At 43.8% G+C, this 72,089-nt stretch overlaps 2 protein-coding genes and 1 pseudogene across 3 annotated transcripts; 2 read left to right on the top strand and 1 right to left on the bottom strand.

Moving 5' to 3' along the window:
- Nucleotides 1-19,663: 19,663 nt before the first annotated feature.
- LOC123409127 lies at nt 19,664-20,931 on the top strand (annotated as a pseudogene).
- A 763-nt stretch (nt 20,932-21,694) lies between these two features.
- Nucleotides 21,695-41,722, top strand: LOC123409233 (protein virilizer homolog). 2 transcript variants are annotated; one of them, XM_045102190.1, is made up of 28 exons: nt 21,695-22,007; nt 23,509-23,597; nt 25,006-25,129; nt 25,665-26,327; nt 26,418-26,789; nt 26,877-26,978; nt 27,104-27,286; nt 28,432-28,573; nt 28,661-28,842; nt 29,319-29,404; nt 29,819-29,867; nt 29,942-30,008; nt 30,097-30,578; nt 30,670-30,769; nt 30,913-31,046; nt 31,165-31,232; nt 31,324-31,543; nt 31,673-31,888; nt 31,987-32,139; nt 35,940-35,993; nt 36,070-36,281; nt 36,365-36,431; nt 37,352-37,668; nt 38,598-38,778; nt 38,848-40,266; nt 40,369-41,175; nt 41,265-41,336; nt 41,435-41,722. In XM_045102190.1, exons 1-28 carry the CDS (start codon nt 21,933-21,935, stop codon nt 41,456-41,458), a joined length of 6,660 nt encoding a protein of 2,219 aa, XP_044958125.1. In that variant the 5' UTR covers nt 21,695-21,932; the 3' UTR covers nt 41,459-41,722. The 2 variants fall into 2 exon arrangements, with proteins under 2 accessions (XP_044958125.1, XP_044958124.1); XM_045102189.1 differs by having other exon boundaries at nt 38,845-40,266.
- Nucleotides 41,723-42,977: 1,255 nt separating this feature from the next.
- Nucleotides 42,978-45,313, bottom strand: LOC123407284. The gene is made up of 3 exons (XM_045100389.1): nt 45,067-45,313; nt 43,513-43,715; nt 42,978-43,406 (listed from the first exon to the last, which is right to left on the bottom strand). The coding sequence occupies exons 1-3, from the start codon at nt 45,172-45,174 to the stop codon at nt 43,142-43,144; spliced, it is 576 nt and encodes a 191-aa protein (XP_044956324.1). The 5' UTR covers nt 45,175-45,313; the 3' UTR covers nt 42,978-43,141.
- Nucleotides 45,314-72,089: the final 26,776 nt, after the last annotated feature.

The following is a 72,089-nucleotide window of genomic DNA, read 5'->3' as shown; positions in this document are numbered from 1 at the left end:
ATTTCACATAACCATCATAGCCCCAAACTTGTAAGAAACAACCGCTTAGGTTCCTCTAAACCATAGTTCATACGGTGTCATCTCAGCGGAATTAAATGGTGCCCTCTTTAAAGTGAACGCGATTGTCTCTAATGCCTAACCCATAAACGATAGTGGTAATTTGTTAAGAGACATCATAGTATGCATGATAACCCACAAGTATAGGGGATCGCGATAGTTTTCGAGGGTAGAGTATTCAACCCAAATTTATTGATTCGACTCAAGGGTAAGCGAAAGAATATTCTCAAGTATTAGCAGTTGAGTTGTCAATTCAACCACACCTGAAAGATTTAGTATCTGCAGCAAAGTATCAGTAGCAAGGTAGTATGATAGCAGCAGTAGCAACAGTAACCAGTAGCAGCAAAGTAACAGAGTAGGAGTAGAGTAACAGTAGCAGCAAAGTAACGTAGCAAGGACCAGCAGGAAACGACTCGTAGGCATTGGATCGGTGATGGATGATTATGTCGGATGCTATTCATCATGCAACAGTTATAACACGGAGAGATAAGTAACTAGCTCCAGTTCGTCAATCTAATGTAGGCATGTATTCCGTATGTAGTCATACGTGCTTAGGGAAAAGAACTTGCATGACATCTATTGTCTATCCCTCTCGTGGTAGCAGGCTCCTAATGGAAACTACGGGATATTAAGGTTCTCCTTTTAATAAAGAACCAGACCATCGCATTAACACTTGGTGAATACATGAACTCCTCATAATATGGTCATCTCCGGGAGTGGTTCTGGCTATTGTCACTCCGAGGCTGCCGGGTCATAACACATAGTAGGTGACTACAACTTGCAAGATAGGATCTAAAACACACACATATTGGCGACAACATAATAGGTCCAGATCTGAAATCATGGCACTCGGGCCCTAGTGACAAGCATTAAGCATGGCAAAGTAGTAGCAACATCAATCTCAGAACATGGTGGATACTAGGGATCAATCCTCGTCAAAACTAACTCGATTACATGATAGATCTCATCCAACCCATCACCGTCCATCAAGCCTACGATGAGATTACTCACGAACGGTGAAGAGCATCATGGAATTGGCGATGAAGGAAGGTTGATGATGACGATGGCGACGATCTCCCCTCTCCGGAGCCCAGAACAGACTCTAGATCTGCCCTCCAGATGAAGAACAGGAGGTGGCGGCGCCTCCGTATCGTAAAACGCGATGAACTCTTCTCCTTGGTTTTTTTCGGACGGAACGGGCTAAATAAAGCTGGATTGAGAGGCGGTGGAGCTTTGTGGGCCCCACAAGCCTGCCAGGCACGGCCTGGGGGGCCCGCGCCTCGTGGGCTTTTGGGCTCACGGCTCCACTTCCTCCGCTGATTCTTGCGGCGGTATTTTTCATAAATTCCAGAAAAAATATCCGTAAATTTTCACGACATTCTGAGAACTTTTATTTCTGCACAAAAACAACACCGTGGCAATTCTGCTGAAAACAGCGTCAGTCCGGGTTAGTTCCATTCAAATCATGCAAATTAGAGTCCAAAACAAGGGCAAAAGAGTTCAGAAAAGTAGATACGACGGAGACGTATCAACTCCCCCAAGCTTAAAGCCTTGCTTGTCCTCAACCAATTCAGTTGACAAACTGAAAGAGACAAAAGAAAAACTTTGACAAACTCTGTTTGATCTTGTTGTTGCAACTATGTCTAACTCATAACCAGAATTTTAGCAAGGTCACAAGCAAACCACATAAGCAAAATAACATCTAGGTCTCACGGTAAACTCATATCAATGGCATAATCAACTAGAAGCAAATAATAATAAGTCTCAAACGTCAACACTTCAATCAAAACAATCATGAAGCAGTACGAACAGATGGTATCTCACTAGCTCTTTCTAAGACCGCAAAACATAGATGCAAAGCACCTTCAAAGACCAAGGGCTGACTAAACATTATAATACATGGCAAAGAAGATCCAGTCACAGTCATACTCAACACAGTTAAAAGTAAAGCATAAAAATGACAGAGGTGCTCTCTAATTGGTGCTTTTACAAGAGGAGGATGACTCAACAGGAACATAAATAGACAGACCCTTCACAGAGGGAAGCATTGATTTGCAGAGGTGCCAGAGCTCAAGCTTTGAAAACAAAGATAATAATTTTGGGTGGCATGCTTTCATTGTCAACGCAATGACTAAGAGTTCTCACCATCTTCCACGCTACACATGCTATAGACGGTTCCCAAACAGAAAAGTAAAGTTTTGACTCCCCCACCACCGATCAATCACACTCCACGACTAGCCGAATCCTCGGGTGCCGTCCATACCAACATCAATCCAGGGGGAGTTTTGTTTGCAATTGTCTTTTCGATTTGACCATGGAACTGGGCATTCCTGGCCCCTTTCTCGTGAATGATAGTGAATAAACACATATCGAGGATAACACGCCTAGCATGGAAGATACTGATAGCCCCCTGCCACCACATGAACAGTTCGGGCATGCAAAACAGATTATTTCTTGAAGGTTTAGAGAGTGGCACATGCAAATTTACTTGGAACGGTAGGTAGATACCGCAAATAGGTAGGTATGGTGGACTCATATGGAACAACTTTGGGTTTATGGAGGTGGATGCACAAGCAGTATTCCCGCTTACTACAAGTGAAGGCTAGCAAAAGACTAGAAAGCGACCAACTAGAGAGCGACAACAGACATCAAAATGCATTGAGATTAACTAACATTGAGTGCAAGCATGAGTAGGACATAAATCACCATGAACATGAATATCATAGAGGCTATGTTGATTTTGTTTCAACTACATGCGTAAACATGCGCCAAGTCAAGCCACTTGAATCATTCAAAGGAGGATACCATCCTATCATACTACATCATAGTCATCTCAACATTCATGTGGGCATCCAAGACAAACCATTATAAGCTCCTAGCTAAGTAAGCATGGCAAAAGCAACTATGATCTCTAAGTTGTCATTGCAAACATGTTTCTCTCACAACAAAGCTGAATCAGGAATGATGAGCTAGTCATATTTACAAAAACAAAACAGATCGAGTTCATACCAGCTTTTCTAGGCTCGGTCACTTCATCATATATCGTCATTATTGCCTTTCACTTACACGATCGAATGATGTGAACAATAATAAGCGTGCTCGTGCATTGGACTAAGCTGGAATCTGTAAGCAAACACAAAGGAGAAGACAAAGTAATATGGCTCTTTAACAGATAAATAGAATTGCATGCGAGAGCCACTAAACATTGTAACCATGGTCTTCTACCTTGACCCAAAGAAAAAGAAAACTATTTACACAGGAAAGCTCCCAACAAGCAAAAGAAGAACAAGAAAATCTTTTTGGGTTTTCTCAAACTAGACAGACACATGAAAAGAAAACGAGAAAAAGAAACAAACTAGCATGGATGATATAGTGGCAAAGTGTGAACACCTACTAACAAAGTGAAAGCATAAGCAAAAATATAAAGTCGGTGAGAAACACGTACTCCCCCAAGCTTAGTCTTTTGGCCTAAGTTGGCCTACTCCCAAGGAGGGAAATAACCAGCTCCGGGGTACTCCGGAGTGGACTGAGGATGCCACTGCTGTGTGAGCTCCTGTGGCTCCCACTGTTAAACTGGCGTCTGGTACTCGACTGGTGGCTCGGGCACAGGCACCTCTGGTTGGGCTCAGCCCCAATATGTGTAGATGTCCGAAGGCATAATAATGTACCTGCCTGCATGAAGATTGAACAAAGAAGGAGCAGGCAAAGTAATAGTCTCACGAGTACCCTGACTAAATACCAGGTTATAGATCATCCTTCTATTTATATCTCTATCAAGAAAGTCATGGCGAACCATGCTATCGTAATCTAGATATCTCTCGGGAAGAAGAATCTCTTCTTCCTCGTCTAGTCAAATGGGTATCTCAAAATGTCTAGCAAGACGAGTAGCATAGATACCTCCGTAGTCAACACCTTTAGAACGGTTCGTGTTCAACCGTTGAACTACTATAGCGCCCAAGCTATAAGTTTTATCATTATAAAGGGCTTCGCGCAAGACCGCAAGATCTGGGGAGCTAAGGGACCCAGCTTTCCCACGACCAATCAAACATTTTCCCACAAATAATGAGAAGTACCGAAGCACGGGAAAATGTATGCTAGCAGCTCTAGCGCAAGACACTCCTCTCTCCTCTCCTACAACAATAGTATCTATGAAAGCCTCCAAGTCCCGTGGACGAGGTTCATGAATATCCCCAACATAAGGTAATTTGCAAACATTGCAAAAATCCTCGAGTGACATGCGCTGGGGGATATCATAAAGTTTGAACTCAACCATAGGAGGATTCTTCCTCGGATAGAAGTTAAAGCTTTGTACGAAGATATTAGTGAGGAGGAGGTATTGCAGACACTTATCTTCAACGAAGGCGGTAAGGCTTGCGTTCTCCACCAAGTAATAAAAGTCCTCATAAAGTCTGGCGGCGCGTAAGAACACATCACTTGGCCACTCGCACGCTCGAACTTCTGCAACTCGAGGGACCGGATACTTGGGTTTCTTCTCACTTCCATCATCCTTGGGGTCACGGCTTGAAGAGACTGTTAAGAACCTCCTCATCTTTTCCCTTTTCTATCTCTGAAAATTTCTGAAATTTTTAGTGATTCTAAGGAAAAGTGAATAAGGCTCAACTAAACTCGTAGCAACTACTCCAACAAGTGCCTAGAGGCCATATTACGCATCAAAACTACTTGGGACCAGCTAAAATTAGCATGCAAAGCTCAATAACATGGTCACCAAGGCAGAAAAAATACGCGAAGTATAAGGCACTGGAGCAAAAACTAATTGGACCAATGGAGGAGTCACTTACCAAGGAGTAATTTCCCCAAAACAGTTCGGAGAATGGTGCTTTGAGCAAGGAGATCGGAAATCCCAGCAAGAAGTGCAAGAACACGGGTTTGAGCCGCGAAACAATTTTTCTAGAGGTAGGAGAAGCAGATGGGAGCTAGAAGGAGTGGAGGGGGTGCACGTGGACCCCACAAGCCTGCTAGGCACGGCCAGGGGGTGTGCCCACACCTCCAGGGCTTCTGGCCCACTGGTGCAGCCCCAGACTAGCTCTCGTCTCAATATTTTTCAAAAAATCCGGAAAAAATCATACTTGATTTTCAAGACGTTCGGAGAACTTTTATTTTCGGGGTACTTTTCTACGGGATGCTAAAACAGAAAACAGGGAAAACTAAACTAAATCTATCATTTTTCTTCTAAGCAACCGAAGGTGAAAGCTTGGAACAGAGGTTTGTGACTCCTCGATTCATCCATCTCATGGTCATCGAAAGAAACCCGTCAATGAGGTTGATCAAGTCTCCTTGACAAACCTTTTCGAATCACAAAAGAGAACGGAGAATTTTTGAATAGTCACTAGGTCACCTCAATGGGGATGTGCATATCCCCGACAATCAAATCATACTTCATCTTGACAGGAGGTATAGGGCATTCAAAGCTCCCAATAAGAATCGATGAAGTTCTTTCAATGGCATTGAGCAATGTACTCGATATTGTTTCTTCGGAAAGTGCACCGTATGCTCATTACCGTTGACATGGAAAGTAACATTGCCTTTGTCGCAATCTATAACAACCCCTGCAGTGTTTAAAAAGGGTCTTCCAAGGATGACCGCCATGGCATCATCCTCGGGAATATCCAGGATAACAAAGTCCGTCAAGATAGTAACGTTAGCAACCACAATAGGCACATCCTCACAAATGCCGATAGGGAAAGCGGTTGATTTGTTGGCCATTTGCAGAGAGATTTTAGTGGGTGTCAATTTATCCAGTTCAAGTCTGCGATAAAGAGAGAGAGGCATAACACTAACACCGGCTCCAAGGTCGCATAAAGCAGTTCTAACGTAGTTAACTTTAATGGAGCAAGGTATAGTGGGCACTCCGGGATCACCTAGTTTCTTAGGAGTTCCACCCTTGAAGGTGTAATTAGCAAGCATGGTGAAAATCTCAACCTCAGGTATCCTCCTCTTATTAGTCACAATATCTTTCATGTACTTAGCATACGGAGACATTTTGAGCATATCTGTCAAACGCATTTGCAGAAAGACAGGTCTAATCATTTCAACAAAGCGCTCAAAATCCTCATCAACCTTTTTCTTGGATGGTTTGGGAGGAAAGGGCATGGGTTTCTGAACCCATGGTTCCCTTTCTTTACCATGCTTCCTAGCAGCAAAGTCGTTCTTATCGTATCTTCTATTCTTAGGCTGTGGGTTATCAAGATCAACAGGTTCAATCTCCACATCCTTATCATTGCTAGGTTGAGCATCATCATGAATATCACTATTGATATTATCATTAGGCTCATGTTCATCACCAGATTGTGTCTCGGCATCAGAAACAGAGACATCGTTTGGACTCTCAGGTGTATCAGCATCTGGGTTGCTAGCGTGTAGATTCCTATCATCTTTCTTCTTCTTTCTAGGATGACTAGGTGCATTAGTGCTAACTCCTTGAGAATCTTGTTCAATTCTCTTAGGATGACCCTCAGGATACAAAGGTTCCTGGGTCATTCTACCGCCTCTAGTGACGACTCTAATGGAATTGTCATTCAACTCATTGAGCAAGTCATTTTGAGCTTTAAGTACTTGTTCTACCTGAGTAGTAACCATAGAGGCATGTTTACTCAAGAGCTTAAGATCATTGACGTTTCTTTCCACACAAGCACTTAAATGACTAAGCATACGAGCATTCTATTCCAGTTGTCTGCTAACATAATCATTGAAACTTTGTTGTCTGGCAACAAAGTTATCAAAATCATCCAGGCATAAGCTAGCAGGTTTATCAAATGGAATATCACTCTCATCAAACCTACGCAGAAAATTTACTTCTACTACCTCTATCGGGTTATCAAGACAATGGATCTCTTCGATAGGTGGTAGATTTTTGACATCTTCAGATTTAATGCCTTTCTCTCGCATAGATTTCTTAGCTTCTTGCATATCTTCAGGACTGAGGAATATAATACCTCTTTTCTTCGGAGTTGGCTTAGGAGGTGGTTCGGGAATACTCCAAGCATTATCATTGCACGGGATGTTATTCAATAGGATCTCAGCTTGTTCTACGGTTCGTTCCCTAAAAACACAACCAGCACAACTATCTAGGTGGTCTCTGGAAGCATCGGTAAGTCCATTATAGAAGATATCGAGTATTTCATTCTTCTCAAGAGGGTGATCAGGAAAAGCATTCGGTAGCTGGATGAGCCTCCCCCAAGCTTGTGGGAGACTCTCTTCTTCACCTTGAGCAAAGTTGTATATTTCCTGCAAGGCAGCTTGCTTCTTATGGGCAGGGAAATATTTTTCAGAGAAGTAGTAGACCATATCCTGGGGGCTACGCACACAACCAGGAGCAAGAGAAGTGAACCAAGTCTTATCATCATCCTTTAGCAAGAAAGGAAACAACTTGAGGATATAGTAGTGGCGGATCTTTTCCTCACTAGTGAATAGGGTGGCTATATCGTGAAGTTTGGTAAGATGGGCTACAACCGTTTCAGACTCATAACCGTGAAAAGGATCAGATTCGACCAGAGTGATTAACTCACAGTCGATAGAGAACTCATAACCCTTATCGGTCACAAAGATAGGCGAAGTAGCAAACTTCGGGTCGTATTTCATCCTAACGTTCAAAGTTTTTTCTTTCCACTTGAGCAGTAATTTCTCAACATCGTAGCTATCCTTACACGCAAGAAAGTCCTCAACTATCTCTCCCTCCATAACATAACGCTCAGGCATATCAGGCAATTCATTTATAGGAGAGCTAGTTCTAGCAGGCCAAATAGCAGGTTCTACTTCAATAGTATCATCAGTTTCAGAAGTATCATCACATCTAGCAGCAACTCTAGCAATTTGTGCATCAAGGGAACCTAGTGGCAAAGAAGTATCAAGCATAGCATCATTAGGCAAAGCAGTATCAAGCATAGCATCATCAGGCAAAGCAGTATCAAGCATAGCATCATCATAAGCATCATGGGCAGCAGAAGTAGCATCATCAAGCACAGGCGACATATCAAGATTTCTAGGAGGATGTGGTGTCACAAACTTACTCATAACTGAAGGTGAATCAAGTGCAGAGCTAGATGGCAGTTCCTTACCTGTCCTCGTAGTTGAGGGCAAGACTTTAGTTCTTGGATCTATGTGATTCTTCATAGTGACCAGCAGACGTAAATCCCAAGTGACTCACAGAATATAGTTGTGCTTCCCCGGCAACGGCGCCAGAAAAAGGTCTTGATAACCCACAAGTGTAGGGGATCGCAACCGTTTTCGAGGGTAGAGTATTCAACCCAAATTTATTGATTCGACTCAAGGGGAAGCGAAAGAATATTCTCAAGTATTAGCAGTTGAGTTGTCAATTCAACCACACCTGGAAGATTTAGTATCTGCAACAAAGTATCAGTAGCAAGGTAGTATGATAGCAGTAGTAGCAACAGTAACCAGTAGCAGCAAAGTAACAGCAGTAGCAATAGAGTAACAGTAGCAGCAGAGACAGCACTAGCAACAAGGTAACATAGCAAGGACCAGTAGGAAAAGACTCGTAGGCATTGGATCGGTGATGGATGATTATGACGGATGCTATTCATCATGCAATAGTTATAACACGGAGAGATAAGTAACTAGCTCCAGTTCGTCAATCTAATGTAGGCATGTATTCCATATGTAGTCATACGTGCTTAGGGAAAAGAACTTGCATGACATCTATTGTCCATCCCTCCCGTGGCAGCGGGGTCCTAATGGAAACTACGGGATATTAAGGTTCTCCTTTTAATAAAGAACTGGACCAATGCATTAACACTTGGTGAATACATGAACTCCTCATACTATGGTCATCTCCGGGAGTGGTTCCGGCTATTGCCACTCCGGGGTTGCCGGGTCATAACACATAGTAGGTGACTACAACTTGCAAGATAGGATCTAAAACACACATATATTGGCGACAACATAATAGGTTCACATCTGAAATCATGGCAGTCGGGCCCTAGTGACAAGCATTAAGCATGGCAAAGTAGTAGCAACATCAATCTCAAAACATAGTGGATACTAGGGATCAATCCTCGTCAAAACTAACTCGATTACATGATAGATCTCATCCAACCCATCACCGTCCATCAAGCCTACGATGAGATTACTCACGAACGGTGAAGAGCATCATGGAATTGGCGATGAAGGAAGGTTGATGATGACGATGGCGACGATCTCCCCTCTCCGGAGCCCAGAACAGACTCTAGATCTGCCCTCCAGATGAAGAACAGGAGGTGGCGCCGCCTCCGTATCGTAAAACGCGATGAACTCTTCTCCTTGATTTTTTTCGGACGGAACGGACTAAATAGAGCTGGATTGAGAGGCGGTGGAGCTTTGTGGGCCCACAAGCCTGCCAGGCGCGGCCAGGGGGGCCCACGCCTGGTGGGCTTGTGGGCTCGCGGCTCCACTTCCTCCGCTGATTCTTGCGCCAGTATTTTTCATAAATTCCAGAAAAATTCTCCGTAAATTTTCAGGTCATTCCGAGAACTTTTATTTCTGCGCAAAAACAACACCATGGCAATTCTGCTAAAAACAGCGTTAGTCCGGGTTAGTTCCATTCAAATCATGCAAATTAGAGTCCAAAACAAGGGCAAAAGAGTTCGGAAAAGTAGATACGACGGAGACGTATCAATGCACCATATCTAATAGGGCACGGCTATGACATACAAACACACCATCAAACCATGGTGTTCCAGGTGGCATGAGTTGTGAAACAATTTTCACGTGAAACAGTTTTCACATTGTCTTAAATGTTTACCAAACTCGTAACTCAGATATATATGTTTACCTCCATGATCACCTCGTAGACATATTATCCTCTTGTCATGATGATCTTCAACTTCACTCTGAAATTACTTGAGCCTTTCAATAATTCAGACTTGTGTTTCGTCAAGTAAATACACTAGTATCTACTCAAATCATCTATGAAGTAAGAACATAATGATATCCATTGTGTGCCTTTAGCACTCATTGTACTGCACACATCAAAATGTATTACTTCCAACAAGTTACTTTCTTGTTCCATCTCACTGGAAAACTAGGCATCCGGTCATCTTGCCCGAGTGGTATGATTTGTATGTCTCAAGTGATTCAAAATCAAGTGAGTCCAAAACGATCCATGTGCATGGAGTTTCTTCATGCGTTTATACCAATAGGCATGGTTTGCATGTCTCAAAAGTTTCAAAAATGAGTGAGTACAAAGATCCATCAGCATGTAGATTCTTCTTGCGCTTTATACCAATATGACTCAAATGGCAGTGCCACAAGTAAGTGGTACTATCATTACTCCTTTTATATCTTTTGGCATCAATATTATGAACATGTGTATCACTACGATCGAGATTCAATAAACCATTCATTTTAGGTGCAAGGCCATTGAAGGTATTATTCAAGTAACCAAAATAACCATTATTCTCTTTAAATGAATAGTCGTATTGCAATAAACATAATCCAATCACATTTATGCTCAACGCAAGCACCAAATAACAATTATTTAGGTTTAACACCAATCCTGATGGTAGAGGGAGTGTGCGATGTTTGATCACAACAACCTTGGAAACACTTCCAACACACATCGTCACCTCACCTTTAGCTAGTCTCTGTTTATTCCGTAGCTTTTATTTCGAGTTACTAACACTTAGCAACTGAACCGGTATCTAATACACTGGTTCTACTGGGAGTACTAGTAAAGTACACATCAATATCATGTATATCCAATATACTTTTGTCGACTTTGCCAACCTTCTCATCTACCAAGTATCTAGGGTAGTTCCTCTTCAGTGATTGTTCCCCTTATTACATAAGCACTTAGTCTCGGGTTTGGGTTCAACCTTGGGTCTTTTCACTAGAGCAGCAACTGGTTTGTTGTTTCATGAAGTATCCCTTCTTGCCCTTGCCCTTCTTGAAACTAGTGGTTTTACTAACCATCAACAATTGATGCTCCCTTTTGATTTCTACTTTCACGGTGTCAAACATCATGAATAGCTCAAGGATCATCATATCTATCCCTGATATGTTATAGTTCATCAAAGAAGTTGTAATAGCTTGGTGGCAGTGACTTTGGAGAACTATCACTATCTCATCTGGAAGATCAACTCCCACTCGATTCAAGCGATTGTAGCACTCAGACAATCTAAGCACATGCTCAACTATTCAGCTTTTCTCCATTACTTCGTGGACAAAGAATCTTGTCGGAGGTCTCATACCTCTCAACAAGGGCACGAGCATGAAATCCCAATTTCATCTCTTGGAACATCTCGTATGTCCCGCGACGTTCGAAACGTCTTTAGCGCCTCAATTCTAAGTCTTTTAAGCATTATGCACTGAACTATCATGTAGTTATCAAAAAACGTGTATGTCAGATGTTCGCAACATCTACAAACGATGTTCGGGGTTCAACACACCGAGCGGTGCATTAAAGACATAAGCCTTCCGTGCAGCAATGAGGACAATCCTCAGTTAACGGACCCAGTCCGCATAATTGCTACTATCACCTTTCAACTAAGTTTTCTCTAGGAACATATCAAAAACCGCAGAGCTATAACACAAGTTACAGCATAATTTGTAAAGACCTTTTGGCTATGTTCATGATAATTAAGTTCATTTAATCAGATTATTTAATGAACTCCCGCTTAGATCGACATCACTCTAGTCATCCAAGTGTTACATGATCCACGTCGACTAGCTCGTGTCCAATCATCACGTGAGACGGACTAGTTATCAATGGTGAGCATCTCCATGTTGATCGTATCATCCATACGACTCATGTTCGACCTTTCGGTCTCCCGTATTCGAGGCCATGTCTGTACATGCTAGGCTCGTCGAGTCAACCTAAGTGTTTTGCATGTGTAAATTTGCCTTACACCCGTTGTATTCAAACGTTAGAATCTATCACACCCGATCATCACGTTGTGCTTCGAGACAACGATCCTTCGCAACGATGCACATTTAGGGGAATACTTATCTCGAAATTTTAATGAGGGATCATCTTATCTTTGCTACCGTCGTTCTAAGCAATAAGATGAAAAACATGATAAACATCACATGCAATCATATAGTGACATGACATGGCCATTATCATCTTTGCTCCTTTGATCTCCATCTTCGGGGCACGGCATGATCATCATTATCATCGGCATGACACCATGATCTCCATCATTGTGTGTCCGTGAAGTCGTCTCACCAACTATTACTTCTACTACTATAGATAATGGCTAGCGAGAAAGTAAAAAATCACATGGCTTTGCATCTCATACAATAAATTAAGACAACTCCTGTGGCTCCTGTCGGTTGTCATACTCATCGACATGCAAGTCGTGAATCCTGTTACAAGAACATGATCAATCTCATACATCACATCCTTTTGGCCATATCACATCACATAGCATACCGTGCAAAAACAAGTTAGACGTCCTCTAATTGTTGTTGCAAGTTTTACGTGGATGATTTGGGTTTCTAGCAAGAACGCTTCTTACCTACTTGACAACCACAATATTGATATGCCAATGCTATTTACCCTTCATAAGGACCCTCTTCATCGAATCCGATCCGACTAAAGTGGGAGAAACAGACACCCGCTAGTCACCTTATGCAACAAGTGCATGTCGGTCGGTGGAACCAGTCTCATGTAAGAGTACGTGTAAAGTCGGTCCGGGCCACTTCATCCCATGATGCCGCAGAATCAAGATAAGACTAGTAACGACAAGCAATTGACAAAATCATCACCCACAACTTTTATGTTCTACTCGTGCATAGAATCTACGCATAGACCTGGCTCTGATACCACTGTTGGGTAACGTAGTAATAATTCAAAAAAGTTCCTACGTCGCACAAAGATCATCTAGGAGAGACCAACAACGAGTGAGGTAGATCATCTTCATACCGTTGAAGATCGCAGGGCGGAAACGTTACTATGAACGCGGTTGATGGAGTCGTACTCGCGGCGACTCAAATCGCGGAAGATCCGATCCGAACACCGAACGTATGGTGTCTCCGCGTTCAACACACCTATATCCTGGGGACGTCTCCTCCTTCTTGATCCAGCAAGTAGGAAGGAGAAGTTGAGGGAGAACTCCGGCAGCACGACAGCGTGGTGGCGGTTGTGGTGGTGCTATCCCGGCAGGACTACGTCTAGCGCTACCGAAACCGCAAATGGAGGAGAAAACGATCTAGGGAGAGAGAGGGGCGCCAAGGGCTTCGTGTGTGTTCTTGGGGTGCCCCCTCCTCTATATATATAGGTGGAGGGGCATGGGGAACAACTCCTCCAAGCCCTAGGGCGCATCCAAGGGGAGAGGAGGTTGGATCCTAGTCCCCTTCCTTCCCTTCCATACAAAGGTGGACTTTCCACCTTTCCCAACTGCATGGGCCTTGAGGGACTTGTGTGCTTGGCCCAATAAGGCCACGACATCTCCCCTCAACCCATACACACCCTTGGGACGTGGTGGAACCCTTGGTGAACTTCTGGACTCCTCCGGAAGTTTCCGGAACCTTCTAGAAGCTTCCCGGTACAATACCGGAAAAACCCGAAACCTTTCGGGTACCCAAAATATGACTTCCCATATATAAATGTTTACCCCCGGATCATTCCGGAACTCCTCGTTACGCCTGGGATCTCATCTGGGACTCCGAACAACCTTCGGTAACCACATATACAATTCCCATAACAACTCTAGCGTCACCGAACCTTAAGTGTGTAGACCCTACGGGTTCGGGAAACATGCAGACATGACCGAGACATCTCTCCGGCCAATAACCAACAGTGGGGTCTGGATATCCATGTTGGCTCCCACAAGTTCCTCGATGATCTCATCAGATGAACCATGATGTCAAGGATTCACTTAATCCCGCATGCAATTCGCTTTGTCTACCGGTATGACACTTGCCCGAGATTCGATCGTCGGTATCCCTATACCTTGTTCAATCTCATTACCGGCAAGTCTCTTTACTCGTTCCGTAACACATCATCCCATGGCTAACTCCTTAGTCACATTGAGCTCATTATGATGATGCATTATCGAGTGGGCCCAGCGATACCTCTCCGTAACACGGAGTGACAAATCCCAGTCTCGATTCATACAACCCAACAGACACTTTCGAGATACCTGTAGTGCACCTTTATAATCACCCAATTACATTGTGACGTCTGATACACCCAAAGCACTCCTACGGTATCCGGGAGTTGCACAATCTCATGGTTAAGGAAATCATAGTTGACATTAGAAAAGCTCTATCAGACAAACTACACGATCTTGTGCTATGCTTAGGATTGGGTCTTGTCCATAACATCATTCTCCTAATGATGTGATCCCATTATCAATGACATCCAATGCCCATGATCAGGAAGCCATGACCATCTATTGATCAACGAGCTAGCTAACTAGAGGCTCACTAGGGACATGTTGTGGTCTATATATTCACACATGTATTATGGTTTACGGTTAAAACAATTATAGCATGAATAATAGACAATTATCATGGACAAGGAAATATAATAATAACCAATTTATTATTGCCTCTAGGGCATATTTCCAACCCCCGTGCCACTCCTCCCACTTCTCGCGGTAGGTTCCATCTATATAAATCTCCTTGGTCCCTATCCTGGGGATCCAAGTAATGGAACCAGAGAGGGCATCTCCTTTTTGGATTCGGGGGGTGAAGTAGTGGCAGAAGAGGGTTACGTTGGGGGTGATTCCGACAAAGTTCTTGCAGAGATGCGCGAAGACGGACATACAAGTGACCGCATTCGGCAAGAAATCTAAGAGCCAGAGGTTATAGGTGTACATAATCTCTACGAAGAAGTCGGATAAAGGAGGACAAAGGCCACAGTAAAAATAATTTGCGAAGAAAGGGTATATGTTTGGCTCATCACCAGCAGAACCTGGACGAATGCGGGTAGCATGATGCGCCTTCGTCTTCCTCGCCCACATGAGCAAGTACCGGTCCATGAGGATCGCCGCGTCCAGCCCCGGGGGGAAGACGTCAAGCTTCTTCCGCATCTTCGCCAGATCGCCCTCCGTGACGACGCTTTTACCCTTGCTTGGCTTCCGCGCCCTGACAACAAGGGGGGAGGCTGGAGGAGGTGTGGGATTGGAAGCGGCGGAAAGGTGGAGGATCTCTGCTTCACGCTCAAAGAAGGAAGGCGACGACAATTCCGAGACTGGACAAGAGCAAGCAATAATGGGCAGGTGCCTTTGCGGTTTCCCCTTTATGTGGAGGACGCATGGTCGTCCCTTCGCAAGCCAGAAACTGCCCCTCCACGCTGATGCATCCCAAACGTATCTATAATTTCTCCTTGTTCCATGATATTTTGGGTGAAAATTTATATGTTTTGCTACACTTTTATATCATTTTACACATATTTGGACTAACCTACTAACTCAGTGCACCCAATGGCAGTTTTTGTGTGCTGATGTCTTTTTTGCAGAGGCTTTTACCCAATTTTCTGAAGCCCGAAAAAATCCAGCAAAATATATAAAAAAATCAGAAAAACATAAGCTTCGGGATCACCGCCAGGAGGTCGCCTGGGTGGGGGCCACCTCCTCCGGTGCCCTCCTTTGGCCTATATTTAGTGTTCCGTGAGGAAACCCTCACAGACTTTGTGGAATCGCGAATTACTCCATCGTTCCGCCACCGCAGCGCTTCCAAGATCGGGAGCGTCGGGAGACCTCTTCTCGGCACCCCGCCGAAGGGTGGATTGACCTCCGAGAGCTTCTCCACCGCCATGGACGCTTCCTGGATGTGCCGTGAGTAGTATCCCTTGGATCATGATTCCATTACCAGTAGCTATGTGATGTCTTCTCTCCAATCTTGTGCTTTAATGGTTAGTCCTTGTGAGTTGTCCTACATGATCAAGGCATTTATGTAATTCCATCGATTTTGCTATGCTCGGTTTGTTGGGATCCAATGGATTATGAGATTATGTTCAGATTGTTATGAGTTATATATTTGATTATCCTTTTATATTGTGTTCCTTAGTGATTCTTGCATGTTCTCCGTTGCTTTTGATTGCTTTGGCCAAGTAGTAGATCGTAACTCCAAGAGGGAGCGTTATGCATGATTGTGGGTTCGGGCCCCTCGATGTCTAGCTTGAGTGACAGAAACATGAGACTATGGGATGTGCTTGTTGCCACCAGGGAGAAAACAACGGTGCTTGTGACCACGGTTGCAAGGATTGTTTACCTTACGCATAGTTCGTTAGTGCAGTTGTCCGTTGCTTTGAGTTTACACTTTGGGTGGAGCTCGCAACTTAATACCGGAGAGATATTCTGGATAGATATCTCAAGGTGGATGATTAGTAAGTAGATGCTGATGAATAAACGGTCTACTTGTCTTGGCGTACTGCCCATTACTATTGAACCTCATACTATCAAGGAGCATAATTAGCATTGCGGTGTGATCATATTTCTGTCAATTGCCCAATTGTGATTTCTTTACCCTAGCATAGTTGTTTATCGTCTTTTGGGAGAGAGACATCACTAGTGAACATTATATGACTCCGATCCATATCACCATCATTGTTTACACTTCCACTATTTACCGCTTTATTTACTTTTCCGTTGCAATCACTATTACCTTCCCGCTTGTGTTTTGATCCTTTGCAAACTACAAGGCCGGAGAGATTGACAACCTCTGTGTACTCGTTGGGAGAAAAGTTATTTGTTTTGTGTGCAGGTCCACGTCTTCTGCTGACCAGGACATGAGACACCTACTTGTTGAGCCTAGGAGTCCTCCTGGTTCGATAAACCTTATAGTCTCCGTGTAAGGGAAATTTGCTGCTGACTACATCTCCACCTTCCACTTGGGTTATCCAACGAGGGACGAGAAGTATATACATCACCTCGTCATCACACGCGTGTGAGCGTTTCGGCCACTCCTCCCACGTCCCCACGTCGCGCATTAAAAGCGTGTCGTGGGGAGGCAGGGGCGCAGCAACGGTAAAATCTCCACCCGCAGATCTCGGCCGCGAATGCCCGTGCACTGTTTGGGCCTAGCCCAACAACGCCTTGCACTCATGTATGGCCTAGGCCCGGGGGCTCCTGTCGGTGCACCAAAGTTTGGGCCTTTAATGCCCCTTACTTGTGCACGGGCACTTGTAGCCACACCCCGCGACAAGGCTTGCCGGGAAGCTGCGGAAGACAAACCCGAAGACATCCAAGTCAACAAGACTGAAGAACGAAGGCTGGAGCCCTCGCAAGATCCTTGCCGGGGTGGGAGCTAGCGAAGCGCTCACATGGCATGCCCCCGACAAGATTCCACTCCAGCGCAGCGACCAGTTGCCCTTGATACGTATCGACCCACCAGGGTATGTGTGGAGCGACATCTGGGGAATGTGCAGTACATGTAGCACACATCCCTGCCCCGTGGCGCACAGGGTCTGGGACACCCGACGAAGCATTTAATGCGTCTGTCTTAAAATGCGAGTAACACTGTGATCTCTGTACACCCTGTGCGTGCACTGTTCACTGTGCACCCCGTGGGTGTTCTGTGCTGCCACTGTTGGTGACCCCTTTGACCTATAAAAGGAGGCCCAGGGCATGCACTTAAACACTTAGTGATTCCGCAGCTCGCCACTCCCAACTAACACAGTTTCCCATACACAATATCTAGGGCTTAGAGCCTCGGTACGTAGCAGCTGTGCATGGCATAGCGCTCGTGTAGCTCGAAGCCTAGAACACCCAATACACATAAAGCAGGAGTAGGGTATTACACTTCTCGGCGGCCCGAACCTGGGTAAATCTCCCCTTTGTGCTTGGCTGTTCGTTCTGCTCTCGGTGCAACTCTCTCTCCCCCCCCTCGCCGAACCGTAAAGGGATCCTCTCAGTCCCATAGGTGTCTTGTGCATTCGTTGCCCCTACAGTTATTGTCGTCGTTGTCGTTGTCGTTTTCATCGTTGTCGTTGTTACCCCTGTAAGTGCATCTAGTGCCCCTTAGTGATTTTGGTGGTTTGAAGACTTATAGGTTAAGTATCTAATGTGTTTTTAAGTGTACACGGGATCTATAAGTCATTGAAGAGTTTGAGATATTTGAAGAATATAGACCCCTAAAAATATATGTCTTCAGTTGAAGAAATTGGTCTGAAGCTGAAGAAATGAATCGCGAAGAATTTGCGATGAAACTGATATTCCTCATGAAGATATTGATATTGAGAAGATCGGTGGTTCCTGAAGAAAATCATCCTGAAGAAATTGAAGCGTGAAGATTTACGTTTTCTGTTTTACTTTCTTCGCATTTGATGAATAGGAACACCGTACTGTTAAAGGGGGTCAAAGTAACGCTATGGAATGAATTTCCTCATGATGCTCAACCCAAGCCAAATCCTACCAAAAGCCTCAAGTGAGGAATATGAGTGACATGAGGACTCTCACAGTTGAGAGTCCCGACCGTTTCAATAAGCCACGCCAAGTCACTGATCTTATCCACTCCAACGGTCATATTATCTAAGGGCATTAATGTCAAATCATGTCGGGATGCTCCCAGGCTATAAATAGCCGCCCCCACAACCACTAGCTGGTTGGCTGCTCCGTTAGAAACTGACACCTGTCATAAGAGCAACCCAATTCCTCAGAGCTTTCGAGAGTAAATCATCAGTGAGGAAATACACCACCCACCGAAACCACAAACCAAACCTAGTGATTGAGCATCACTGAAGAAGTTGTTCCTGTGTGGGACTGAAGCCTTTTACCTTTGAGGACTGTGCATCCTCCAGACGGTTAGGCGTCATGGTCTAGAGCAATCCAGCAGTCAATTGTGGATCGCCGGGTGACCGAGTTTGTGAGGGTTTGGAAGTCTGCCCTGAAGACTTACCACGAGTGTTGGGCGAGGACTGTGTGTCCTTAGCTCAAGGAGAATACGGTAGGGACTGTGTGTCCCAGGACTGGGTGTCCTTTGGTTTAAATACCAAGCCGCTCCAAACCAGATGTACAACTGTCACAACAGTTGGAACTGGGTCATCAACAACAGTCTTCGCCAAGAATCGGGTTCTAATTCCTCAACTCTTTACATTCTCTGTATTATGTGTTGATGACTTTCACTGTGACTGTTTGAAGAATTTGCTGAAGACTTTCTCTGAATTTCCTCAACCCCAAATTCTTCACTTGAGTAAATCATCATCTGTATTCTGCGTGCCTGCTTGCTGTGCAATCTGTTTTCATAATCTTCACTCTGTAATACTGCTGTTGTGAACAATTGCACAACTGATCCTTAACTGTTTCCGCTGTAAGTTAGTCATCAGTGAGGAATTTCCTCAAAAGGAATTTCCTCAGTGATGAAATTCTAAAAATCTCCTATTCACCCCCTCTAGTCGATATAACGCACTTTCAACCCCCCTTTCCACTCCCTCACCCATAGACACTTTCTTCCCTACCGCCTCACCACTGACTGCGGCTGCGATTTCATATCTGCGCTGGAGGAGGCGGCGGCGGAAAAGGCGGCGGCGTTTGCGATGGATCTGGTACTCCCCTTGCCGTTGGCCATGGCTCCCCCTACGCCGTCCTCATCTTCGATGCCGGTAAGCAGCACCCCTTCCCCCTTTGTTAGGTCGGTGGTTAGGCCGTTAGGCAAGGTGTAGGATCGATTTCCCACTGAATGAACCATCGATGTTGACTAGGTTATGGACTCACGGATGAGTATGATATTTCAGGCAGCAACACTGATAAGTGTGATTCAGGCATGGATCATGTTCATGCACCAGAGAGTTGTTCGTCGTGTTGGGAGACCTTTGATCCGCTATGGTCCAATGTTTATCCGGGATCAGCAGAGGATCCAAAATCTGAACTACATCTACAACTATAATGATGTCGAGGCTTTGTGGATGCTTCCAATGAAAAGAGCACCATTTGCCAGGCTTGTCGAGACCTTCAGGATCAAGGGGCTGCTACAAGATAACATCAACACCTATCTGGAAGAGCAAGTGGCAATGTTCCTCCATGTTATTGGCCATAACCAGAGGTTCAGGGTCATTCGCAACACGTTCAGAAGATCAATGTAGACCATCTCTAGGTACTTCAAGCGGGTGCTTTTTGCTGTTGGAGAGCTTAGAGGAGAGATGATCAGGAGACCATATGGCCAGACTCCACCCAAGATTCGAGGAAGCTCAAGATGGTATCCATATTTCAAGGTGAGCATTGATAATATACACTTTTTCATGGCTTGATATGCTTGTATTGTTCGAGTTGAGCACTAACACGGGATTGTGATGCCATTTTCAGGATTGCATTGGGGCAATAGATGGTACTCATGTCACTGCCAGAGTTCCTAGGTCACAGTCTGCAGCATATAGGGGGGAAGCACTACACAAGCCAGAATGTGCTTGCTGCTGTTGACTTTGATCTGAAGTTCACATATGTGCTGGCTGGCTGGGAGGGCTCAGCGCATGATGCTAACATTCCCAGTGACATCATGACTCGACCTGATGGGATCAACATCCCCGATGGCAAGTTCTACCTTGGAGATGCTGGCTATGCATGTCGGTCGGGTGTTCTTCAACCCTTCAGGAAAACCAGGTACCATCTCAACAAGTTCAGTGGTAGGAATTATCCTAGGACTGCACAGAAGCTGTTTAATCTCAGACACTCCAGCCTTAGAGTAACTGTTGAGAGGGCATTTGGAGCTCTGAAGAATAGGTTTAAGATCCTGGATCATAAGCCATTCCATCCATACCCCACTCAGGTTAAGCTTGCTATTGCTTGTTGCATTCTGCATAACTAGATCCTCTAGTGAGGCTTTGATGAACACGTGCCTGAGGAGGAAGAGGTCGAGCTTGGCCATGTTGTTAGATCCGACCATGGTGTGGAGGCATTTGACAATGACGCTTGGAAGAACAAAAGGTTGGAGTGGGCAGAGGCAATATGGCTTAACAGAGGTCAGTGCATGATTTGAAGAAGAGGAGGAAGAAGAAGCAGCAGAAGCAGAAGCAGAAAGCAGAAGAAGAGGAAGATGAAGAGGAAGATCTCAAGCAGCAACACCGATGAACTATCCCCTATTTAGCCAATGGCTCTTAATAGTTTGTTCTGTCATTTGATAGTAGTTAGGGTGAACTGTCATTTGTTTAACCAGCTGACACTATATGTTTAGATTGTGTGCGGTAAGCTCACCACTAATTAGAAGTGGTGACAACAACTTATGCAGGTTGCAATCAAACACCATGTCATATATGCGGCTAATGCAATGCGGACAACCAAATGCCGGGTCAAAAATAGTTGTCTCATGCAACTAAGGTAACCATGTGCATCTTGTGTCTTTTTACCTGCATCCCTCGAACCGGCTCACTAGAATCAAGCTAGCCGGGATAGACTCGATTACCAATGTAACCAAACACGCCCGAAAAAACGGCAAGTAAAAACTCTTAGCGACGAAAGTTGCCCGAAGACAATAAACTCTAGCTTTTCATGTCACAACAAGTCCGAAGAAAAATTCACCTCCTCAAAACATCGATGTCACAATAAGTCGGAAGAAAAATTCACCTCCTCAGAACATCGATCAGAAAAATCAATCAGGCTTTACGAGCTCAGCACCATACGTTTTGTTCGTTTGATGCTTCGCTCGCCCGCTTCCCTTGTGAAAACCCTTCCGAGCCCACTGGAAAAAAAAAAAACGTCCGAGCGTGCAAGGGTGGTGAGAAATATACCTGGTTCGGCCCTCCTCCGTTTCGTCCCCCTCACCAACCCAACCCGCCGCCGCCGCCGCCGACCGGGAGGGCCAAACCGGCCGCCGCACCCCGTGCGGGGTCGTATCACCACGGAGGCCGCAGCGACCCGCTTACGCATCGCGAAGTCTCCCGTTCCATTGCCCTTGCACGCTTCGCCGGACGCTAGGGTTTTAGCGCCCCTGCTTTCGCTCGCTCAGGCGGTCCGGTGTCGAGAGATATACGGCCCTCTTCGATGGGACGCCCGGAGCCGGTCGTGCTGTTCGCGCAGACGATTCTCCACTCTCAGCTTGACGAGTACGTCGACGAGGTGCGCTTCCCTCAATCCCCTCCTTTTTTTGCCAGTCTCCCATGCAATCTGCAATCAAATCTTGCTACTGCCTGGTTAGCAGGCGTTTGAATTGTTAAGCTCGACGGCTTTTAGTATCCCATGGGTTCCATTGGTGCACCAAACTGGCACATAATTACTCCGGAGAGTGAGGATCAGGGCTAATCGGTACATATTTGTTTTATGTGCTCGACTTCCTTTTCCAGTATATGTGAAACAGTTCTATGAAATAAGTATATTGACCTATTCTGCCTTTAACTTTGGAACATATTCAGGCTTAATGAATCAAGCAACCAGCAGGTATAATTCTGTGAAGAAGTTCATGTGCACGGTCTCTAACATCCTCAGCAATGTGGCCACTTGTCCGTGTCCAATATAGTCAAGTTGTCACTAACACCAAACATACACACACACCCGTGTCCAATGGAGTAGTTAACATGCTGCACACAGCCGCCCACACATACACATTACGTGGCACAGACATATTCAATTAATACGTCGACTGGATAAGCTCTTTTTGTGTCCTTCTGAAATCGATTGAATGTATATTAACCATGGTTAGCTCTGTAAATGTTAGCAAAAGACAAGATCTTGTTTGTAACCGTCTCATTTGGATTTACAATCCATGCCCAAACAAAGGTACCAAACTGTTCTCATAACTACCAGCTATTTTCACTAATAACGCCTACGCCAGTCTTTTACTGTAAGGACTTACTCTTAGCAGTAATGTAGGACGTTAAAGAATCTCTGCCAATGAAACAATTTTTAAGTTTGACAATCATGATGGATCAAATTACCAAGGTCTGCAATACTAAATTGCTATTGTTAGATCCATCACGAAAATTCTTCAATATTCCCTCCGTCCCGGTGTACAAGTCATCTTACGAAAATCAAATAATCCCAAAACACTTAGGCGTGATGTATTAACTTTCACCTCGTTTCTTGTTTTTTGACATGAATAAAAGAATCAACCAATAAGAGACGTGGGACGTGTATGTTTTAATGACTTGAGACTAACTACTACCATGACATGTAGTGCTCAATACATTGCATGCAATGTTATTAATTAGCAAATTAGCATTTATTTCTCTCGTTTTCCTCACCGTCTTGGTCACGGTGCACAACCTAAGATGACTTATACACCGGGACGGATGGAGTAACATATTAACATGTACTTATTGTTATTTGAAGCAACATGATTTCGTAGAAACTGATAGCCAAAGTGTGACTTTGGAGACAGTATCAAACTGTCAATTCCTATAAATCCTATACTATGACAAAGGTAGTATTAAGAAAGCTTCTTAAAATGAATATATGCAGGATGCATTTATTATATGTGCTTCGGCTGTTCACCATTCATGTTAAAGATTACAGTTAATTACTGTCTAGAGAGAGAGAGAGAGTGAGAGGGAGACTCATTTATCTAATTAATTCAAATATATAACTTGTCCTTGAGTTCTCTTAATTATGTTGCATCATGCAGGTGCTATTTTCTGAACCTGTTGTGATTACTGCCTGTGAGTTTCTTGAGCAAAATGCGTCTCCTTCTACACCAAACATATCTCTTGTTGGGTAAGAAAATTTCCTCTTTATACTGTTCGCACTTGTAAAGGCAAGGTCTGATAGCAAAAGTGTGTCCTGCGAAAGAGCGCCTCTGTACTTATTTGTCCGTTGTAGTTTATAAATAATTCATTTTGGGCATGGCCATACCCCTTTGGCCACTCTAGTGCTTTTTTATTGGCTACATTGTCCAAATCGTAGGCAAGCAAAACCTTGGCTAGCTAAATATTTGGTGGCGTTGTATTTGGGCTCAAGGCAACACATCTGTAGACTACTTATTTTCTGGGCCCAGATTCTGACAAGAGAAAATCGAAGATCGTAGCAATGTGAATTAGTTGAATGTAGATGTTATAGGTGTTACATTGTATAACAATTGCAACTGTATCTAGTAAAGATTGATGGAAAATCAGACATCACTATAATTACATGACACATAAGTATTTTTCATTGGCACTAGAGTTACATAACAAATCAAATGTGTTTTAGTTTCTAGCAACGCAGTTGGCAGGAAAATATTTATATTGCAGAGCAGTAGAGCTCAGAATATTGTAACAATGGTTCTAAAGTAACAGAATATATTAAACTTGATAACCATTATGGAGTTAGGTGCACACTGAAGCATACAGAATCACCTGACAACATTGTTTGGCCCATAATTATATACCATCGAGTCAATCGACGATGCAAAAATAACTTAAAACATAGAAGAAGTGCTTGATCAATCTCTGAACTTACATGGAAATGAAAGTGTGCATTATTATTGGAAAACAGCGAAACCATGCACTAATGTAGTACGGATGAGACTCAATGCCACTTTGTGAAGTGTTTAATAAAATTAAATCTAAAATAATATGCTACTTGGGCTCACAGATATGAATCATGTGCTTTTAATTGCGTATAACTTGGGCTCCCAGTGGATGTTGAAATGATTTTCCCTTTGCACCATCATGTGAATTACTGGAGGGGAGCCTTGGCGCAGTGGTAAAGCTGCTGCCTTGTGACCTCACGGGTTCAAGTCCTGGAAACAGCCTCTTGCAGAAATGTAGGGAAATGCTGCGTACTAAAGACCCAAAGTGGTCGAACCCTTCCCCGGATCCTGCGCAAGCGGGAGCCACATGCACTGGGCTGCCCTTTTTACTATCATGTGAACTACTGAAAAGGTTCTGCTTTTGATTTTGACATAGAAACATACCGGACAAATGTAATTTATTGGTCTCCAGTGACACTTGTAAAAAATGTTCCTTATATCAATCTGAATATTTTAGTTCCCTTTAATTTAGGAGTCTTGCGTAAGCTAATTACATTATCCTGCAGTCGTGTGAAGACTTACGTGCAGACAGTTTGAATTATATTAATATTCTTCTTCTGCCCCTCAGTGTTGAGCTATTTTTCTTTGTTAATGTTGTTTGTGTTATATCAGTGCAACATCCCCACCATCATTTGCTTTGGAAGTCTTCGTTCACTGCGATGGGGAGTCTCGATTTAGGCGCCTTTGCCTGCCTTTCTTGTATTCACACTCCTCCTCCAATGTGCTTGAAGTTGAGGTATGTCATTTGCTTTCAAGTTTGATAAATATTACTCCCTCCGTCCCAAAATTCTTGTCTAAGAATTATCTATATATGAATGTATCTAGTCACATCTTAGTATTTAGATACATCCATTTCTAGACAAACCTAAGACAAGAATTTTGGGACGGAGGGAGTACTATCTTGTGCCTATATGTGTCTATCCTTTCTGTCCGCGTGTTGTATTCTGCCTTTTCCGTCTGCACTACGAAATGTGCGAATGCTATGCTTGCTATGAATTTATGTCAAATTGTCAACTTGTTAACTAGAAAGTTTACAGATTTTAGTTGAATGAATACAGCCCCAGTTGCTTATGTGGTACAGTTGCACATGCTTAATGACCGATGCTGCATGTCACTCCGTTCATTTTTTCTTGCCTTTTCTCCCCTGGTATTGTTTATTAAGGGGTGGTCTTCAGTTGCATATGTTTGCCACATCTTTGTCTTGTTCTTCCGTTCAGAGTTGGTCTGTTCTGTTGCTTGAGACATTTTTCTTTGTTTCTTTTACTTTACAGGCTATTGTAACAAATCATCTAGTGCTGCGGGGAACTTATCGCAGTCTCACTCTTGTAATTTATGGGAATACTGCCGAAGACCTTGGTCAATTCAACATAGAACTAGGCCTGGATCATTCTCTTGCCAATGTGGTTAGCTCTCCGTCAGAGGGAAAATTTGAGGACCTTCCACCGGCACTACGTTCATCCAAATTCAAATTTGAAGAGTCATTATCTTCAATCAAACCATTGAGTTTTCAGTCCACAGATTTGGAATTGTCACTTGAAGTGAAGAAAATACTATATTTAGCTCTCAAAATGCACCAAATACTCAATGTGGAGAATCTGATCCCCGACCTAGGAAGTGTAGTTATCTCAGCTGTTTCAAAATATGTAACTAGTTCTAACTGCATGCCACATAGTTGGAATCAAGACTTGGCAGATGGCTCCAGCAAGAGTAATCTTGATCCTCAGGAAAGTAATATTGTTCACACTGAAGCTAGCAATGAGCTGTTTGAAATTTGGAAAAACGTCCATTCTATCGCTGCTACTCTTTTAGGTGATGATGGCTTTGCCGTCGGATTGGAGGAGTTGCCTACGACCAAGACAATATTTGAGTTGTTTAACAATAGTTTCCCATATTATAGAAACTGTTCATTACTTGATCTACAATGCCCTTCTCAGGTAATTATCTGATAGTAGTTGATGAACTGTCATATGGTTGTCTAATGTGTTAGATGATTCATCTATCTTATGCCATTTTTTTTGTTTCAGAATAACTGGTTGGTGATGTCCTTGAGTTTGGTTCTCCTAATATGCTCCTCAAAAGAGAGTTGCTTTTATTTTGTTGATGCTGGTGGGATGGAGCAAATCATTAATCTGCTTTGTTGGAAGACACCCAAATCTACAGCTACTACATTGCTTCTCTTAGGTATTGTTGAGAATGCTACTCGGCATGGTGTTGGATGTGAAGCGTTCTTGGGATGGTGGCCACGGAGTGATCGGAACAGTATACCCACCGGCAGCAGTGATGGCTACTGTTCTTTGTTGAAGCTTCTACTGGAAAAAGAAAGACATGATATCGCCTCTCGTGCTACATATGTTCTTCAACGTTTACGTTTTTATGAGATACTATCTAGATACGAGGTTTGAATACTCTTAGCTACCCACTGTTCGATAAATCTATTGTTAGTGTACTCTCCAGATTATATGAAGCTTATGGTTGTGTTGCAGTCTGCCGTGATCAAGGTGGTTTCCAATCTGCCTTCTGATGAACTTTCCTCGGACAGAGTTTCTTTTCTTATTTTTGCAAGTAACGAGCTTGCTGAAATGTCGGTAAGTTTCTAGAACTGCTCTCTTTAGGAAAGACCCAGTTCCGTACAGCTGCACATACACTCTGTTTTCCTCCTTGGAATTGAAGCGGGTTAGCAGTTATTTTACTATGATATTTCTTGATGCAGAAATTAATAAAGATATGTGGCCCTATTGAAGATCCTTCGCCAGAGGCTATTGCTAGGAGAATATCCAAGTCTAGTCATTTGGAAGATTCACTTTCATTCAAAGCAACAATTGGTCTTATAACTTCTTCCAAGTACAGTTTCTTGCAATTTGACACCGATTCATGTTTGTTATCTCTTATCCAGGTAACATGGGATATGCACTTCTTGTTTTTCTTTGTGTATTCTTTACTTACGCACGCTTTAAATCTTGATGTAAGTACAACCATTGCTTGTTGTCAATCTGCCATGGTTGTTTCGGCTGAGTGTTTATTCTATTTTTCCATAGATCATCTTTGCTTTTAGTCTTGATTTACGATGTATATCTTTTTGCGCAAAAAATATGCCATATTTTTTTATGAAATTGTTTGCAACATGGCAACATTGAGAAGGGCCCATGGAGTATGAAAGAAGTGAAGTTCCACAAATGGTCCACCTTTCATTTCTTATGATGTCTGGAGCTTGGAATTCAGGTTGTGGATGATTTTTCTGTGTTTATACTGTTGTCATTTGGGCCGGGTTTACGGCTGCCGCGTCAAGGATAAGTAGAGGCAACCGGTGGCAACTTGATCTTCAAGTCAGCCGAGGATTCCCCATCTCACTCTGTTTAGTTAATTCCAAGTTTGTTAAGTATTTGCCCTATCTCTTAGATTGGTTTAGACTGTCATTTTCATCTTAACTCTTTAAAAGGAGAGCGCTACGAGTGCTAGTGATAGTGGTACCGTGTCGCATTAGAACACCATGAATCCTTGATGGTTGTTGCCTCACGCGTGGGAGGAGAATAAACACTGTGACGGGCTTAGCAGGAGCCGCAGCTTGAATCACACCTTGCTCGTCTCAGCCATGGTCATGCTGACACAGTGACCAATCGACTGCCTTGATACCAAGCGCCATGTACCTCTAGCGTTGATACCAAGCGCCATGTACCTCTAGTCATGATGGGGATAAACATCCATCAGTGGGATATAGGTGGCGACAGCTTGACCTAAAGGGATGCTAGCTGAAGGAGGGCATGTACTGGTAGAGGCTGTACCACCTAGGCCCAACCTAGAATGCTACCGCACACTACACGGATCTTGAAGTCTGGAAAAAGTTACAAATTTTGGCAGTCTCCTTTGTTTGTATGGCCATCCGCAACAGGCCAGTGAATATCACAAATATATAATATCCACAGAGTTTATAACACAAGATGTACCAAATACACATTTATATATGGCTACTCTTGCTTGTTTTACACTCTGCTGCACTTGTGTTAGAAATGTAACTCTAGCTTTATGTTTTTTGTAGAACAGGAAAGAGGTTTTTTCCCTCTGTCAGCAGCCTTGTTATCATCACCTGTAATGCATTTGGCAAGTGGGCCTGCTGCTGAAATATTGATGGAGATCACATCATCAATTGAATCCATTCTCCTCTCCCTTCTTTTTTGTCGCTCAGGTTTGATTGGCACATTTTTAAAATGGGATATTTTGATTCTTGTTTTTTCTCACATTATGACTTGAACTCATGTTTTTCTGTCTTCAGGGTTATCTTTTTTGCTCAGTCAACCTGAAGCAACTGAGCTTATAGTTCTTTCTCTTCAAGATGGTAAAGATATGAATAAAACAGAATGCATAACTCTTAGGCATGCCTTTGTTCTTCTGTCAAAAGGATTCTTCTGCCGCCCCCAGGAAGTTGGAATGATCACAGAGCTACATCTTAAAGTGGTTTGTGCAGGCTCATTGCATCAGAATTATCCATTTTGTATTTGTTTTGCGATCTTTTAAACTCATAGATATGAATATAATTACTAGGATCATAGGATGAAACTTGGAACTTTCAAGTTAGATTAGGTTGGAATGTGGGGGTTGTTTTTCACCTAAGGAAATCTTTCTTCTAGCCTAGTTCTGTTAAAACCATTAATTATAGAGAAGTTCTCCTACACAGTGCACACTGCCATCTTTTGCATCTTGTTTGCACTTATTCTTTCAGCTGATGTTACTCACATGTTGTTACTACATAAATCATTCATTCCATTGTTTCATCCACACAATACATGCTGTTACATCTACTTCTGTTAATATTGTTTAACTCACAATTGATTTTTCTAACTTCTGGTTTCTTCTTGGAGGAATTTGTTTTATCTTCTGTTGATGTGTTAACATAATTCATTTGATCAAACTTGAATTCTTTTCTTCTGTAGGGAAGTGCTGCCAATAGGCTACTTGCAGTTCCTCCAAATTCTGATGAGCTTTTATGGGTTCTTTGGGAACTTTGTGCCATTTCGAGGTCAGTAAAGTTAGCATTTAGTGGATAGTTTATGAAATTACTTGTGATCTGGAGTTTAGTTGTGTAAAATAATGACGTGAGTGGCCAAATATTGACATTGTCTTTCGGTACAAACTACCTTTCTATAATTCTTATTTTTCAACTTATGTTTCTCTCTGAATAAACAAAGAGTGAGTAATATTGTTGGAAAGTTTACTCATTAATTTCAACTCTATCCACTTTCAGTGATTTGCTCAATATCCATAATTTTCGTATCCTAAGTAACACTATATGATAAGGAATACTTAATTTAAAGTGTGTTTATGAATTTTGAGATGCCAAGACAATTACGTGTGCCCACAAATTGGTGCATAAGTTATTTTATTGGTTCTAGTTAGTGTCCATATAGCTTACAAAATCCATCATGTGGTGCAGGTCTGATTCTGGTCGCCAAGCATTATTAGCTCTTGGCTACTTCCCTGAGGTGTGTGTTGTTAATTTCATTTGTCATTCTTAATGCAACTTGCATTGTGGGTGATGTAATTATTTCTGGTGTAGGCAATATCTGTTCTGTTGAGTTCCATCTCTTCGTACAAGGATCTCGATTCAACCATGATTAAAAATGGTCAGTGGAACCATTCTGTACTTCTTGATATTTTCTGTCTGATTTTTTGATTGAAGGCTTACATCTCTTCGTGACTGTCTTATCTCAGGAGGTTCTCCATTGGGTCTTGCGATCTTCCATTCAGCAGCGGAAATTCTTGAAGTCTTGGTTGCAGATTCAACTGCTTCATCACTCAAGTCATGGATTGGCTTTGCTGTTGATCTGCACAAGGCGTTGCATTCATCTTCTCCAGGTTCAAACAGGAAAGATGCTCCAACAAGGCTGCTTGAATGGATTGATGCTGGTGTTATATATCAGAGAAATGGTGCTGTTGGGCTTCTTCGTTATTCTGCTATTCTAGCTTCTGGTGAAGATGCCCATTTTTCTTCTGGAAATGTGCTCGTGTCAGATTCAATGGATGTTGAGAATGTAGTCGCAGATTCAAATAATACTTCAGATGGTCAAGTCATTGATAATCTTCTTGGGAAGCTTGTTACAAACAAGTACTTTGATGGAGTTGCTTTGTGCAGCACTTCTGTGGTTCAATTGACAACTGCCTTCCGCATTTTAGCATTTATTTCAGAAGATAAGGTAAGCTCATCGTCCTTTTTATGTTCTATTTATTCATGACGTTTAATTTGCAATGAATTATTCATGCCATCATTTTTTGCTATCGATGAAGGCTGTTGCTTCTTCCCTGTTTGAAGAAGGTGCGATTACTGTTATATACATAGTCCTGATGAACTGCAAGTCTATGCTTGAACGCTTGTCGAATAGCTACGGTGAGCACCTTGTGCTTTATTTGGATTACTATTCAAAATGTGATTATAGTAGGTCATTATATTGTCTTGTTCATGAAGTTGACTGATGTTTATATGTTTTTTTTTTGTGCTAAAACCATTTTTTTCTCTTATTCTTCCTTTAGATTACCTTGTTGATGAAGGGGCTGAACTAAGTTCCACCACGGAATTGCTTTTAGACCGAACTCATGAACAAGCCCTTGTTGATCTCATGACTCCCTCTCTCGTGTTGCTGATAAACCTCCTTCAGATATTACATGTAATATGCTCTGTCCTATTCCTTGGCATGTTTCAAGTTTCAGTATGGCTTCAGTGTAAGCATGTAATTGCCTCAAGCTGCTCATATCAATGATCTTGGATGTATCCACCTTTTGCAGGGAACAAAGGAACAATACCGCAACAAAAAACTTCTTACTGCTCTTCTGCGGCTACACAAAGAAGTCAGGTATTCAGATAGCCCTCTATGCATAGCAACCCCCCTCCCGTCTCTCCTATTCCCCCATCTTACATAATATTTTGTTATTGTATAATTCCAGCCCAAGACTAGCAGCTTGTGCGGCCGATCTGTCTTTCATGTTTCCTAGTTTTGCTGTAAGCTTTGGTGTGGTTTGCCAGCTTATCACCTCAGCACTTGCTTGCTGGCCTTTGTATAATTGGACACCTGGCCTATTTCATTGCCTTCTTGAAAATGTTGAGCCTACTAATGCATCAGTACCATTAGGTCCAAAAGATGCCTGCAGCCTTCTTTGTCTCTTGGTAAGCCGTTTAATTACGCTTATATCTCTTGTATCCTTAAGATGGCTACTTGTTTCCATAAAAAGATGCAGGTGGCAGAATTGTAAGATTGTACTATTCTCATTCTTGTATGTTTCGTTGTGCTTGAAGGGTGATCTTTTCCCAGATGAAGGCATATGGATGTGGAATGTCGAAGTTCCTTCTCTGAGTGCTATTAGATCTCTGAGTACTGCAACAGTTCTAGGGCCTCAAGTTGAGAAACAAGTGAACTGGCACCTGCGCCCTGAACACGTGTCTGTATTACTTGTAAGGTTGATGCCACAGCTTGATAGACTTGCACGTGTCATTGACAACTTTGCTACTTCGGTATGTCCTGGATTTGTTTGTATCTGGTGTTTTTTTCAATCCAAAGCAAATGACTTTTCAATATGGCAAATACTTATATAGTTAACTGAACCACATAGGCCTTGATGGTGATACAAGACATGCTCCGGATCTTCATTGTTCGTGTTGCCTCTGAAAAGGTTGAGTGTGCGGTGGTTCTTCTGCGACCAATTTTTATTTGGTTGAATGACAAGGTTGATGGAACTTCCCTGTCAGAGGGAGAGGTCTTTAAGGTATGCTAATGTGTAGGGATTATGGCTGCATAGCTGAGTGTTATTATGTGCCAGAAAAATGTCAGTTAAATACATCATCCCTAGTTACTGTTCAAAGTTCTGGAGGCAACCAGGTAGTTTCCTCATGAGAAGTGTAATTAATCCCTTGTTTGACCAGCTTTTAGTAACCAGCTAACTAACCTGCTGTTTTGACACTATTGTTGGAACCATCTTGTTTATGTTTAATAAGTCAATATTAGGTCCACACTGCTATCTTCTGATCCCAGCTGGTTTTGTTCTGTCCCAACAAATTTGTAGAAATATTACTTGAAGAAAACTGACATTACATGACAATTGTAATTATAAAGCCCTGTGAATTCAGTCACCAACAGAAATTGGTTGGCTAGTGTTCAGGTTCCTGGAACTGTGATCAATCCTGGATTTCTTTCGTTCTGGAAGACCGTTCATTTTTCTGTTCTTGAGGTTTATATATGCTTCAAACATACTCCCTCCATCCCAAAATAAATGTCGCAAATTTAGTACTAACTTAGTACAAATTTAATGGAAAACGTTTCTAATCATCCGCCTGATTTTAGTCCGGACGTAAGCCACCTCCTTCACCCGCCACGTGCCTGTGGTCCTTGCTTCGCTTTTCCACCGCTGCTACTTTCCGGTGTTCACGTAGCTCGTGCGTATACCTACTCCTGCTTCTCTCTCTCTCTCATCTACCCTTCAACACATGGCTTTGCATGCTGCATGCATTAATCATTCTGAGAAGGCTTGTTCGCAAAAAAAATATCATTCTGAGAAGGCTAGCTTAGTGCACGGATTAGCGTTGATCATTTCTTTTGCGTAGGACATCGTTGCTGCATGTAAAATGCATGCTTTGAGTAGCGTCCTTGTCACGTCTGCCACAAGCGTCGTCGAAGCATGCCATTACATCATCATCGGAGCAGCCAAAATATTGGTGTAGCATCGTCGATGCAGCCATTTCATTATCGCAACACTGCCATGGCCGATAAGCACGCCTTTGTAGCGTCGTCGAAGTAGTCGGGCCTCCGTCACAGCATCATCGCGGTCGTCTAAGCACATTGTCCCAACATCGTCGTGATTGTTCGAAGCATGCCGCCACGGCTGCCGAAGCACCCATTGCCGTCGTCGAAGCATGCCGTCACAACATCATCGAAGCTGCTAAGCTTTCATTGTACCATCGTCGTAGCCGTCGACGCATGTCATCGAAGCACACCGCGGCTGTTTGAAGACCAGCGTCGTGCCCGTTGAAGCATGTCGTCGCATCATCATCGAAGCAACCAAGCTATCATCGTAGCATTGGTGCAGCCATCAAAGCACATTGTCGCAAAATCATTGAAGCACTCGGGCGGCCATCGCAGCATCGCCATGGCCATCGACGCATGCCGTCGCATCATCATCGAAGCAGCCGAACTACCGTTCCAGTATCGTCGTTGCCGTCAAAGCACACAATGGCTCGTGCCATCGCCGTCCAATGGAGCATTTGTCGGACCGATGGAGCACTGTCAGGCCGTCGAAACATGACCGGTCCTGTAACGAAGCATCGTTGGGCTGTCGGGGCATCACTGGTGTGGAGATGGAGCATTCATAAGACCACTAGAACATCGACGGCGCTGTAAGGGAGCATCACTGATGCTACAATGGAGCATCATCGGGACGTCAGAACATCGTCGATGCTGCAACGGATCATCGCCGGGCTGTCAGGGCATCGTTGATGCTGCAATGGAGCATTCATCGGACCGCTGGAGCATCAACGGAACTGCAAGGGAGCATCACCGGTGCTATGATGGAGCACCGCCGGGACGTCGAAACATCGTCGGTGCTGCAACGGATCATCGTTGGGCTGCCGGGGCATTGCCGGTGCTGCGATGGAGCATTCAGCGAACCGTCGGAACATCAATTGCGCTGCAAGGGAGCATCATCGGGCTGCCGGGGCATTATCGGTGCTGTGATGGAGCATTCGGCGGACCGTCAAAACACCAATGGCGCTACAAGGGAGCATCATCGGGCTGCCGGGGCATTGTCGGTGCTCCGATGGAGCATTCATCGGACCGTTAGAACATCCATGACGCTGCAAGGGAGCATCACATGTGCTATGATGTAGCATTGTTGGGCTACATGGGCATCTTAGACACTACTAGAGAGCATCACCGGTGCTACGTTAGAGCATGGTGGGGACGTCGTCGGTGCTGCAAGGAGCATCGTCGGTGCTGCGATGGAGCATTCGTGGACCGTCGGAACATCATTGGCGCTGCAAGGGAGCATCACCGGTGCTACGAGTTGCATCGTTGGGCCGTTGAAACATCACAGGTGCTGTAACGGAGCATCGTCGAGCAATCTGAGCATCACCGGACACTGGCGATGTAATGGAGCATAGCCAAGTGGCGGATGCATCGCCGGTGCATCCATGGTGCTTGAAAGATTGGTCACAGTAGGTAGGACTGGGCATTCGGTTCCCCCGAACCGATCGGTTCGGTTTTTTGGTCTATTAAATATTTCGGTTTTGAAGAAATACTAACCGATCGGTCAATGTGAAATAAGCTAACCGAGCATTCTATGCACCGATGTTTCGGTTCAGTCATCGGTTTGACCGCACAACACCCACAAATATTCAATGCTTTGTTCTGAACGTGCACCGGCTGAATTACAAAGCATGCTTGCTTGACCCTGTTCAAGCAGTAAGGGATCACTGTTTTATTTTGATGTACAGTGCGTGTAGTTGCAGCTCTGCGCCTCTGTCTACCTCCCATACTTGGATGGTGCGAGTATACATGGATTAAAACGGAGGACCCATGGCAGAGCGTCTTGTGGGTTGCGGTCATAGTTGTTCTCCAGGTGCGGAGGCAATGGCTGTGTGGCGCCACCGACGCTGCCGGCGACACTGCTACTAGTTCATTTGCGGCGAGTCGGCTAGGATTTGGGGCGCCTCATCTCCGGTGAATAATCTGTAGCTCGCGTGTCAGGACCACCCCCCTAATATAAAAGATGCGACCATCGGGATTGCCGGGAAGGGCTAGAACACCATGAATTAGGGATTAAACTTCACGCGGGAGGCGGTGGGTAGAGGACTAGGGGTCTGGCTCTCAATGCGAGATGTGGGATGTGGAAGACGGTTGCGGGACTAGTGGCCTGCACTACACACTTCTTTTAGGGGAGCGCACTACCCATGGGGCTAAGAGGTAATCGAGCGCAAGCCCGTGGGCGGTGGGACGGGCCTTTGTTTTAGTCGGTGTTCGGTTAGTTCGGTTGCCGGAGGGATTAACCCGAATTAACCAAACTAATTTCGGTTTTCTAGAGTTTGAAACCGATCGTAGTACCGAAGTTTTCGGTTTCGGTGTATTCGGCTTCGGTGTCGGTTATTTTTGGTTCGGAAAATCGGTTTTCGGGTTATATGCCCAGCCCTAACAGTAGGGGCGTTGTTGCAACCCCAGAGCTCATCGGCGTTGTTGCCATGGCCGATCAATGGCAAGCTCGCCCGCCATTTTTTATGTGAGGTGACCGGTGACGTGGCTGCTGCCACATGTTATAAACCGACTCGCTAGAGTTATGCGCGTGTGGGGATGTCTGGGGCATTTAGCTCTGGGCTGGACCATTGTTGACTAGTAATAGTCCAGTTAAACTTTGGAACAGTAATTCTACTTGTGCGCTAGTTGTCGTAACAAACAAGTACATAACCTTAAGTTATCGCACTATATTTGGTTGAATGAGCTCTTCTTTTCCCCTAAATCCAGTCCTTCATTTATAGCCCTCAGCATCATCAATCTGAAGTTGTTTAATTGCATTGTTTCCAGGTGCATCAGTTACTTAAGTTCATTACAAAATTGTCAGAACATCCAAATGGCAAGGTGAGTGATTCTTTATTATTCATGACCCGTGTATATTGTTTCTTTCTTTCTCCTCTCTCATTTCCTCTTTATTCAGGTATTGCTATGGAAAATGGGAATTGCACGGGTTCTTAATAAGTTACTAAAGAACTGTAGCAACACATCTTATTTGGAAGATAAGATGATCTCTGAAAGAGGAACCCACAGAAGTGACCAACTTATGCTCAAATGGAGGATTCCCTTATTCAGATGTCTCGCATCTATCTTTAGTGCCCAGCCATCTGGCAAAGAGCAGACTGCTATTGAACAGTAAGCTCACAACTAGTAAACTATCTACTTCAGAACTACTTCACCATTTACATTTGAAAACTAATTATATTAACTCAAAGTAGGTCCTCAGAGAATGCTAGCGTTGAGGAGTGCTCTTCTATCATGCATCACCTCTTGCTCTTATGCCAGGTAAAATATCTTTCCTGCTGTCTATGATAAGATGGTTGTCGGATCGGCAACATTTACTTCTCTATTTGATTCTCAAGCTTTGCTCACTACTTCTGTAGTGAAGCCACGGTGTGGTCTGTGTTTTGTGGTGGTTTCTGTAGTTTTACTGCCCTGAAAGATTGATATCAAGCTTTTGTACTATCTTCAAGTGTTCCCTACTCCAGAAGCCATTTATGAGTTGAAACTGCTGTGCGCAGTTAGTTCCTTTTTTTGGGTTCAACAATAGTCCTAGAAAAAAGGGTCAACATGTTGGTGTCATGTGTCAAGTCTCCGAGATCATACAGTGGAAGTCCATACTGTTGGAGGTGGAAAACCTAAAGGAATAGCTAAAGTTTGAAAATGGTTTATTAAATACTCCCTCCGTCCCAAAATTCTTGTCTTAGATTTGTCTAGATATGAATGTATCTAGTCACGTTTTAGTATTTAGATACATTCATTTCTAGATAAACCTAAGACAAGAATTTTGGGACGGAGGGTGTAGTATACATGAGAAGGATATGCTGAGGATGAGGACATGGAATGATGATAAGGTTTCTTCAGCTGTTACTCTTTTTCTTCTTCCTTTGACAGGCTTGTGTCGCTACTTACGATTTAAGAAGCCGAATTCTGAAATTTTGTGTTCAACTATTTTAAAATACCCCAGATCCCCAAATACACATGAATTATGTCATATTTTGTAGTTTAATAACCGGCTTTGTGGAAATATCTGAATGGCATATTCTCTGATGGAGAAGTGCTGTAGTTGATCAGTTTTTATTTGAATTTGATTCTCTTGTGGTGCATGCCGTCCTTAATGCCGAAGTTATGTTTTATTCATGTTTCTTTTCATGTTTTCATATGGTTCATTTCAATACTCATCATGCTATAAGATGGTATGTCAGGTTTTACCAGTTGGACGGGAAATGTTAGCTTGTTCCATGGCATTCAAGGAAGTGGCTTCTTCCTATATCTGTAGAACTGCAGTGCCTTTGATATTTTCACAACTCCAAATTCTTAACCAAGATGATGAGGAGAAAACTGAGAGTGACACTTATCATGACCCACTCAATATGGATAACTGGCGTTGCTTTACCCCTTTATTGAAGTGCTTCAAGCAACTCCTGAAATATGTTGACGCTAATAATCCAACAGATTATTGTGTAGAAACAGTTTATTCTTTTATACTTGGTGCTATTGCCCTTAGCCAGTACGGTGACAGGTAAACGTCACTTCATGTTCTTCCTTGTGAATATTTTGATAATACATGTGCAAGTATATCTTTGCAGTTTCCAGTTTCCTTGGTTGCATGCAAATTTGTCAAATGTTCATATAACCCATTTGTATAAAGCATTGGATTGCCTGCATTTAAATGCTACTAATGGATGTGATATGAGCTTATGGTCTATATGTGTGCAAGAAAAGGAGGAAGTAATTAAAAAGCTATTATATTGAACTTGAGGCATGCTTGGGGTTAAGTTAATCATCCATATAGGTGATTAGGATGACCTCCATGTTGGAAAGCTAACTACTAATCAGTATATTTACGGTAATTGTTCACGGCTTCAGGTTGTCAGATATCTTGTTTGTATGAAGAATAAGGTGGTGTTTCTTTCCCAGGGACTAGACTTTTTTTAGTCCCAGGGACTAAAGAAAAAAGTCCCTCCAATAGAGTCTTTTTGTAGTCCCTTAAGGAAAAGTCCCTCCTGTTTCTTTACCTAGGGACTAAAAGGGACTTTTTAGTCTAGTCCCTGGACAAAGAAACACCACCTAAATGGATCAATTCCAGATGTGATGACTATATGTTCTAGTCCCTGGACAAAGAAACACCACCTAAATGGATCAATTCCAGATGTGATGACTATATGTTCTATTCTTTTTTTTCTTGGTTGGTTCGTGATTTTGTTTTTCTCTAGATTTTTTTTATCTAACTGGCAATTGGTTCTTCATGTTTGGATTGTTCTTATTGAAGAGTAGATCTGAATGATAATAATTTAATATCAGTTAAGGTTGCAAATGTTTTTTTCTTCAAAAATACCAGTATCTGCAACTGTGGATGCATTTATGATGGCATTCTTACGTCTCCAGTGCAGTTGTTGTATGAGTCGGGATGACATAATGAGGTACTTATATTGTTTCTGTTTGTTACAGTCTCGAGGGTCTCATCATATTGAGGTGTCTATTTGGGCACCCCTTTGAACATAGTCTTACATTGAAATCCTCTGGCGATAGTTTGGATGAGAGTACCGTTTTAGTGAAGACTTTTGAGGAGAAAATATCCCAGGGCCACGATCATTTGTCAAGTTCTGTTGGAAAGAGTCTTCTAAATCAGGTATTCCTATCATTGCCGAATTACATTGTTTTGTTAATTTCATGTTTCTCATGATGACGTCATTAGCAGGTCCAGAGTTCCATCACATTACTGTGCTCTATTCTTGAGAATGCTGGCCTATTAGAAGATTCAGTGCAGATGGTTCTTGAAGGCACTTACTTGCCATTTGGAGTGGTTCGTTCTGTTGTCATGACGTCTCGTCTAATGCCATCCCTAGCCAGTGCGTCTGTGAATCATGAATCTGTTCTCTTCTTTTCAAATGCTTGGAAGGTTATTGCTGATTCAGAAGAACCGGTTGAGGGTGAATTTTCGAAGAGGTTAGTGTGGGAGTTGCCCGATTCTTCTCTTGATAGACAGCTAATTGCTGGTCAATCTGCTAGCAGAAAACTGGCATTAGGAGAGGCTGCAAGTAGACGTATAAAAGACAATCAAACACCTGAACCTACTGGACAGTTTGCTCGAAGTTTAAATACAACCAGCGCCTCTACAGGTCATGCACGCAGAGACACTTTCCGTCATCGGAAACCAAACACAAGCAGACCACCTTCAATGCATGTAGATGATTATGTTGCAAGAGAGAGGAACATAGATGGTGCAAGCAGTGCATCAAATATTGTAAATTCTACTCCGCGAGGAACACTTAGTGGAAGACCTCCATCTATTCATGTAGATGAATTTATGGCAAGGCAGAGGGAGCGTCAAAATCCTGTGCCAGTCCCATCTGGGGATGCACCCCAAGTAAAGAGTCAGACAAGTTTGGATGACAATGTCAGTGCTAAGGCGGAGAAACCACGGCAACCCAAGGCGGATCTTGATGACGATCAAGAAATTGATATAGTCTTTGATGAGGAGTCGGAGCCAGACGATAAACTACCTTTTCCTCAACCAGATGATAATCTACCACCACCTGTCATTATTGGGGAAAATTCTCCAGGTCCAGTTGTTGAGGAGACAGAGAATCAGCAGAATGAAAAAAGTCCCTTTTCTCAAAGGGAAATATCTATCTCAAAGAACAATGAGAGTCTTGGTGCTGACATATCTTCTCGGACAGCTATGCCTCCAGAAGCTAATGTTCCTCTGGAGCGAAAAGGTTCAGTTTCTAGCCCAGCCCCAGAAAAGAGAGCGTTCAGTGATCATGCTGATGAACCTGCATACTTTTCCTCTCATAACAAGCGTCCTGCAGAAGCACCTCTGCAACAATTGCGTCCTAATACTTATCAGAAGAGAAGTGCACATAAGTTATCTGAGAGTTCTCTGTCATCTGGATCTCATGGACATGATCATAGGTTTTCCAGAAACCAACCACCTCTGCCACCAATGCCACTACCAACTAATTCCATGCCTACACGAAGTCCTGAGTCAAGTCAAAGGAGGTCAACATCTTACAACACTAGGGACAGCGCTAGGGATGGACCACCAGCTTACCCATCTAATTATCCTTTACAACCTTTTGAGGCTAGTATGCCTACCGCTTTTGTAGGGCTTCAGGTAATGGAAGACAAGTCTTTTCAAACTCTAATTGTGTCTCCCTGTTGCTTTTTTTACTTGATCTTGCAATTTTGTTTCTAAAATGTGAGCTTCCATTTTCAGGCTCAAACTGAACATGCCCTAGTAAGCAACGGTACTTCATCATCAAATGCTCCTAATGCAGACGTCAATTTCTTGTGGAACAATTTTCCAGTAAATAGGGCCCCTATGGAGCACTTCAGCTCTGGTTCATCTGCCCGACCAATGGCACCCCTTGCTCAACCTTATTCAACCCCACATTCTGCAATGAGCTCTGGCTCTCCTGCATCTCATCTGTATAACCAAGGCACTAGCGTTGTCCAGCCTAACCCATCTTCATCTCTAATGAACGATGCAAACTTAGGCATAAATTCTACATCTGGCAGCGCAATTCTGTCCAGTTTCTTGCCAACATTTGCCACACAACTTCTAATGGGTAGGCCTCCAATGTCTAGTCCATTTTTCGGAACATCTCTTCAACAAGTTCAACTCTCATCCGGCCTTGCACAGACTGGGTCCAATCCCCAGCCTTCTGTTTCTTCAGTGCAAGCACGGCCACCTCCGCCGCCACCACTACCTCAGCAGCCTCATCCATCCCAGACCCAGCAGCATCTTGCTTCTCTTCAATGGCAGCAGCACCAGGAGCAGCCTCAGTCATATGCACAAAATAGTATCCAGTCGCAGATGACTTTGCAGTTTCAGAACCAACTTCCTGTTCCTCAAATGCAATTTTACCCGAGTCAGCAGGAGTTTGCTGCGCAAACACTGAGACAAGCGGGTGAACAATCACAAGTTGCTAACCAGACTGCACAAGCGGATGGTTCGTCTCAACAGCAGAGAGAACCGGAGATTGATCTGAACCAATTCTTCTCATCTCCAGAAGCAATCCAGGTAATTTGAATTTCTACAGAAGCACGGGCTAGAAAGTATGTAGTCATTTGCCAATGGTGTCTGACCCTACCAAGTTTTCCTTGTTACAGAGCCTGCTAAGCGATCGTGCGAAGCTTTGCCAACTTCTGGAGGCAAACCCTAAACTGATGCAGATGCTTCAGGTATATTTTGATGCGCTGCTGCAGCAATAGGTTCGAACGCAGTGGAGGTTGGATCTTCTATGGTCGAATGAAATCTCTACTATGTATTTGTCAAACAGGAGCGCATCGGCGGCAGCAAATAGGAGGGTGGTGTCTGACTTTGGGTTTGTCGTGGCCATGCTGCTAGACTCTCTGCCTTCGGCGATGTTCTGGTGCGACGGCGGCTTTGCTAGCGGAATAGTGAAAAGAGAAGCGCATGCCTATGCCTGTGTGCATCATAAAGTATGCGTCGTTGTATGTAACATGTCAATGCTGTGACGCTATTAGTTTAAAATTTTGTAATAAGTTTTGTCTGTGGCTACATTAATTCTTGTTGGCCCTAATCAAGCTGCTGCTCTGGTTGCTAATTGCCGCTGGCCGTCCGGAATGCTGTTCCCTTGAATGCACATAGTTAGGCTAGTCTGAGGTTAAGGGCCACTGTGCGTGTATTTGTTTTATGCTCGATCTCCCTTTCTTCCAGTCAGTCATGGGATAAATGCTTCTGAGTTATTTTGTGAGCTAGCTTTAGGTCACAAGCCGTGGACATGCGCTTAGTCCCAAACACATTGTGGCATGGGGTCCTCATTCGTGGATCAAATCCATGGCCAGGCCGCTCGTTGTTGGGGTTGACATCTTAGCCTGTTCACCCCTTCCATGTTGTGCAGTCTCTTCCTGATGATCATGCCGCGTCTTACACGATGCACAACCACTGGGTCTTGCGAGCTGCTCCTGTCAATGGCATTTTAGACGCGTAACTCATACAAAACGTTTTCCTAGTATCTACCAGAGCAGGAGACCTCTGGACGACTAGGCTTAGGCTTTTCTTCCTTCAAGTTTCCCGGGAGATGTGACGGTAGACATCAAATATTCTGTAGATCAGGCAAGACGATAACTAGGCCAGGGCCTAAACAGTTTATATCCCTTTCTGCTTTATCTCTCCAGGGTTGTCTCAAAAAAAAAAAAATCTCTCCAGGGAAGCACATGAGCCACACGTTTTCTTCTTTCCCAGGCTCATGCATTTGTTTCAGCAACATTACATTCGTTGCAAGCGGCAACACAGAACGGTGGTGCTGAGCATCATCTCCATTATAAAAATTTCCGCAACATCAGTTATGTTGTAAAAATTCCTTTCGCAACCGTATCTATGTTGTCGAATTACAAGACTTTTTTTTTCTGCAATATGATTTTTGTTGCATAAATTTCTTTCGCAACAGGATCTATGTTGTAAAAAGATGAGAATTTTTTTGCAACCAAACCTATGTTGCAAAAGTTTTATGTAACATGACCTATGTTGCAAAAAGACGAAGAGAAAAATTCTACAACCAGGCTTATGTTGTAAAAGTTTTCTGCAACATGACCTATGTTGATGTTGTAAAAGTTTTCTGCAACATGACCTATGTTGATGTTGTAAAAGTTTTCTGCAACATGACCTATGTTGTAAAAGTTTTCTGCAACATGACCTTTGTTGCAAAGATTATTGCGGCATGATCTATAATGCAAATGTTTCTGCAACATTACCTCTGTTGTAGAAGTGAAAAACACCGCTCGGCCACTCAATGGCACATGATCTGACGGCTCGCGGCCCAGCTGATCTTTTAAAAAGATCAGCCGGTGGACGCATAGCAGCCCCCCGAACAAGCACATCTGATCGTATATAGAGCCATACCACACGCTACATTTTCCAGAAACTAGGTTCTGTTCCAGAATACCTATCTAAATCCAGCACCACAAAGCCACACGCAGCACACCACAAGAAAGTTCCATCAAACCAGGCTTCTCCGCCCTCATCATGCGTAGCCAGCCATGCCGACGTTGGCGGTGGGCTTGTTGGCCTTTTTGGCGGCCTGGCTCGTCGACTTCGTGTAGTACATGTAGAAGTACACGTTCAGGGTCATGGTGAGCACCACGAAGACCGCCCCCGAGATGAACACCCCTTTCCGCAGAGAGTCGCAGGTCCAGCTCCCCGCGTATATCATGTGCCTGTACTTGGTGTGATACGCATTCTTCGTCGCTCCGGCGATCAGGCAGGACTCGGCGATTATGAACGTGATCCTGGTGATGTGCAGGTAAATGCTTGTCACATATTAAGAAGAGGTAATATAACTCAATCAGTGAAAGGACGACAGCTTTTTTTTTTTCAGCGGGCAAAGGAAATTACCATGAAGATACAAAGTATATGATGGACCAGGCTCTGCTTCCACCGGGCGCGAGGGGTTGGCCAAAGCACATGCACTTTGTAACTCCCATAAGGAGTGACTGGCCCGAGAGGAGAAACAGGAAGGCACCGACACCATAGCCAGTAGAAATGTCGGAGTCGTAAGTGCAATATGTGGAGTTGTTGATGTCCGTGACTATCGAACCCTGTTGTGATAAGAAAGTAATTGATGTGTAAATAAAAACAGAAACACTTCAACTGTTTGGTATCACCAAATGAAAGAAAACTGTTCAAAGTTAACTACTACTGATAAGATTATCAGCCGATTATAAGTACAGAAAGCATCTCTCATGCCACTCTGCGGAAGTGGAAGATCAATCTGCCATTCAAATCCAGCCCGTTTCCTCTCCGTCAAGATCCACGGATTAGCTCCTCCATGGGCCAAATAAGAAATCTTCTTAAAGTAGATGCCCTTGAACATGGTGGACTAGACCTCACGAAGCCTCGGCCAAAATATACACACATCATTTCAATACAGAGGAATCTAGGTTTGAACCAATGATTAACAGATTGACTAGTACCTTCTAGATTAACATTAAGGATGAGATGGGTAGAGTTCTACCTACATGGACAGCGGGCCGTTTGATTTGCAGGTTTGCATCCAACAAGATTTTTCCCAACTGATTCATTTGCACTACATTCATAAGAATTTTCAGTTAACTCGACCCTTTTGGGCAGGTTCCTTTTTTTAGAACAAAGAACATTTACAATGATCAAACACGCGGATTACATTCAGCTTGTAAAAGCTCTCTGAATTCACTAGGTTCCTTTTTTTTCGAGGCCGCAAACGAACAATTTTTGGTGCAAATTCAAATGGGCATGATATTGCACCTAAATCCTCCCTATTATTGCGTTATCATTGGAATCCAGCGAATCAAAGAGGCCAAATATATAGAAACCATACTTGTTTGGAGATGGGACGATTTGGGTTCAAATCTTTACAGTCTGAACGAAATACTAGTAGTACAACAAAATCCTAAAGCAATCAAATCCACATCACTCAAACAGCAAGTATAGCTTATAATTTTCCGTGTTTCTCCCCGGATCGGTGAACGGTTGAACCTGAACGCTCGTGCATCAGCTGAGCACAAGAGCAGATACTAACTCGTGAGAGATGAGAAACTTGATATTTTTTCTTTCAAAATAAATAAATACAACCTCTGTACCTAAATAATTGTAGTTGGGGAGAACTATATTTAGGTACAAGGGAGTAGTACTGTACTAGCAGATTTTAACAAATCTGGGCTGGGCTCACCCCATCTATCAACAAACCCAGATAGGTACGTGCTCAAACAAAACCTAATCTAGCTTTTTCTCCGCCAACCGAGTAACCGAGCGACGGCAGGAATGTCCTACCCAAGAACCCTTGGCGGTTCTTCAGACAAAATCGCCGATAATCTACGGCCGGCCTCTCGGGATCCCTCCGATCCAGAGGCGCGCGGCGGCTGGGGGGCACTTGCAGGAAGCAGGGGCGGGCAGAGAGAAGGGCGCGCGTACCGTGCTGCGGCGGCGCTCGGCGGCGATGGCGAAGCCGAAGGCGGTGAGGCAGAGGGCGATCACCAGAATGTGCACCAGCAGAGAGCTCCAGCTCCTCGTCCCCCCCATCTCTCGCTCGCTCTAGCGTCTCTCCGCTATAGGTCTGGAACTCTGGATGCTGTCCTGTGAGAGCGAGAGTGGGAACGAGGGGGCCGCCGCCGCCTGGGGATGGGGAAAGAAGGCGAAGTGTGAGCGAGTGAGTGAGGAGCGAGCGGGGAGTGGAGGACTGACCGACTGATGAAAGCGGCTGTCCGGCGGGCCCACGTCTGCAAAGGAAAGGGGAGAAGGAAACTGCGTGGAATCCGCCGAGTGGAGTGGGAATCGAACAGAAAAAAAGCGGTTTGATTTTTTCTTTTAAAGAACATCGGCACTTTATTGATTAATTAGACAATATTACAAAGAGTCTTTCGGATACAATCCGAAGCAGAATGAAACACTTAGACTAACAGAGTTCATACATGACTTAGCTAACAAATGTGCCGCTACATTTAAATGTCCGACGAACGTGTTTGAACATCACTGAAACGAAGACGCTTGTCGCATACTTGATATCAACCACAACCAAACCAATAAAAGATCGATCATGGACAGAAGAATTCAACCGTTGCACCAGTGGCAAGCAATCCGAGGCCAACAAAACATCGGAGAAATGCTCATCACGCGCCAAATAAACTGCTCTTCGCATAACAATTGCTTCTACCATCTCAAGACTCAAGAATACCAAAAATTGGTTCACTACATGTAGCCACACAATGTCCCTCATGGTTCCTGGCAACGACCCCGACACCTGATCTATTTAAATCCAAAAAAACTGCAGCATCTGAGTTGAAGAAAATAGTACCTGGCGGCGGCGGCGACCACTCCGAGTTGGAGGTATTGGTCTCACACCTGTGCCCAACGGTAGGACTATATAAGTGCTGCAAAATCATAGAAATATAAGCTTTTATCTTCTCAGCTGTGCAACGGGGACGGGGAGCATCTGGATTATTTCTAGCATAGTTGGGAGCCTCACTGTAAGAACTGTAGCCTCATAGTCAAAAGGACGATATCGCCCTTCGCCAAATCTTCTATATCTTTTTCTTTACCTTAATAATAAAAGCCCTTGTATTTTTTAATAATTAACACATGTTACATTTTTAAGTGGTACTCATCTTACCATTTAGTTTGTCGAAACACTTGTACATTCAGTTTACAGTTCAGTTTACACGTGAAGAACGAGTGGGGCGGTGGTGGTTGTAGGGACTGTGATCCGGTGACTTGCTGTGGACAAGTCATCGGTGAACAGTACGGTGCCTGGCACCCTTTCTATACAGTCCGATCAAAGACGAATGGATGGATCTTCGTAAACAGTATTCAAACTATAGTACATTTTCTACAGGAAATCGCACATATAGCACGCACTACAGTGACTCACGTACAGTGTTTGATCTCGTCTGTTCATCCTTCATCCAACGGCTAGCTTCCTCCACTTACGGTGTGACTGGCCACATGCCGGTCACTGGATCTCGGTCTGCACTCTATTCTTCTCTCACTCAATTGTACGAGTAGCTCATCTCCGTAAACATGCACCATCATCACATTTGGCCATTGCCGGCCACCCTGTGCAATCCTGGCCATAATGTTCTATATTATTTATGGTTATTTGCTAAATCTGTGATATGATATGCAATGCATTCTGTAGAAACCAAAATGATGTTCATAGAGATCCTTCTTTACCGTGTTTCTTTCATTCGTTTCTGATTTGAGCAAATTGCTCAGAATTAAGTGAATATCATTTATTGTCGTGCCATCCCTGTCATTTTATGGTTTAGCATCAGTCGCACACACTGGTTACCGTGTGTAGCTTGAATCAAGTAGCATGTTACTAAGCATATGAACCAAATATAGGTGGTCAACATCCCGGGGAGTACTCAGTTTATGCAAACTTTTAGAGATTCGTACAGTTCAGTCAAGTAATAATAAATTGCTATAAATTTTCGGTTTGTGATAGTGACCTCCTACGCATCGTCTATATGTTAGCCGTGTGCTGGTGTGATTGGTACTTCGTTGGAGCACAAAAAGTACGATTTCGGGAACTTTTTAGGTATTGAGGGTCGAATTGGTAGCCTCTCGGAGATGCTAAATAAATTTCTAAATGCTAAAAAATCTGAAAAAGGTTGCATTTGTACGTCTCCATGTTCGATGTACGTGCATAAAATTTCACGGAGAATAATTTTTGTGGCCTGTGCAAAAAAGACAAAATATTATGTTGTGGAAGCTATTTGAGAAACACCGAAATTTGTCATTTTTGCGAAGACAAAACAAAAAGATATTTTTCATAAAAAATTGTGTCACACACACACATTTGCGGACATGTATGCATGAAATTTTCTTTTAATTTTTTTGATACCTTAAAACGTGCTTAAAATGTATTTTTGAAAAATGGGTGCATATGTCCATGGGTGCAGGACGTGCCCTCTCGTAAACTGTTGCTATCTTACCAAGCCTACGAGTGTCCCTTACAATCACTAAGTTTGTGAGTTGATTCAGATTTTTTTATTCAACAGGGGTGTAAATGTGTCACATCCCTAGCTACCCCTTTGATGAATAGAAAGATTGTGCTCATATTTTCATTCCTGCATTAAAAATGAAAATGTAAATCAAAGAGAAAAACTCTAGCAACTCTATATTCAAAATAATTCAAAGTTGTGACAAATCAATGAACTCAAAATGGCCTTCATAAAAGTCCACCATTTTGATAAATATTGGAAACAACAATTCAGGGGTGGATTTCTTTTCAAAAATACTCTTGGCATTTTATTTTAAATACAAAAGCCACTGAAATCAACTATATATTTGATTTCAAATATTTCAAAGTTTCATAAAATGTTGAATCTTTTATATGGTGTTGAAAATATAACAACTAACACCCCAACATTATTTTCACTATTTTAAAAATAGTTTGGAGCCAAAAATAAAATGAAACAAATGTCAGAAAGAATAAAACAGAAAACAGAAAAGAAAGAAAAGAGAAAACGCTTACCTGTCGCTTACCTAGCCCAGCCCATCTCTTCCCCAGTCGTCTTCCTCTTGCCAGCGAGCAGCAGGAGGTGGCCGCCGCTCGTTCCGGCGAGGCCACTCACATGCGTGCATGCGTGGACCTCCCCGTCGCGCTCGCAAGGAGGATAACCCTCCCCGTAATCCATTCCAGCCCTCTCCCCCTCCTCACTCGCCCCCCGCGTCTCTCTCTCTCGGCCGCCATTGGAGCCGAGCTCGAGCTCGAGCTCGCCGTCATTCCTGGCCACCCCAGGCCTCTCTGAGCACGTCGTTCGCTCCGCCTTATCGAGCTTGTCGTCCCTGCCAAAGGAGAAGAGCCCCCAAGCCCTGCACCGCCAGATCACCGTCGTCTTCTTCCTCGGGTTGCCGTTGATCGCCGTCGTCGTTCTCCCTCACCAGGCCGTCCCCAAGCACGCTTTTGACGCCTCTGCAATCCCCGTGAGCCCAAGGTGCTTTCCCCCTCGTTTCCCCCCTCGATCCCGTGCCCTAGCGCCCGATTCCACCGGAGCCCGACGAGATCCGTCATGGGAGCTCGTCGCCGGTGATGCTCCGGTGATCGGTTGGTCGATCTAAGGATACCATCAGCTCCGGCTCGACATATAGATGCTATAGGAGCCAAGCCCCGTCCCTTTTGCCCACTGGATCGATGACCTCGACATAGCCCGAGCTCCGGCAGCCGCCCAGCTCGTCGCCGGCGTCATCCCCGGCCATTCCAACCCGTGAGACCAGCAAAAATGGATGCGCCATCGAGTGGCCGTTTCCCTGGTGCCCTCCGCCGTCCTTTTGGTCGCCGGAGGAGCAAACCCGAAGCCCTCCGTCGTCTCTGGAGCCACCGGAGGCTCGCCGCCGGTGGGTTTGACCCCATCGCCGGTGGGTTTGACCCCCCTGGGTCTATGACAGGTGGGGCCAGCCCCCTGACTAATTAAGTTAGATTAATAAAAATAAATGTTTAATTAAAACCCTAAACAGTCACTCACATGTGGGCCAACCCCCTGTTAAATAACTAATTAACTTAAAGTTTAACTCGAATTTGACCAGAGTCACTGACCAGTGGGTCCCAATGGTCAGGTTTGACTTTCAGCTGTCAGTTGGACTTGCTGATGTCATGCTGATGTAGTAACTATATTTCTGATTTAATATAATTCTAGAAAATGCTAAAACTTTGGAAATTCATAGAAAATTACATATAACTCCAAATTTGACAAATAATATAACTCCAAATTTGACATATAACTCCAAATTGATCAGAAAAATTCAATGAACACAATGGTGGTACTTTCATGCATGAAAAGCAAAGTTATGAAACAACATCAGTTCAAATCAATTAAATGAATTTGATAAATATATTACTTTAATTAATATTTGAATTTTGAATTCAAATCAGATTCATACCGAGGTTGATAGCCACACTAGCTCATGCTACATCCAATTTCATGCCATGATCATGCACCATGTTGTTGCATATGATTGTTATTGATTGATTGTTATTATTTCGGTAGGCTCCGCCCTTCCGGATACGTCCGAATATCCGTCTGACGGATTTAATCCCTTTGCTGAGCAACAAGGCAAGCACCCTTTTGATCATCCCGATATAATCCCATGTTCTTGCTCCTGCTCCCACTTACTGCATTAGGACAAAATATTTCAAATGCTTTACTTCGCTAGTTGAACCTATTCCTTTGCATGACCTGTCATTGTCACAGTAAATAGCCAAACCTTGCAACCTAGCATACCTGGTAGTTGCTTAAGCCATGTTGTGCTATTTCCTGCTATGCTTGCTATGCCTAGAGTAGTGTCAGGTCTGTTTCATCTGGGTGACGAACATGAATGGATGAATGTGTTCTAGTGACAAAGGATAAGTGTGGAACCTGATTTGGTAAAGGTACCGATGAAAGGCTATGTAGGAGTACATGACGGGTTGTTTCATTGGAACCGTCCTTAGGAACTGAGTTCTGTGTATGTAATCTGATACGTCCATTTTGCATCATGCTTTCATGTTGATATTTGTTTCTTCTTGGGTTGTTATATTACTTGTGGTACCATATTTATGCCTTGTCTCTCTTATTTTGCAAGGTTTATTTGAAGAGGGAGAATTCAGGCAGCTGGAATTCTGGACTGGAAAAGGAGCAAATCCTAGTCCACTATTCTGCACATCTCCAAATGCCCTAAAAAGTTACGTGGATTTTTTTGGGATTATATAAAAAAATACTGGGCGAAAGAATTACCAGAGGGGGGCTACCAGGGCGCCACAAGCCCTGCCACCGCCACCACCCCCTGGTGGCGGAGTGGGGGCTTGTGGGTTCCCTGATGGCCCACTAGCCCCCCTCTTTTGCTATATGAAGCGTCCTGGTCCAGAAAAAAAAAATCAATCGGGAGCTTTTTCGTGGTTTCGCCGCCGCCATGAGGAGGAACTTGAGCAGATCTAATCTAGAGCTCCGGCAGGACAATCCTACCGGAGAAACTTCCCTCCCGGAGGGGGGAATCGTCGCCATCGTCATCACCAACACTCCTCTCGTCGGAGGGGAGGCATCTTCATCAACATATTCATCAGCACCATCTCCTCTCCAATCCCTATGATTATGTTTTGTGAGTAATTACTTTTGCTCCTGAGGACATGGGATAAGTCATGTTAATAATAGTCATGTGAATTTGATATTCGTTCGGTACTTTGATATGCTGTATGTTGTTTTTCCTCTAGTGGTGTTATGTGAACGTCGACTACATAACACTTCACCATATTTGGGCCTAGAGGAAGGCATTGGGAAGTAGTAAGTAGATGATGGGTTGCTGGAGTGACAAAAGCTTAAACCCAAGTCTATGCGTTGCTTCGTGAGGGGCTGATTTGGATCCACTAGTTTAATGCTATGGTTAGACCTTGTCTTAATTCTTCTTTTGTAGTTGCGGATGCTTGCGAGAGAGGTTAATCATAAGTGGTATGCTTGTCCAAGTAAGGGCGAATCATATGAACATGATGAAACTAGCATGACAGAAATTCCCGTGTGTCCTCGGGAGCGTTTTTCCTCCTATAAGACTTTGTTCAGGCTTGTCCCTTGCTACAAAAGAATTGGGCCACTTTCTGCACCATTGCTACTACTTGTTACTTGTTACTCTTTGCTTGCTATGTTTCACCTCGCTACACAATCACTTGTTACCGCTACTTTCAGTGCTTGCAGTTATTACCTTGTTGAAATTCATTTATCAGAGCCTTCTGCTCCTCGTTGGGTTCGACACTCTTACTTATCGAAAGGACTACGATTGATCCCCTATACTTGTGGGTCATCAAGACTCTTTTCTGGCGCCGTTGCCGGGGAGTGAAGCGCCTTTGGTAAGTGGAAATTGGTAAGGAAACATTTTTATACTATGCTGAAATTTATTGTCACTTGTCACTATGGAAACTGTTTCTTTGAGGAGTTTGTTCGGGGTATCTTCACCATGAACGGAAGCACGAGGAGTTGCTCCTCAACCTGAGGTACCTACTGAAAATATCTTTTATGAAATTCCTTCGGGTATGCTTGAGAAACTGCTGGCTAATCCTTTCACACGAGATGGATCTTCACATCCAGACTTGCATCTAATCTATGTAGATGAAGTTTGTGGTTTATTTAAGCTTGCAGGTTTGCCCGAGGATGAGGTAAAGCAGAAAGTCTTTCCTTTATCTTTGAAGGATAAGGCGTTGACATGGTATATACTATGTGATGATACTGGATCATGGGGCGACAATCGGTTGAAATTGGAATTTCATCAAAAGTTCTATCCTATGCATTTAGTACATCGTGATCGGAACTTCATTTATAACTTTTGGCCTCGTGACAGGGAAAGCATAGCTCAAGCTTGGGGGAGGCTTAAATCAATGCTATATTCATTCCCCAATCATGAGCTCTCGAGAGAAATCATCACTCAAAACTTTTATGCTCGGCTTTCTCATGAAGATCGTACCATGCTTGACACTTCTTGTGCCGGTTCTTTTATGAAGAAGGATATTTATCACAAGTGGAATTTATTGGAGAGAATCAAACGCAACTCTGAAGATTGGGAGCTGGAGGAAGGTAAGGAGTCAGGTATGAATTTCCAGTTTGATTGCGTTAAATCTTTTGTTGAGACAAACACTTCTAGAGATTTTAGCGCTAAGTATGGACTTGACTCTGAGATAGTAGCTTCTCTATGTGAATCTTTTGCTGCTCATGTTGATCTTCCCAAAGAGAAGTGGTTTAAATATCATCCTCCTCTAGAAAGCAACATAGCCAAAACCAATCTAGTTGAGGAGAAAGTCATTGCTTTTAGTGATCCTGTTGTTCCTTGTGCTTACACTGAGAAACCACCATACCCTGCTAGGATAAAGGATTAATTCTAAAGCTCCAACTGTGATACATAGGGGTTACATTAGATCACTTGCACCCCCTGAGGAGATTAGAGTTGAACCTAGTGTTGCTATTATCAAAGATCTCTTAGCCGAAGACATAGATGGGCATGTTATCAAATTCTGTGAGGACTCCGCTAGAATTGCTAAACCTCACGCGAAAGACAAACACAGACCTGTAGTTGGCCTGCCCGTTGTTTCTGTTAAGATAGGAGATCACTGTTACCATGGTTTATGTGATATGGGAGCTAGTGTTAGTGCAATACCCCGTTCTCTATATGATGAAATCAAAGATGAGATTTCACCTGCTGAGTTAGAACCCATTGATGTCACTATTACGCTAGCTAATAGAGACACTATCTGCCCTCTGGGAATTGTGAGAGACGTAGAAGTCCTGTGTGGTAAGACGAAGTATCCTACTGATTTCCTCGTCCTTGGTACTGCACAAGATAGCTTTTGTCCCATCATATTTGGTAGACCCTTTCTCAACACTGTTAATGCTCACATTGATTGCATTAAGCAGACTGTCACAGTAAGTTTCGAGGGTGTGTCTCATGAATTTAACTTCTCCAAGTTTGGAAGACAAACCCATGAAAGAGAGTCGTCTCGTAGAGATGAAATCATTGCTCTTGCCTCTATTGCCGTACCTCCTACGGATCCTTAGAGCAATATCTGCTTGAGCATGAAAATGATATGCATATGGAGGAGAGAGATGAGATAGATAAAATTGTCTTAGAACAATATCCTATTCTCAAGAATAATCTGCCTGTTGAACTGCTTGGGGATCCTCCCCCACCAAAGGGTGATCGTGTGTTCGAGCTTAAACAGTTGCCTGATACTCTTAAGTATGCCTATCTTGATGAGAAGGAGATATATCCTGTCATTATTAGTGCTCTCCTCTCAGAGCGCGAAGAGAAGAAGTTATTAAAAACTCTGAGGAAGCACCGCGCTGCTATTGGATATACTCTTGATGATCTTAAGGGTATTAGTCCTACTCTATGTCGGCACAAGATTAAAACCGATCCTGACTTTAAACCAGTTGCTGATCATCAAAGGAGATTAAATCCTAAGATGAAAGAGGTCGTTAGAAAAGAAATATTAAAGCTTCTTGAGGCAGGAATCATTTATCCTGTTGCTCATAGTGATTGGGTAAGTCCAGTACATTGCGTACCTAAGAAGGGAGGTATCACCGTCGTTCCTAATGATAAAGATGAACTAATCCCACAAAGGATTATTACCGGCTATAGAATGGTGATAGACTTCCGGAAACTGAACAAGGCAACCAGGAAATATCATTATCCTTTGCCGTTCATCGATCAAATGCTAGAAAGGCTATCAAAACACACACACTTCTGCTTTCTAGACGGTTATTCAGGTTTCTCGCAAATACCTGTTGCACAATCTGATCAAGAGAAAACCACTTTCACCTGCCCTTTTGGTACCTTTGCCTATAGACGTATGCCTTTTGGCTTATGTAATGCACCTGCCACCTTCCAAAGATGTATGATGGCTATATTCTCTGACTTTTGTGAAAAGATCGTCGAGGTTTTCATGGATGACTTCTCCGTTTACGGGTCTTCCTTTGATGATTGCCTCAGCAACCTTGATCGAGTCTTACAGAGATGCGAAGAAACCAACCTCGTCTTGAATTGGGAGAAGTGCCACTTTATGGTTAATGAAGGTATTGTCTTAGGACACAAAATCTCTGAAAGAGGCATTGAAGTTGATAAGGCTAAGGTTGATGCAATTGAGAAAATGCCTTGCCCCACAGATATCAGAGGTATACGAAGTTTCCTAGGTCATGCTGGTTTCTATAGAACGTTCATTAAAGACTTCTCTAAGATTTCTAGGCCTCTTACCAACCTCTTGCAGAAGGATGTTCCTTTTGTTTTTGATGAGGATTGTGAGGAAGCCTTTGAAATACTTAAGAAGGCTTTGATAACCGCACCTATTGTTGAACCACCTGACTGGAACTTGCCCTTTGAAATCATGTGTGACGCTAGTGATTACGCTGTTGGTGCTGTTCTAGGACAAAGAGTTGACAAGAAGTTGAATGTCATTCACTACGCTAGTAAAACTCTAGACAGTGCCCAAAGAAACTATGCCACTACGGAGAAGGAATTTTTAGCAGTCGTGTTTGCATGTGAAAAGTTCAGATCTTACATAGTTGACTCCAAAGTCACTATTCACTCTGATCATGCCGCTATTAAGTACCTCATGGAGAAGAAGGACGCTAAGCCTAGGCTGATCAGATTGGTTCTTCTGCTACAGGAATTTGATTTGCACGTCGTTGACCGAAAGTGTGTTGATAACCGTGTAGTAGATAACTTGTCTAGGCTAGAGAATGTCCTTGATGACCCACTACCTATTGATGACAGCTTTCCTGATGAGCAATTAAATGTCATCCGCACTTCACATAGTGCACCGTGGTATGCCGATTATGCAAACTATATCGTAGCCAAATACATACCACCCAGTTTCACCTATCAACAAAAGAAGAAATTCTTCTTTGATTTGAGAAACTACTTTTGGGATGATCCTCACCTTTATAAGGAAGGAGTAGATGGTGTTATTAGACGTTGTGTGCCTGAACATGAACAGGGACAGATCCTGCAGAAGTGTCATTCCGAAGCCTACGGAGGACACCATGCTGGAGATAGAACTGCCCATAAGGTATTGCAATCAGGTTTCTATTGGCCCACTCTCTTCAAGGATGCTCGTAAGTTTGTCTTGTCTTGTGACGAATGCCAAAGAATAGGGAACATCAGTGAGCATCAGGAAATGCCTATGAACGATTCACTTGTCATTGAACCATTTGATGTCTGGGGCTTTGATTATATGGGACCCTTCCCGAGTTCCAATGGGTACACTCACACCTTAGTTGCTGTGGATTACGTTACTAAGTGGGTAGAAGCTATCCCCACTAAAAATGTTGATCACCACACCTCTATTAAGATGCTTAAAGAAGTCATATTCCCAAGATTTGGAGTCCCTAGATACTTGATGACTGATGGCGGTTCACACTTCATTCATGGTGTTTTCCGCAAGATGCTAGCTAAGTATGACGTCAACCATAGAGTTGCATCTCCTTATCATCCTCAGTCTAGTGGTCAAGTAGAGTTGAGTAATAGGGAGATCAAGTTGATCCTACAAAAGACCGTCAATAGATCTCGAAAGAACTAGTCTAGCAAACTTGACGATGCACTATGGGATTATAGGACTGCTTATAAGAATCCCATGGGCATGTCACCGTATAAAATGGTTTACGGTAAGGCCTGTCATTTTACCTCTTGAGCTGGAACACAAAGCTTATTGGGCAATCAAAGAGCTCAACTTTGATTTCAAACTTGCCAGTAAGAAGCGGTTGTTTGATATCAACTCGTTAGATGAATGGAGAGCCCAGGCATATGAGAATGCCAGGTTGTTCAAGGAAAAGGTTAAGAGATGGCACGACAAACAAATATAGAAATGAGAGTTCAATGTAGGTGATTATGTCTTGCTATACAATTCTCGTTTGAGATTCTTTGCATGCAAGCTTCTCTCTAAATGGGAAGGTCCCTATGTTGTCGAGGAAGTATATCGTTCCGGTGCCATCAAAATCAATAACACGGAAGGAAATTTTCCTAGAGTGGTAAATGGGCAAATAATCAAGCATTACATCTCTGGTACTCCCGTAAATGTTGAGACCAATGTCATCAATGTCATAACTCCAGAGGAGTACATAAGGGATGTTTATCAGCCTGCTTCAGACCTTGAAAACGAAGATGTATATGTTTCGGTAAGAAATTGGACTCCGATACTTTTCCAATAGGAAATTTCCTCAGTTTTGGAATTTTTGGAAAATTAGAAAAATAAAAAGCAGTTCGGAGAGCGAACGAGGCAGCCACAAGCCTTGCCATCGCCCCCTACCCCCCTGGTGGCGGAGGGCAAGCTTGTGGGCACCTCGTGTGCCTCCCGGACTCCGTTTTCTTGCGGAGGACTCCTTCTGGCCCAGAAAAAAAATCAATATATAGTCGCTCGAAGGTTTTGATCTCCATATCACACATTTTTCATGTGTTTTCGTTTCGAGCTTGTTCTGTCGCAGATCTAGGTCAAGATGTCTTCTCAAGATTCAGAGGGAGAGAGCTATGTGGCTGACTACCTTGCTAACCCCAAGGTCTTTGGGGACTTGGAACCATATGGATGGACCACTGATGAGGAAGAGGACTATGAGCCGAAAAGGAAGGAGCAAACGAGTTCCAATGAAGAGGAGGCTCCTCTACCTCAGCCTGCAAACACCCATGTGGAGTTCAAGAAGTCAAGCCTCCCTGACCATAGGAAGAAGCCTAAGACCTTGTTTATCCCTTCTCGTTTCTTGCAGGAGAGTAAGCAGGAGCTTTTCCATAGAGTTTTGAAACTTGAGGAGGAAAATGACGATCTAAGGGAGCAGAAATTTTTGCTCAAGTGGAAATTAGACAAGCTCAAGACTGCTCCAACAACACCACCATCACCACCAAAGGAAGACAACTAAGCATTGGTATGGGAAATCCCCTTGGCTTCTGCCAAGCTTGGGGGAGTTGCCCTGGTATCGTACCACCTTTATATCTTTTGCTTTTACCTTTGTTTTAGTTCTTTCCTTTTCAGTTTTTGTTTTCTTCTCTTAGAGGAACAAGTCTTTAGTTTTTAGTTTGATTCTTTTGCTTTTGTCTCTCCCCCGATGTATTCGAGCTTACGAGCTATATAATAAAGAGTATCTCAGTTAAGGGCTTTGCTTTGTGCCATGATCAAAAAGTATGAAAAGAACGATAGCATGAAAGATCATGAGACGATCTTATGGAAAGTGATAACTTCACTTATGACACGTATGATGATTGGAACTTGTTGAGAATAAATCAACATAGACCTCAGTCATTGTTGCAATTAATAATAAGTAATAAGGAAAGAGAGGTTCACATATAAATATATCATCTTAGACACTTTTTGCAATTGTGAGCACTGACCAAACTATTACATGCCTAGGAGTAGATGTTGGACAAGGAAGACAACATAATGAATTGTGTTTTCTTGGTTCCAAACAATGTTATATGATTAGAGATCCCTTATCATGTGACGATTGCTTCCACCTCATATTAGCCAAAACTCCCGCACCAAGTAGAGATACTACTTGTGCATCCATAAACCTCCAACCAGTTCTGCCATGAGAGTCCACCATACCTACCTATGGATTGAATAAGATCCTTCAAGTAAGTTGTCATCGGTGCAAGCAATAAAAAAATGCTCTCTAATATGTATGATCTATTAGTGTGTGGAAAATAAGCTTTGTACGAACCTGTGATGAGGAAGACATAAAAGCGACAGACTGCATAATAAAGTTCTTTATCACAGGAGGCAATATAAAGTGACGTTCCTCCGCACTAAGAGGACACACATTCAAACCTCAAAAGCACATGACAGCCTCTGCTTCCCTCTGCGAAGGGCCTATCTTGTACCTTTACTTTTTACCCTTGTAAGAGTCATGGTGATCTTCACCAATTCCCTTTTGGCCTTTGTCTTGGCTACCGTCACATGCTTGGGAAAGATCTATATTCATATATCAACTTTGAGTTGAGTACTCATGCTTTATTGTTGTTGACTTTATCCTTGAGGTAAACTGTTGGGAGGTAAAACTATAAGCCCCTATCTTCCTCTGTGTCCAACTGAAACTTTGACACCATGAGTACCACATGAGTTGTAACAATTGTGGAAAACAAAAGAGATGATTGAGTATGTGGGTTTGCCTTACAAGCTCTTATTTGACTTTTTCTTATGTTGTGATAAATTACAATTGCTTCAATGACTATGGACTATTGTTGGTTACTTCTCGGTAATGTTTTTGCTTCATGCTTTGCTTTGTGAAGGAATTGTTACTTTCCCATAAGAATCTTTATGATGTATTGCTGTTCTATGTGTGATCATGATGCCCTCATGTCCGTATTATGTTTTATCTACACTTTCGTCCCTCAACATGTGGACATGTTTATGGAACTTGGTTTTCGCTTGAGGACAAGCGAGGTCTAAGCTTGGGGGAGTTGATACGTCCATTTTGCATCATGCTTTCATGTTGATATTTGTTGCTTCTTGGGCTGTTATATTACTTGTTGTACCATATTTATGCCTTTTCTCTCTTATTTTGCAAGGTTTATTTGAAGAGAGAGAATTCAGGAAGATGGAATTCTGGACTGGAAAAGGAGCAAATCCTAGTCCACTATTCTGCACATCTCCAAATGCACTGAAAAGTTATGTGGATTTTTTTGGGATTATATAAAAAATACTGGGCGAAAGAATTACCGGAGGGGGGCTGCCAGGGCGCCACAATCCCTGCCACCGCCACCACCCCTGGTGGCGGAGTGGGGGCTTGTGGGCTCCCTGACGGCCCACTAGCCCCCTCTTTTGCTATATGAAGCGTCCTGGTCCAGAAAAAAAATCAATCAGGAGCTTTTTCGTGGTTTCGCCGCCGCCACGAGGCGGAACTTGAGCAGATCCAATCTAGAGCTCCGGCAGGACGATCCTGCCGGGGAAACTTCCCTCCCAGAGGGGGAATCATCGCCATCGTCATCACCAACACTCCTCTCATCGGAGGGGAGGCATCTTCATCAATATCTTCATCAGCACCATCTCCTCTCCAATCCCTAGTTTATCTCTTGTAACCAATCTTCGTCTCGTGACTCCGATTGGTAGTTGTAAGGTTGCTAGTAGTGTTGATTACTCTTTGTAGTTGATGCTAGTTGGGTTACTTGGTGGAAGAGTTTATGTTCAGATCCTTGATGCTATTCATTACACCTCTGATCATGATTATGATTATGTTTTGTGAGTAGTTACTTTTGTTCCTGAGGACATGGGATAAGTCATGTTAATAATAGTCATGTGAATTTGATATTCGTTCGGTACTTTGATATGATGTATGTTGTTTTTCCTCTAGTGGTGTTATGTGAACGTCGACTACATAACACTTCACCATATTTGGGCCTAGAGGAAGGCATTGGCAAGTAGTAAGTAGATGATGGGTTGCTGGAGTGACAGAAGCTTAAACCCGAGTCTATGCGTTGCTTCGTGAGGGGCTGATTTGGATCCACTAGTTTAACGCTATGGTTAGACTTTGTCTTAATTCTTCTTTTGTAGTTGCGGATGCTTGCGAGAGAGGTTAATCATAAGTGGGATGCTTGTCCAAGTAAGGGCAATACCCAAGCGCCGGTCCACCCACATATCAAACTATCAAAGTAACAAACGCGAATCATATGAACATGATGAAACTAGCATGACATAAATTCCCGTGTGTCCTCGGGAGCGTTTTTCCTCCTATAAGACTTTGTTCAGGCTTGTCCCTTGGTACAAAAGGGATTCGGCCACTTGCTGCACCGTTGCTACTACTTGTTACTTGTTACTCTTTGCTTGCTACGTTTCACCTCGCTACACAATCACTTGTTACCGCTACTTTCAGTGCTTGCAGTTATTACCTTGCTGAAATCCATTTATGAGAGCCTTCTGCCTCCTCGTTGGGTTCGACACTCTTACTTATCGAAAGGACTACAATTGATCCCCTATACTTGTGGGTCATCATAATCCAAGACTAGATACTACCACATATTGGGATACTTAATTGACCTTCTCGGCTTATTAATCTCCTAGTACTCGGTCCAGGAGTTGTAAGTAGTTTCTGGTGTTTATAGTCATGCTGGAGGCCGTGAATAGTGCTGACCTTAGAGGTGGGTTATGATGCGGTAGGCAGTGGCACGGTGTACCAAGTGGCACCCGGATGGTGGGCTTGGGAACCCTGCGCACATCGTTTGGGGCCGTGGCAGAAACCTCGGCCGGACTTCCATGCGGGTTCACTCTCAAATAGGCGATAAAACTAGACTAGGTATTAGCATGGTTAACGGTCGTGGCCGACTCCCTCGCCGGGCTTCTGTTTGAAGGTTGCGGAGGTGCATGACGTGCACATGTCGATAAGTGGAGAGAGCGTGTGTGAAGAAGTACACACCTGCAGGGTTATGATCTATTCGAATAGCCGCGTCCGCGGATATGGACTACTTGGAGACATATGTTGTTCATAGATAACTTTAAGGGCTACTCATAAAAGTATCAAGATAAGCGTGAGTATCATGTATGGCATTTCTGTAGAGAGACGGAAATGAGTCCATGATAGTGTATTATTGTGGTGGTAGTGGACTCGTCTACGACTTATCAAAGTTGTTAAAACTGTTTGAAAATTGTAGCTTACCCTAGCCAAGAGTCAAAGTTGGCTTGCTGCATGAAACACCACAACCCCCTTTATTAATACCTAAGCATGAGTAGATAGATCTATTCTAAAGTCTTGCTGAGTACTCTCGTACTCATGTTTGCTTAATAATTGTTGCAGAGGATACCGACGAGACAACAGGTGGGTTCTATCTAGACATCAATGATGACGAGTAGCTGGTGTCCCAGCTACGACCTCGCCCTTTCAGGAGGGATCTGTAGATAGTCAGGCTTTATGCCTTTTCCCTTTCATCTGTCTGTACTCGGACAACTTTGATGCTTCCGTTGGTTTGTATGACTCTGTTTGTATGACTTTGAGTGTCGGGTCGTGTGACCCCTGCCTGTGTGAACATATTATGCAAGACTCTTTCGAGTCTTCTAAATAAATGTTGTGTTGTTGTATGGTTATGTTGTGATGCCATTGTTGTATCTATGCATATCGAGTATGTCATGTGTACGTGTGACGCACTATGATATGTATGGGATTCGACACCTAGTCGTATGCCCTTAGTAGCTCTCTATACAGAGAAATGCCCCTTTGTGATTCCACCGAGCCTTGGTAGTTCGCTACTGCTCTGGACACATTGGTTGACCGACATGTATCCTTCTTAGTTTTTGTGTCTGTCCCTACAGGGAAATGTCATGCGGTGTAATGGAGTCCTTATAGCTTGCTACGACTCGTCTACAACTCGCTGATGACCGACACCTGCTTTGCTGGGTTATGTATGCCTGTCTCTGTACAGTCGAGCCACTTGAGTTTATGACTAGATATGTCGACCCGGGTTCTTTGACATTGGAATGCTAGCGACACTAATGCATACGGGAGTCAAAAGGCGCAAACGGTCCTGGCTAAGGTAAGGTGGCAACCGTGGGGTTAACCGTGCGTGAGACCGCAAAGGGATGCAATGTGTTATAGGCTGGATTCCTATGGCTTAGGATCAGGGTCCCCACAACGTTGGTATTAGAGCCTGACTGACTGTAGGATTACCAAGCCAAACTGGTCGAAGTTGAGTCTAGAATTGCTTTAGTTATATATAAGGGAATTGTTTGTGGAAGGGAACGTAAGATTCTTGCTTCTCTTCTTAAGTTATCCTATTTTGGTCATCCTCGTCTTTTCTACGGGGATTAAGAACTAGGTTACTTATCTATCTCTCAGGATCGCGTGTCACTAATCGGTAGATTGTAGGAAAACGGATCGAGAGTTATTCCGAGTTTCTTTTGTTCCAAGGAAAAGAAAATAAGTTTTGATGACCATGGAATTGAACTTGATAGTTGAGTGGTTATGCTATCCTATTTTGTTGTGGGTTGTCTCAAAATTGTTTTTGAGCATTTACAGCCAATATGCTGCCCAATTTTGTCTCCAGAGCTCTAATGCCTTTTGCATTACTCTCTATTTTCAGATGCCTGGCCGTCCTTCTCGTCAGGTGGTTCATCTGACTAGGTGCATTGATATGCCGGGTCACACGACCATGCTAGTCAGGATGATGTCAGTAGCCGGTTACCGCTGGTACCCAGAGTATACAGTGGAGGAGCAGTACTGGGATTTCAACCAGAGTCAGTCCCTGTGCACTGTTAGGGTATTCCCGGATTACCCTGGAGCCGAGGAGCCGATCCATTGGTCTTATGGATTGGGGGTTACTGTTGACATGGTGGTACAAGGTGCTGCCTATTCAATGTTGACCATCATGAGAGCCAGACATGCACTGCTGCAGAATTCAGAGTTCTGCTATGTTCCCGCTTCTCAGCCAGGACAAGAAGGATACCTTAGTGGGGTCTACTTTGATTCCTCTATGGAGGATCCGCTGCTGCAGTCCACCGTTGAGATGTTAGAGAATAGAGAGAGAGAGAGATGCTCGTGCCCTTCGCATGGAGCTCTATGCTACTCGTGCTCGTTTGTGGATAGCCTTGACACAGCCGGCACCCGTAGTTCAGACATGGTATGGAGATATGGAAATGTTGAACCCCGTTAGGACTCATCTTCTAGCTCATGTTGACTGGCCTGCTATAGGAGGTGTCACCCCTCTTCGGGGACCTTTGCTACCACCAGCCAGGGGACCAAGGTCACACCCGTGTCCTTACGGTTCCCAGGGGTCTCAGGCTCGAGTATTTCCTGATCCACAGGTTGAGCTCCCAGGCCATGGAGGCAACCTTTATGAGATGTTTTATGCGGATGCTTGAACCCGTGAGTGGAAGAGTAGTATGGTAGTAGTTGTACTTCCACAGTCCTGTGTGTCTTGTGGAGTATGCCTATGTCGTGAGATGAGTTCCGGAGGCATAGATAAATAATGTATAGGAAGCTTGGAAAGCCTCTGATGAGTAGTAACATATTTTCAGTAGCTTGCTCTTCGGTTTGAGGTTGTACTGAACTATGTAATGGTGTGTATGAACCATGGTGTATATATAGCAGTTGCTTGTTACCATGTTGTTCGGATGTTCATTTCCGCATTCCATGTGTTCAGTGCATTCTTAATCCATAGTTATTATTGATGTTGATACTAGTCTAAGCTGTGAGTTTGTTTGCCAGGATGGTGTTTACCAGGCTGAACCGTGCCCCTACCCATGAGCAGGGAGAAGGTAGTCAGGCAACACAGGAGGAACTGCCTCACCCGCCTTCTCTGGCGGAAGTTATGTTTGAGGCGGAAAGAAACAAGCGAGAGACCAACCGTCTGCTAGAACGTATTGAGCAAAACACGGCTCGTCATCCGCGAAATGACGCAGTGTCCCTCTATGACTTTGTCAAGCCGAATCCCCCGAAGTTTCATCACTCCGTCGATCCTCTCGATGCTGATGACTGGTTGTGCAGTATATCGCGCAAGATACACTCCGCCAATGTTGCTCAGGCTGACAAGGTGACCTTTGCTGCGTATTTCCTGGAAGGTCTCGCCAATCTGTGGTGGGAGAATTTTGAAGCTATGCGTCCTGCCGGACCAGCAGCCACATGGGCAGATATCAGTGCAGCCTTCCGTCTGCACCACATCCCAAAGGGTGTGGTGGACCGCAAGAGAGAGGATTTATGTGCCTTCACCCATGGAAAGTTGACCGTGGATGCTTATAGCCGCGAGTTTGGTAATCTCGCTCGCTACGCAACTGAAGAGGTGTCAACCGACGCCAAGAAGCAAGCAAGATTCCGCAAGGGTCTGAGCCCCGAACTTTGTCGTGACCTGCGCCTTCATGAATGTACAAGTTTTCAAGCTCTTTTCAACAAGGCGATCAATGCCGAGACTGGTCATACCAACTATGAAGCCACGAAGAAGCACTCTCGCGATTCGGGCTCCTCATCTGGTTCCGCGTTTCCAAAACGTAGGTTGTGGGTTTCGAATAGCTCTCTGCCACCAAGATATACCCCGAGGCCATCCTATGTGGTGCCTCAGGCAAACCATACCAACCCTCCAGCAAATACCTATGGTGGTCCAGCTAGCAATGCTGCACCACGTGCCAATCAGGTGATCTGTTACAAGTGTGGAGAACCAGGGCACTATTCACGAGAGTGTCCTCAGAATATAGGTGCCAAGCAACCTGGAAAGTCTGTTGGGCAAGGCAAGTCGGGCAAAGCTTATTATGTGAAGCCAACTCCTGCGTGTGGCCGCGTGAATTATGTCTCAGCAGAAGAAGCTGCAGAGGATCCCGACATCATTTTGGGTAAGCTCCTTGTCAATCATCACCCAGTGTCTGTTCTTTTTGACACTGGGTCATCTCATTCCTTCATTTCCGAAAGTTATGTGCAGTTGCATAACATGTCCTTTTGTGATATGCCAATTCCATTAGTTGTCCAAACCCCTGGTAGTAAATGGCAAACTTCTAGGATAAGTTATGACAATGAAATCCTAGTAGACATGCTAGTTTTCCTAGCATCATTGATAGCCCTGAAATCCTCAGATATCAATATGATCTTGGGTATGGACTGGATGTCACCTCATTATGCCAAGATTGATATCCATTCTAGGAATGTTCAGCTTACCCATCCCTCGGGTGAGATAGTAAATGTCTCAACTCGAGTTGCCAAATGCCAACTCAATTCCCTCAATGCCAATCCTCTTCCAGAACTTGAAGACATTCCGGTAGTCTGTGACTTCCCGGATATTTTTACAGAAGAACTGCCAGGAATTCCAGCTGACAGGGATGTGGAGTTTGTGATAGACCTTGTTTCAGGAACCGTCCCAATAGCCAGACGACCCTATAAGATGGCACCCTTGAAGCTAGCCGAACTTAAGAAGCAACTAGATGATGCCTTGAGTAAAGGTTTCATTCGACCTAGCTCTTCTCCTTGGGCTTGTCCCGTCCTCTTCGTTAAGAAGAAAGATGGAACAGACCAGATGGTTGTAGATTGTCGACCAGTTAACCTGGTCACCATAAAGAACAAGTATCCGCTCCCCAGGATCAACGATCTGTATGATCAGCTCGCTGGATCCTCAGTCTTTTCCAAAATGGATTTGAGGTTGGGTTACCATCAAATCAAGATCAAGAACGGGGACATTCCAAAAACGGCCTTTGTCACTCATTATGGCCAACACGAGTACACCGCCATGTCCTTCGGTTTAACCAATGCCCAGCCACCTTATCTTGCTTGATGAAATCAATCTTCATGGAGTATTTGGATAAATTCATCATGGTATACCTCGATGGTATCCTCATCTACTCGAAGAATGAACAAGAACATGCCGAGCATCTAAGGCTGGTATTGATGAAACTTCGAGAGCATCGCCTTTATGCCAAGTTTTCAAAATGTGAATTCTGGTTACCAGAAGTGACCTATCTAGGCCACGTAATCTCTGGTAAGGGTATTGTTGTCAGTCCCGAGAGAGTTCAAGCTGTCCTTGATTGGACTCAACCTAAATCGGTTAAGCAAGTTAGGAGTTTTCTTGGACCAGCGAGCTATTGTCGCCGCTTTGTCGAGAACTTCTCCAAGGTTGCAAAGCCTCTAACTGAACTTCTCAAGAAAGATAAAAAGTTCGAGTGGACACCACAGTGTGAGCATAGCTTTCAGGAACTGAAAAGACGCTTGACTTCCGCACCTGTGTTGCTACCACCAGATTTTTCTAAGGACTTTGTTATCTATTGCGACACCTCGCGACAAGGATTAGGTTGCATTCTCATGCAGGATCTTCATGTGATTGCATACGCATCTCGACAGTTGCGTCCACACGAGGATAATTATCCCACACATGATCTTGAGCTTGCAGCTGTAGTCCATGCACTTAAAACCTGGCGACATTACCTTCTTGGTAATCGTTGCGAAATATTCACTGATCACCAAAGTCTGAAATATATCTTCACCCAGCTAGATTTGAATCTCAGGCAAAGAAGGTGGGTTGAGTTGATCTCAGACTACGACTTAGGGATAACTTACACCCCGGGGAAGGCCAATGTTATGGCTGATGCACTAAGTCATAAGTCTTATTGTAACAATCTGATGTTACAACGAGGTCAACCACATCTCTATGAGGAATTTTGGAAGTTAAATCTTCACATTGTTCCTCAAGGATTCCTTTCTAACCTGGTGGCGAATCCTACTCTTGGGGATCAAATCATAGCTGTGCAGACATATGATAGGGTATATCCCGGATCAAGGAGAATATTGCTAGCGGAAACACTAGGGATTTCTCTATTAATGAGCAAGGTGCCGTGTTCTTTCAGAACCGTTTAGTGGTTCCTAAGAGCAAACGTCTGCGGCAGTTGATCCTTAAGGAGGCTCATGATTGTCCTCTCACCATTCATCCTGGTAGTACTAAGATGTATCAGGACCTACGCCAGAGGTTTTGGTGGACTAGGATGAAGAGAGAAATTGCTGAGTTCGTTGCTAACTGTGACGTTTGTCGTTGAGTTAAGGCAGAACATCAAAGGCCTGCTGGCACCCTTCAACCTCTAGCTATTCCTGAATGGAAATGGGACAAAGTCAGTCTGGAGTTCATCACTGGATTTCCCAAGACCAAGAAAGGAAATAATGCTATCTTTGTGGTCATTGACTATCTTTCCAAAGTAGCCCATTTTCTTCCAGTTCGTGAGAGTATACAGCTAGCCAGCTAGCAGAGTTATATATCTCTCGAATAGTGTCTCTTCATGGTGTTCCTGTGGAGATTAACTCAGATCATGGGAGTATTTTTACTTCTCGCTTCTGGGAAAGTTTTCAGAATGCCATGGGGACTCACCTATCTTTTAGCATTGCTTTCCATCCTCAATCAAGTGGTCAAGTAGAAAGAGTGAATCAAATCCTAGAGGATATGATCCGATCTTGTGTTATATCGTTCAGTATGAATTGGGAGAAGTGTCTTCCATTCGTCGAATTTGCTTATAACATTAGTTATCAATCAAGCTTGGGCAAAGCCCCTTTTGAAGTTCTCTATGGACGAAGATGTTGAACACCTCTTAATTGGTCGGAAACCGGAGAGAGGCAACTCTTTGGTTCGGATATGATCCAGGAAGCAGAAGAGCAAGTTCGCATTATTCGTGAAAAGTTGAAAATAGCCCAATCTCGTCAAAAGAGCCAATATGATCGTCATCAAAAGGCTGTGACCTTTGAAGTTGACGAGAAGGCTTACCTTCGGGTTACACCTTTGAAGGGTACCCATCGTTTCGGTATCAAAGGAAAATTGGCTCCTCGTTACATTGGTCATTTTCGCATTCTTGCCAAACGAGGAGAAGTTGCCTACCAATTGGAACTTCCTACGCATCTTTCCAAGGTTCATGATGTTTTCCACATCTCGCAACTCAGGCGTTGCTTTTCGGATCCTATCCGTGAAGTGGACCACGAAATGTTTGATCTCCAATATAACCTTTCATACCGAGAATACCCAGTTCGTATTCTTGATCAAGCTGAGCGTACCACTCGACGTCGAAACCTCAAGTTTCTTAAAGTTCAATGGTCAAATCATTCTGAAAAAGAGGCAACATGGGAAAGAGAGGACCGTCTTCGACTTGAGTATCCCGCGCTATTCCCGACGACTTCCAAATCTCGGGACAAGATTCTTTTGAGTGGGGGTGAGTTGTCACATCCCTAGCTACCCCTTTGATGAATAGCAAGACTGTGCTCATATTTTCATTCCTGCATTAAAAATGAAAATGGAAATCAAAGAGAAAAACCCTACCAACTCTATATTCAAAACAATTCAAAGTTGTGACAAATCAATGAACCCAAAATGGCCTTCATAAAAGTCCATCATTTTTGATAAATATTGGAAACAACAATTCAGGGGTGGATTTCTTTTTAAAAATACTTTTGGCATTTTGTTTTAAATACAAAAGCCACTGAAATCAACTATATATTTGATTTCAAATATTCCAGAGTTTCATAAAATGTTGAATCTTTTATACGGGGTTGGAAATATTACAACTAACACCCCACATTATGTTCACTATTTTAGAAATAGTTTGGAGCCAAAAATAAAATGAAACAAATGTCAGAAAGAATAAAACAGAAAACAGAAAAGAAAGAAAAGAGAAAACGCTTACGTGTCGCTTACCTGGCCCAGCCCATCTCTTCCCCTGTCGTCTTCCTCTTGCCAGCGAGTAGCAGGAGGTGGCCGCCGCTCGTTCCGGCAAGGCCACACACCTACGTGCCTGCCTGGACCTCCCCATCACGCTGGCAAGGAGGATAACCCTCCCCGCAATCCATTCCAGCTCTCTCCCCCTCCTCACTCGCCCCCTGCGTCTCTCTCTCTCTCTCTCGGCCACCATTGGAGCCGAGCTCGAGCTCGAGATCGCCGTCGTTCCTGGCCACCCCAGGCCTCTCTGAGCATGCCGTTCGCTCCGCCTCACCGAGATTGTCATCCCTGCCAAAGGAGAAGAGCTCCCGAGCCCTGCATCGTCAGATCGCCATCGTCTTCTTCCTCGGGTTGCCGTTGATCGCCGCCATCGTTCTCCCTCACCAGGCCGTCCCCGAGCACGCCTTCGACGCCTCTGCAATCCCCGTGAGCCCAGGGTGCTTTCCCCCTCGTTTTCCCCCTCGATCCCGTGCCCTAGCACCCGATTCCACCAGAGCCCGACGAGATCCGCCGCGGGAGCTCGTCGCCGGTGACGCTCCAGTGATCGGTTGGTCGATCTGAGGCTACCATCAGCTCCGGCTCGACATGTAGATGCTATAGGAGCTAAGCCCCGTCCCTTTTGCGCACTGGATCGATGACCTCGACATCGCCCGAGCTCCGGCAGCCGCCCAACTCGTCGCCGGCTTCATCCCCGGCCCTTTCAACCCCTAAGAGCAGCAAAAATGGATGCGCCATGGAGTGGCCATTCCCCTGGTGCCCTCCGCCGTCCTTTTGGTCACCGAAGGAGCAAACCCGAAGCCCTCCGTCATCTCTGGAGCCACCGGAGGCTCGCCGTCGGTGGGTTTGACCCTCCTGGGTCTATGACAAGTGGGGCCAACCCCCTGACTAACTAAGTTAGATTAATAAAAATAAATGTTTAATTAAAACCCTAAACAGTTAGTGACATGTGGGCCAACCCCTGTTAAATAACTAATTAACTTAAAGTTTAACTGGAATTTGACCAGAGTTACTGACCAGTGGGTCCCACTCGTCAGGTTTGACTTTCAACGGCCAGTTGGATATGCTGATGTCATGCTGATGCAGTAACTATATTTCTGATTTAATATAATTCCAGAAAATGCAAAAACTTTGGAAATTCATAGAAAATTAATTATAACTCCAAATTTGACAAATAATATATGCAAATTGATCAGAAAAATTCAATGAACACAATGGTGGTACTTTCAAGCATGAAAAACAAAGTTACGAAACAGCATCAGGTCAAATCAATTAAATGAATTTGATAAATATATTACTTTAATTAATATTTGAATTTTGAATTCAAATTAGATTCATACTGAGGTTGATAGCCACACTAGCACATGCTACATCCCATTTCATGCCATGATCATGCACCATGTTGTTGCATATGATTCTTACTGATTGATTCTTATTATTTCGGTAGGCTCCGCCCTTCCGGATACGTCCGAATATCCGTCTGACGGATTTAATCCCCTTGCCGAGCAACAAGGCAAGCACCCTTTTGATCACTCGATATAATCCCATGTTCTTGCTCCTGCTCCCACTTATTGCATTAGGACAAAATATTTCAAATGCTTTACTTCGGTAGCTGAACCTATTCCTTTGCATGACCTGTCATTGTCACAGTAAATAGACAAACCTTGCAACCTAGCATACCTAGTAGTTGCTTGAGCCATGTTGTGCTATTTCCTGCTATGCTTGCTATGCCTAGAGTAGTGTCAGGTCTATTTCATCTGGGTGATGAACATGAATGGATGAATGTGTTCTAGTGACAAAGGATAAGTGTGGAACCTGATTTGGTAAAGGTACTGATGAAAGGCTATGTAGGAGTACATGGCGGGTTGTTTCACTAGAACCGTCCTTAGGAACTGAGTTCCATGTATGTAATCCAAGACTAGGTACTACCACACGTTGGGATACTTAATTGACCCTCTCGGCTTACTAATCGCCACGTACTCGGTCCAGGAGTTGCAAGTAGTTTCTGGTGTTTATAGTCATGCTGGAGGCCGTGCATAGTGCTGACCTTAGAGGTGGGCTATGATGCGGTAGGCAATGGCATGGTGTACCAAGTGGCACCCGGTTGGTGGGTTTGAGAACCCTGCGCACATCGTTTGGGGCCGTGGCGGAAACCTCGACAGGACTTCCGTGCGGGTTCACTCTCAAATAGGCGATAAACCTGGACTAGGTATTAGCATGGTTAACGAGGAGTGGCCGACTCCCTCGCTGGGCTTCCGCTTGAAGGTTGCCGAGGTGCATGACGTGCACATGGCGATAAGTGGCGAGAGCGTGTGTGAAGAAGTACACCCCTGCAGGGTTATGATCTATTCGAATAGTCGCGTCCGCGGATATGGACTACTTGGAGACATATGTTGTTCATAGATAACTTAAATGGCTACTCATAAAAGTATCAAGATAAGCGTGAGTATCATGTATGGAATTTCCATAGAGAGACGGAAATGAGTCCATGATAGTGTATTGTTGTGGTGGTAGTGGACTCGTGTACGACTTATCAAAGTTGTTAAAACTGTTTAAAAAATGTAGCTTAGCCTAGCCAAGAGTCAAAGCTGGCTTGCTGCATGAAACACCACAACCCCCTTTATTGATACCTGAGCATGAGTAGATAGATCTTTTCTAAAGTCTTGCTGAGTACTCTTGTACTCATGTTTGATTAATAATTGTTGCAGAGGATACCCACGAGCCAACAGGTGGGTTCTATCTAGACATCAATGATGACGAGTAGCTGGTGTCCCAGCTACGACCTGTCCCTTTCAGAAGGGATCTGTAGATAGTTAGGCTTTATGCCTTTTCCCTTTCATCTGTCTGTACTTAGACAACTTTTATGCTTCCGTTGGTTTGTATGAGTCTGTTTGTATGACTTTGAGTGTCGGGTCGTGTGACCCTTGCCTGTGTGAACATATTATGCAAGACTCTTCCGAGTCTTCTAAATAAATGTTGTGTTGTTGTATGGTTATGTTGTGATGCCATTGTTGTATCTATGCAGCGAGTATGTCATGCATACATGTGATGCACTATGATATGTATGGGATTAGACACCTAGTCGTATGCCCTTAGTAGCTCTCTATACAGAGAAATGCCCCTTTGTGATTCCAAGTTTTCTAAAAATGCACTACTCGTAGCCGGAAGCTAGAATCAGCGATTTCGCTCACTCCCGAGCTGCCACTTACCCCATTCCAAGTACATGCATTCTTCTCACCGTTATTACGATGGATATGCCACCGCAACCCAAACCCATCTCTCCATCGGAACAACTCTCGTTCGTTCTCTAGGTTTCCGTCGTCGTCGCCGCCGCCGCCATCGTCGGGCCCATCGCCACCCCGGCGTGCGGATCTGGCCCCTCCGCCGGCCACCAAGCAACATGCCAGAGAAAGCAATTTGAGAGACTTGGAGTTTGACAAATGTGATCATGATGAGAACTACATGCGAGGGAATTTACACCCCCTACCCACAGGACATGTATCGAACATTGTGGTTGGTGATGATGCGACCATGAAAGCAACTCGTGAGGCGATTGCTGATGGATTGATGGCGGATCAAGTATAGTTTCACATATTACTTGATGAGACTTTGATGAATGGTGAATATTTTAGATCATATGTGTACGAGTATGTAAGACTATGGTTAGTGCATATTTTAAATATATTGTGTTTTTGTGCTAATTCACACTTTATCAAGTCAAAACAGATAACATGCAGTTAATCTGCATATAAACATCACAATCAGCAGTCGAGGGCGTTACTGACATTTACAATGGCCACAACTCCTAAAGCTGACACACAATAGAGTAAAAAAACAGCCGGATTCTGATCCTGAGGAATCCA

Source organism: Hordeum vulgare, chromosome 7H (genome assembly GCF_904849725.1).
Source record: "Hordeum vulgare subsp. vulgare chromosome 7H, MorexV3_pseudomolecules_assembly, whole genome shotgun sequence".
In the NCBI taxonomy this organism is placed as follows: domain Eukaryota; kingdom Viridiplantae; phylum Streptophyta; class Magnoliopsida; order Poales; family Poaceae; genus Hordeum; species Hordeum vulgare.
Note: the sequence above shows the minus strand (reverse complement) of the source record. Positions and strands in the feature narration are given on the sequence as shown.

Coding starts and splice junctions, on each gene's coding strand:
- LOC123409233 (XM_045102189.1), top strand. CDS start 21,933: ATGGGACGCCCGGAGCCGGTCGTGCTGTTCGCGCAGACGATTCTCCAC. Junction 27,287..28,431: donor GTTTGTTATCTCTTATCCAG/GTAACATGGGAT, acceptor TTTGTAGAACAG/GAAAGAGGTTTTTTCCCTCT. Junction 31,544..31,672: donor GCAGCCTTCTTTGTCTCTTG/GTAAGCCGTTTA, acceptor TTGTGCTTGAAG/GGTGATCTTTTCCCAGATGA.
- LOC123407284 (XM_045100389.1), bottom strand. CDS start 45,174: ATGGGGGGGACGAGGAGCTGGAGCTCTCTGCTGGTGCACATTCTGGTG. Junction 43,716..45,066: donor CCGAGCGCCGCCGCAGCACG/GTACGCGCGCCC, acceptor TTATCACAACAG/GGTTCGATAGTCACGGACAT. Junction 43,407..43,512: donor ATATACTTTGTATCTTCATG/GTAATTTCCTTT, acceptor GCACATCACCAG/GATCACGTTCATAATCGCCG.